The sequence below is a fragment of the Phaethon lepturus genome, unplaced genomic scaffold (assembly GCF_000687285.1).
Source record: "Phaethon lepturus isolate BGI_N335 unplaced genomic scaffold, ASM68728v1 scaffold6435, whole genome shotgun sequence".
Lineage (NCBI taxonomy): Eukaryota > Metazoa > Chordata > Aves > Phaethontiformes > Phaethontidae > Phaethon > Phaethon lepturus.
Window position 1 is genome coordinate 5,686 of NW_010541143.1, and position 72,089 is coordinate 77,774.

General features: G+C 37.7%; 1 protein-coding gene across 1 annotated transcript; it reads right to left on the reverse strand.

Annotated features, from left to right (window-relative positions):
- Positions 1-8,238: 8,238 nt before the first annotated feature.
- Positions 8,239-53,712, reverse strand: XIRP2 (xin actin-binding repeat containing 2). The gene is made up of 10 exons (XM_010287640.1): positions 53,212-53,712; positions 34,058-34,211; positions 28,316-28,473; positions 25,330-25,461; positions 23,589-23,690; positions 18,853-18,960; positions 18,459-18,531; positions 17,656-17,789; positions 10,705-10,838; positions 8,239-9,760 (listed from the first exon to the last, which is right to left on the reverse strand). Exons 1-10 carry the CDS (start codon positions 53,710-53,712, stop codon positions 8,239-8,241), a joined length of 3,018 nt encoding a protein of 1,005 aa, XP_010285942.1.
- Between the last annotated feature and the right edge of the window lie 18,377 nt (positions 53,713-72,089).

Sequence of the window (72,089 nt, forward strand, 5' to 3'; positions counted from 1 at the left end):
TTTTCTTAGGACTTTTACCTTATTCAGAGCATAGAAGGGATGAATCCTGCTTTATTAGTTATTTACACAATTATTTAATATTTTGATTTACTGAATTATTAAAAATACGACCTCAGGCCTTATTGATTACAATCTCCTATGTATCTTCTAGCTGCTGCAGCAATTCAGAAAGAAGTTCTAATAAATGCATTCTCCTGGCTATATATCACCAGGACATGATCTGTACCATAAAAAAAATAATGTGAGATGCTGAAATCGAAAACTATATTGCAAATATAGTCAAAATAGAACTGTGTCAAAATTAAGGCACTAAATTAATTTAAGTTTATTCAGCTGAAAGATATTTTATAGCATGGGCAAAACTCTATACTCTTACCAGATGTTTTTCCTGGAAATGGAGGAAGCCTTTCTGATAAGGCTTTAAAAAGAAATCAGTCTGTCTGTCATTTCCAATGTGCAGAAAGCTTCAACCCAAATAGAGAACATTAGACAGAATTATAAGCAATTGAAAACAGCTTTTTTTAAATGGCAAGTATGCAAAACTATTACTAGAATTGTATTAACTCTTCCTACAATTAAGACACATACATTGACTGTATGGGATAGAATAAAACATAGATTTTTAGTATCACAGCTTAGCAGGCTAATACTACTTGAGTAGGAGTGTGTCATTTACAGAAGTCATCCCAGGCAGTTATTGGTGTATTTTTTCTACTTGACCAAAGCATTTAATGTATGTTAAAGAAGAATCATTCTAGAAAATTCTTGAAAATTGTAATTTTGTTATCATTCCAAGCATTGAATCAGGGAAAGAATTACTCTTTCCAGTGGATCCAGATTTTGAATTTTCAGAACTCAGCCATCATAATTGTGTTTGGCACATACGAATGTATGTATGTCTTCAGCAGATATATTAAAGGAACATTAAAGTTTCAAAATCAAGCACTCGGATGTTAGCAAATGGTAAAATTAAGGTAGTCCATTTGACCTTCTTTCATGACCCTGTGAATTATTATTAATTAAAAAAATGTATGGTCACATAATAATAAATCAATAATACAGTAGATATTACATATACATACAAGTGGAACAAACTCAGTATAATGTACAGGAGATGCAGAGTTTCATCCAGTAGCTGCCTTTTCTATGTAGCTGAGTCTTCATTTGAAAAAAAGCACGCCTAGCAAGTTCTCAATGAATGTTAATTTGAAACTACTAAAGAGGATCATGCTAATTCCACTCTGGCACTAACTGAAGGTTTCTTCCATTCACATGCAGGTTGTTTGTCAGTTCAGAAGGCCTTTTCTAGACAGGACACCGTACAAGCACAACACAGTCAGTGTCAACAAAGTTCCCCATGGTTAATTCTATTTTCTGCCTTCCTGTTTTTAAGTTTCTAGATGGAGCAAGTTCCAGACTGACACCGGTAAGTGTCTTAACAGGGGTAACGTTAGCACCTGAACTTCACCTGCAAGCAAATGCAGACAAGGATCCATGTTACTGAATGTCCCTTTGTCAAGATACAGTAATAGTTTGATGACATTGAACATCCCCAGTGAAAGAGCAGCTGCTTAGTATGGTACAAGAAGTTTACTGGACAGACATGAATTTATCACAGGAAATTTTCCCTAAGAAAACAAAACTAACTAAGGTTAGTCTTTATAGTAGTTACTATAGAAATTAAAAAATAGATTTTGATCAGGGGTCCATATACACTTAAGGAATTTGTTTTGATTCATATATTATTTATCTTAGATATTTGGGAGATGATGTTGATTAAGTCCTTCACTTTGGATAAATTTGGTGCAGAATTTAAGAGTAACCGTATAAAGAAATGTATGTTTTTCCTCGGTTCTGGGGCTGGCAGAGGACTGGAAAATACAGATTGTCTTCATGGCTCTTTTCGCCTTCCCTCCACAGCATTTGACCATAACAATCTACTTTATCAAATGGAAATAGCCAGAGCACAGAAACATAATGCTCTTTATTGCTATGTCATCTCTGTCTCTCGGAGGCAATGATGAAATTTGTAGCTGGTTAAAGAAAATGGTTTGTTTTCTGGAGTGCTGCAGTAGTGTTGAAATGTCATCACAAAACATAAATGTCTGGAGACCTAATCCCAGCCTCACCAAATTTGTTGGAAGCTATTTGGAAGAATTTTATAAAGCTGTGTTTTCTTACACAGGCTTTCACAAATATGGTAAATTATGTCTATTCGTTTTTTTCCTCATTTTCCTGTCTTTCTGTCTATAGTGCACATATACTTTCATTAACAACAAAATAAATTAAGATAATGGAGCACTCTGCAGTATGTTGGTTTATAACATTAGTATTTTCAAACAGAGTTTGCCATATATTATTAGCCAAATGTTCATATCATGATGTCTCCAGGAACATATAAAGGTATTCTTCATTGTTGACATAATACTTTGTTTTGAAGAAAATTATTTAGGCTTCACATTCTGTCCCAAGAAGCTGAGTCCATGCTGTTTCTGTTTTATGGCATGCTGTTGGCATGGATAGCTGCCAGAGCCTGTTAAAGCTACTTTTCATTACCTTCTCTCCAGGCACATGAAAAACACTGCTCACTTTGGCAAAATAGTCTCCTTAGTCAAAGCCACCAAGACTCAATCTGTAGCCTTCAATACAAGAGTACTGTCCCAGCAAATTAGAACAGCAACTTATAAGAGACAATTAAAAAAAGAGACTCTAAACTGTACATGACACTGTGTACATGCTATTTCCACTCTAATAATGCTTTATGAGAAGCTGTACAAAACCTCTTAAGATTGGAACTGCAAAATTACTTTTTGTGTCCAGCTATACATGCTGAATTCATAGCTTTCTATTGCTTCCTTTTTATCTAATATCCTGTAGAGATCTTAACTGTGATCACGGGGAGAAAATGGAAGCATATTCTAAGTGGTAAGAGACTATTTCTTATAGTTTAGTTACTCTTTTGTTATAATATGTGCACCAGTATTACAATTAAGGTGATGTAATGTAATTTACCAAACAGTATATTGAAGTACTTTCTTTACTGTTCCATCCCCCCATGGTACAGCTATACATCCATTCACTCATAAGTTTTTAATTATTTCACCTTTTGTACTGAAAAGTCATCTTCCTTTTTTGTTGCTAGATGACTGATTTTTATCATGAAGGGAAATATTTGGTCAATTTTTTTTCTACAATAAGGGTAACTGGAAAAGCAGCCTTCTTTTCAGTTTGGAATATGCAGTTTCTGTGGTGGAGTGGCTCTTTCATAGGTACCTGTTGTGACAGAACATTATTCCTTGTCAGCATCTGCCACACTATCATTACATCAGTCTAAAAGTAATTTTAAATGGATACTGATAGTGATGGTTAGTGTCGAGAGCCAAAAGGTAAAGTGGGTTTGAAATTATCTGTTGTCACATAGGTGTCCCTTTGAGGTTTTTCTCGGAGGGGTTTTTTATTTAACCAGATTATGACATTTTGAAAATCACCTGCTGCAAATGTGTAGTAGATTTTTCATGTCTTTTTTTAAATAAAATTGTGATGTACTCAGTTAATGAAAAACACATTCATAATACATGTGAAGACTATTCTCTCTTACTCTCTCCCACACCCTACCTTAAGAGAGGGGGGACGAGGAAGGTATAAGAAATATATCCATGGAGAGGTAAGACTTTGAATTTTTCACCTCTTTTCCTGAAGCAGGACATAGCTGCCTTATTTTTTGTTTAAGGACTATACTGAAATTTCAGATCTTTCATGGTTAAATTGTCATTTAATGTTTTAGAAAGCCCAACAGTAAGGTCAGTCTGATTATGTTCCTAAGCCCATTTTAACACAGTTCTCTTTAAACGTTTAAAAATGCTTTTCATGTCAAAATCATCAAATGTAACCCACATACAAGGTGAAATGCTGCTTGTGAAAGTCGGTAAAGTTCACCCAAAGGGTTTAACTTAGGTGCCTCTTAATGGATCAAAGTGTGAAAGAGAGACAAAGGTTTTAATCTGTCTCTTTTTGACTTCGTTTTCCTGTTTTTGTGAGTGTACCCATGGTAGTTAATGTTTTTGCAATTATACTTAACAGTTGGAAGTGTACTTGACTGAAGTGACCCAAATCTTATATAAGTAATTCTGATAATTATCCTGCACTTTGAAAATAAGGCCTGAACTATAATTGTTTATGGGAGGGATACTGCAAGAAATGTTCTGTGTTAGAATAAGGCAGATCCTTAGCATGGTTTTAATGTCCATGCTGAGCACTATGGCTTTTAAGATACTAATGTAGGTATGCCTATTAATATGTATGAAGGAGATAAATGCTTAACAGAAGACAGACAAGGTAAGTACACTTTTTGCAGTAATCAAGCATTTGCTTTCAGCAAGTCCTTCATCTAGGAGTCCACTTCAGCAGTATAGTGAAAGTGTTGTTTAGGTTCCTCTATAGTTTTGAGGATGCCCCTGACTCTTTTACAAAGACTCCAAAGGGATCAGTTGATATGCTGCATTTATAAAACCAATTTAAGTAGCTCTAAGTAAGTCTTTGTGCTAGTTATGTTAATGAGGTTGCAAAGGGACTGCAAAGTCCTCTAAAGTCCAGTGCCTGCACAGCAATTCAGAAGCTAAGGAGCTTCTAAATTTAATGTCTTTCTAACAAGACATTAAATCAGGCTCTTTAATGTCTCTAATTGATGCTTTTGAGTATAGAAGAATACATGAACCCTGCTGTGTTCTAAAAGCAGTAGAACATCTTCACTAGCTAATAATACCTCGTGAAAATAGACTTCTCAGCCTAAATACTAATTTTCCTGTACTAAATAATGATGCAGAGAAGTTTCATTTCACTGCTACTTGTCAGTGCAGTTTTGGTGTTGTGTGGTGCTTGGCTGCAGCTGTGCTGAAGTGCATCACCTCTGCCCTCCATGGCCGTAAGGTCCTGTTCCTAGGCATTGCTAGATACCCTGTCCGTGAGCTAAGGGGTGAAACCTAGGAGTAGCCAGAGGAAGCTATCCTGCTGAGAATGGGGGTTTTGGTACCATAATTCCTCTCAGGAGCCATCAAGCCTCTCCTCACGGAATGGGACTTCTACAAACTGATGACCGGTTATTTAAACTCAGGTACTGAAACTTAGAAAGCCTAGAGCTCTAATGGATGCTAGTTCTCTTAAAACCATAAAGACCAGCTCCTTGGCTGCAGTAAAGCCATGTGGTTTCACCAAAATGCATGAGGCTTTTTGGCAGCTAAGGAGCTGCTATTCATTTAGCATTTCATTTAAAGAAAACCTGTAAGTTTACTACTTTCTAGCTACAGCTTTTACTCCAATCTCACTTTCAGCTGCTATACGCATTCTTTCCTGAGGTTGACTTCTGTAGTGGTAATGTGCGTATACACCAGGGTGACTCAGGTGTACACCATCTCCCATCTCTTTTGCCTTCTATGGAAAAGGGAGTAAGACAAACATGCATCTCGGTGAGTTCCAGCCTTATCTTGTCTCTGATTATTCCTGTTGTAAGCTTTTGGCTGCAGTACTGAAGAACTCTTCTACTTCAGTTTTTTCATATAATTTACATTCTTTTGCAATTTTTTATTACCCATGGCTAGTAATTTTCTCGAACAGGTTTACAGGGTGTCATCCTTCTGATTTGTGCAAGAACTTCAAGACAGTATAATGGGACACCTGGCTTTTGTTTCAAATAAATAATTATGCAATATCATTTAATTTTTCCTTAACATTCATCCTCACTACTGGAAGAAGAAAGAAGGCCACCCACTGAGAGAAGAGAACACAAAGCTAATGAATACACTAGAGGAAGGCTCTGCACTTCTGTGTCTGTCCCATGCTAAGCAGAATCCTGATCATGGAATCCTGATGGAGGAGATTTGCCCCATACAGTATGTCGTTTATGTATGTTGACTTTACATATTATTCTTTCTGGGAATAAAAATTTCCCCGTAGTCCTGCTTTTTTCTACTATTTCATCAAAGCCTTTATTTCAGTCGTCTCTATCTGGCCAAAGGGAACACGATTTTTCTCTTACTCATTTTTGGTGGTGTTATTTTGTTTAGGGGAAGCAAAAAGGTCTATATTTTTGTAAGGATATTTCCAGATGCATTAATTTCTTGGTGTAAATGAGTTTTTATTATCGTAACTGATATTTGTCACTCCTTTAAATTGTAGGATACAAGTTTAAATTCATCAGAATATGCAGGCGAATGAAAATTGGCACAGGACTATACTTCAGGTACAAATGTTGCAACCATTATAGCTTTTCACTTGGATCGTTAACTTGCATATGATCACACCTATGTATGTGCACATAAACAAACACCCACCGTTTCACCCTCAAGATCATTCCTAACTACTACAGTCAAAACTGATCATATACCTAATCAGCAATTTTGGAGAATGAGGGAGGCACTCAAAGTTTAATCCATGTAGAGCTCTAAATATTTTAGACAAATTCCATTCCATTTTTTTCAGGCTTGCATTTCCTGATATTTTTGTTGTTGTTGTTGTCTTAGCAGGAATTTGGGTGATGTTATTTTTAGTTGTGTTATCTACTCAGAAAAGCAAAGAAAGTTATTTAGATCTATTTACTAATCTCCTGGTTTTTTAAAAATAATTTATCATGGTTACCACCAAATGGGGGGAGGGAGAGGAAGAAGAGAGAAAGATCTTGCTAAAATAATTTTAAAATGTTCACAATGGCCTGTAGGCTAATGCTTTCTAACAGTTATCACATACAGTGGTATCTGAGTGCCTTGTGTGAAGGCTAATTATTTGTCTGGGAACATTAAGGGTTCTTTTCTATATTTCTTCATTTAATGAGAATACTTTGGAGGAGTGAAGCATGATGCATAAAAAGGAAGCTTCAGTCTCTTGAAGTATTCTTGTGGAAGAAATACTATGTATAGTATAGCTTTTCTCATCTGTGTATACTTCATAGTTGTTTCTGTGTAGGTATAGAAGAAGAGTCACATGTGGTTACCCCACTTACCCACAATCCCATGCCTTTGGGTATTGAGTTGTAGAGCAGCAGATATTTTGTTCTAAAACGCTGCACAATAATTTGTTAAATGTTTTAATATCAATCTACCTTTCCTGTAAATTACTCCAAACACCTGTGTCAGATACTTCAGAAATTATTTTGAAAACTGTATTTTGATTATCCTTTCCTTTCACTCTGGCAAACACATTAGTTTAGAGTAATTATTGCATGAAGAATTTAACAAACTGTTTAAGGACAATCATATGTATAAATTAATATTTAAAAAACTTGACAAAATACTTTTTTATACAGTGCTTTTTTATTATGCATTGTCAACAGTTAAATGATATGTTGCTGTTTCATGCAAGCTGGAATAGTGTTAAGAGAGCAAATGTTAATCCATAAACATGTTAAGGGAAAAAAGTGCTAAATCTGCGTAAGTTTGTACAGGTTTAAATATGAAACTGGAGAGCCGCTTCAGTTAAAATGACTTTGAATTAGTTACCGAAACAACCACTAGTCTAGTTGTTCTCAAGTCTTGTTGCAGTTCTGCCTAGGATGTTTGTTTTTATCCTGTGTTAAAATTTACACGCTTCTTTTTTTTGTGTAATGCAATATAATGCTGTAGTAGCAGCTCTAGGAATATAGCAAACCAGTACTATTCACCAACCAGTTGTGGTTACTATTCAATAATGAGTCCATTTCAAGCTAACTACTGCACGATATTGCCAAAAAAAAAAAGACAACAAAAAAACCCAACTGAAACCCAAATCTTCTGGTATGAGCTAACATAACAAATGTACATAATATGTCATGGAGCAACAGCTCAGTTACAATAACAACAACACATAAGAAAAAAGCTATGGAAATATTTTTTCTTCTTTTGTGCACACCAGGTGCTTCACATCTTAATTTGTTACAAATGATAAATAGTAAAATTGAATTACTATGTTTCTGCAGGACAGTAGTAGTAAAATGTTTCTTGCAATGTTCAGGAACATAGAGAGGCAAGTTGTTTTAATTACAGACTGAAAAAAAATCTATTTTATGGATCTTCATTGCCTTAAATATAAACTAAGTAAATAAAGTCTGAGTAATTGACAGTATATAATACAAATTTTCATTGGATCTGGATATTAAATCTCTGGATATTAAATTCTTCAAGAAGGACTATAAAATAACTGGACTGAAGAAATACCTATTTACGACATACTTTATAATGAGTGACAGGTATAGCTGATCACTTAGCTGTTTTATTAATTTTCATGATAGAATCTCTCTCTCTTAATTTGTTCTTCTACAGTGAGCTGTTTGGACTTGACCTTCTTGCCTTGGAATGATGGAACAGCTGTATATCTTAGTAAATCTAAGCTTGTGTTCATGTCATTCTTTGACACTTCGATTATTTCACTTTCTTGACAGACATTAATACCATTCCGTTCTGTATCATTATTCCCATGTTCCTCTGAATATGGGCTGCAGGAGTTTTTAGTTATGTCTACAGACTCTATTAGACCACAGTTTAAAACCAGGTTGTCTTTTTTAAGAAAAGATGTTTTCAGAGTGCCAGATAAAATAGTATTTAGAATTTTGTCATATTTTGATTCTTCTCCAATGCATACCAACTCAATATCAACAGGGAATGTTGTATTAGTTGCTTCCTTTAAAGCTAATGCACTATTAGTATTAGACTTCTGACAAGTGGCATCTTTATTAAATTGAGCAAGACTATTAGAGGCAACAGCATCTTCATCTTCTGAGTTTTGTTCATCCCATGAAACAGTTACAGTATCATTAGAATAGCTCTCATGAGATTCATACATCTCCAATATTTCTTCATTTCCAGACTGATTTTCTGGCTTTGCAAAGGCATGCTGCGATACAGTGCAAATTGCATGACTTAGTGCTGTCATTGGCTTAGATGTAGCTGAGAGAGTTGTTTCCTGCCTACAAATGTTTGGATGTGAAAAAGTGGCGTTGTTGTTGTTGTTATTATTCAAGCTGAATTCTTTGTGATTCTTTTGTACTGTTACATCATCGATGTTAGTAACCTGTACAACTTCTGAATCATCAGTTTCATTATTTTTTTTCTCTTGCTCTTTCCCAGTACTATGCACAATCACATTATCACCTTCATTAATATCCTTTTTGCTTTCCTCATCTTTTCTGTTATTGCCTGCTTCATTTTTTCTTGGTTTACAGATATTCGTAGCTTCTTTTTCAGACAGAGGGCTAAAGGATGAGTGTTGGTTTTTTTGTGCATTCGCAGTGTCGTTTTTATTTTGCTCTCTCACAGCATGTTTTTTCTGAGGATCCTTTTTATTGCCCAGAGGGTTGTTTGCATGTAAACTAGAACCCTCTTGAGCAAAACCTTCTGGGGGCCACTTCGGCTTATTTACTTTAGCCACTTCTTCAATAGAAAATGTTTTCTTAGGTGTTGCATCATCTGTTGAAGGTGGCCATGCCATCTTTAACTTAACTCTTTCTGTGGATTTTTTCAAATTATTATCAAAAATATCAGGATTAATACCTTCAGTACCTAAGTACAAGTCTTGATCAATTTCTGTAATTGGTTTAGGATCAACAGGTATACTATTAATGGGATTTGTTTCTTCAGCATGAGTATTGCCAACGGAGATGCATTGATCTTTAGAATTCCATAATTCTTTATGCTGCTTGTGTCCAAAACCTTCATCATAATTTCCTTTTGATTTGAAAAGTTGCTTAAAATGGGGTTTACAGTATATTTTTCCATGGAGAGATGCATAATTTCCCAAGCTGGCAAAGGGAAGAAAGTTTGTTTTATACTTTTACATATCATAAATCTACCGTGAATTTTATACTTTACTTGGTATTTCAAGTACCCCTCCATGACAGTGTATATAAAGAAAGGAGGAGCAAAAAGAGAACAAATTCACTGTACTGTCCAATTCTGACCACACACACAGAGACACACAAAATATCTAAAACCTTTAATTGCAAATTCCCATACAGTTTCAAAGTTAAAATGAAGAAGAGTTGTCATGCTTTGTGATTTAAGAAAGAACATAAACTTCAGGAATTACAGAATTTCAGGGTTGTTGGGATCTTTTTCTTCATGATATTAAAGACTGAAGCCTCTATTTTGCTACAAAACAGGTGGAGAAAATACAGTGCCAATTTTCTTTAGCCTTTGTGCAAATTATAGATATTTGTGTTTATTTGGATTCTGCTCCTAAATGAAGTAAAGAAAATGTGTGTAACTAACCTCAAAGGTGTTAAAATCAGAACTGTTAGCCTTTGCAGTCTGATAGACCAATAAATACTGTGTTTCATAAAAAGGTTACAAGAGTAGTTTGCTAATGCAGAGAGCCATCATCATTCATTTTATGGATGAGAAAAAGTGAGAAAATTTGGTCTGTGTTCAGATATCTTAAATTCCATCCAAGTTTCTATGTCTTCTGCTTCCTGTTTATGAGCTCTCCTGAAGGTCTGGAACAGTCAATAGGAAGTAATATACAGAAGAATCTGGAAGGTACTGGGATGAAGCAGTTCTTTAGAGAATTAAAAGATTTGTTCCACATCCCAGTGCAGATGTCAATAGCAGAGTAGAAAAGGGGAAGCCAGCTTACTTCCCTGTCAACCCAACCTACGGGCTGAATAGCCCAGTTGAAAATAATTTCACCGGCTGTGTTTACATTCAAATGCAGAGTTCTCTGAGTGAACATGCAGTTACTTCTTACCTTAATTGAGTGCCACAGTGGTGACATCGGAAACATAATTTATGAAAATTCTGCTTGTCGGCAACTAGGCATTCCATTGGGTAAACTCTCTGTTGACAGAGTCTGCATGTTTCATTTTCCTGAATCTGCAGTTTCTAGAACCACATGTTAAAAAGTTACAAGTTAGTTAAAGCCACATATTATGATTTATTTTTAACTGTATCAGTCCATATGTTTTGTTGATCTAATTGTGTTTTCTTTATCTATTAACTGGTATCTCAGCTGTTGATTTTAGGGGTTCATTTTTGTTCAACTAACAATACTTTGAAAGTGAAAAACTATTCACCCTTCCCTTTTCAGAAATCCATACATTTAAAAAGACTATTCACTTCAATACACCAGGTACAATATTTCCCATTTATTTGTAATAACTACTTATTTTGTGAAATGAGATAGGATGATAAAAGGTTTACTAGTATAAGTGAATTGAGTATAAAGTATATGTAATCTTTGAATCTTCAATGGGATTTAGAGATCAATAAACATAAGGCAGATGTTTGAAATTCTGATGAGGAAGTTTTGCTTAATCATGTCAAACAGCACATCAAGGAGTATCAAGGAGTTCCATTTCTGTGGTAACCTGCAGACTTGTACACTCATACGGTCCATATATTCTATGGACATAATTATTTGTGATTTTTACAATTTTCATTTTCAGACACGAAACTTCCTTCAGTTCATTTTTAAGACTGTTAGCTACAATTATATTAGCAAACTATATAAAATCTTTTTTTTTTAATGAAGTATACTTAATTATAAAGGAAACTAGTTCTCTGTAAAGTATAAAGCGTGAATAAAAGGTTTATTTCATACCAGAAAAGGGCAGAAGGAAATAATGGGCATTCTGTTGGGCTTGGAAAAATGCATGCTGCTCTTCCATCTTGATTTCTGAATTGATATGAGAACCATACTAGCAGACAAATACAAGTAAGGTAGACCAAATAATTGCTTGTATAAATATATCTGCATTGACAGTAGTAATGCCCCTTGACATCAGCAAAAAATTTGTGCCCTTTCAGCATTTTGTCTGTTTTTGGTTTGCCTGCTGGTATTGATTTTATAGCAATTCAAAAATCAAGACAGAAGTGATGTAGATTTTATAAGTACAGCTTTAGTTGCCACATATCTCTAGTGCCCATAATGACAGCCGTGAAAAATGCTGAAAGAGAAATTAAATATCTTCAAAATAATGCAGAACTTGCAAAAATAATAAACTACCAGTAGAAACAAACAAAAAAATCCCCCAAAGGATTGTTGGTGATGAAATAGAAAGCCTCAAATGTAGCCTCAACTCAGTCTCCAAACGGGCTGACAAAGAGGCCAGGCAGGCGTGGAGCGCAGCGGTCCCGACATGCCTCCCGCCTCGCTAGGCACGGACTGCTCGTGGCCGGCCGTGTGAGCCCCACGTAAGGACTCGGCTTAACGTTCTTAGGTACGCAAGTATTCTGAATGTGAAGAGGGAGGAGAGGAGAGGCACAAGCTTTGTGGTGCAGAACGGGATAAGGTAATTGGCAGGGCGGAAAAAAGATGTCATGTCTCCTGGAAAATTGTCTCGCTGGATCATTTAGTTGGATAGTCAATAGCGAGTGTTGTGCTCAGAAAGCAACAGTCAAGAGAAGAGAAAAGCAACGATAAAGAGGGAATTTTGGGGAAGTTTATCCCAAAGTAACTTTCAGGACTGACTAGTGGAGCCAATAGTCATGTTCATGAAAATTAATCACGTACTGGGTGTCAGTGGCAAGGTTTTGGTGGCTGGGGGGCTGCAGCGGCAGTCTCTGTGAGGAGCGGCCAGGGCTGCTCCGGGCTGGATGCAGCCGGTTCTAGCTGGCTTCAGCAGACCCACCCCAGGGCACAGCTGAGCCCCTCAGCCACACAGGTGGTGCCTCTGGGAAAACGTATTCAAGAAGGGGCAAAACGGTGCACATGCAGCGAGGACTGAGGGGAAAAAAGTGTGAGAAACTACCCTGCGAACTCTCTGTGAGGAGCGGCCAGGGCTGCTCCGGGCTGGATGCAGCCGGTTCTAGCTGGCTTCAGCAGACCCACCCCAGGGCACAGCTGAGCCCCTCAGCCACACAGGTGGTGCCTCTGGGAAAACGTATTCAAGAAGGGGCAAAACGGTGCACATGCAGCGAGGACTGAGGGGAAAAAAGTGTGAGAAACTACCCTGCGAACACCAAGGTTGGAGAAGAAGGAGGGGAGGAGGTGCCGCCGCCGAGATTCCCCTGCAGCCTGCCAAGGAGACCAGGGGAGCAGGTATTTTCTGTGGAGAGGACCACACCGGAGCAGATATCCACACTGCAGCCTGTGGAGAGGACCATGCTGGAGCAGATGGGTATTCCCAGAAGGAGCTACAGCCTCTGGAGAGCCCACGATGGAGCAGGTGAAATGTGTGAGGAGGAAGGAGCAGCAGAGAGGAGCTGGTATGGACGCGCCCCACTCCCCATCCGCTCTGTGCTGCTGAGGGCAGGGGGTGGAGATAGAAGAGTCAGGAGTGAAGGAGTAAAGTTCAGCCTGGGAAAACGAGGGGAGGAGGACAGGTGTTTTAGTGTTTGTTTCTCATCATCTAAATCTATTTTAATTGGCAATAAATTAAATTACTTTTCCCCAAGTCAAGTCTGTTTTGCCTGGGAAGGTAACTGGTAGGTGATGTCCCTGTCTTTATCTTGTCCCATGAGCTTTTTCATCCTATTTTCTTTCCCTGTCTTGTTGGGGAGAGGGAATGAGAGAGTGGCTGGGTGGAGGTCTGGCAGGTCAATCCTCCACATGTGAACGGTCCTGCAAAATCAGTGGGGGAAAGGCTTGTCTATTGTTTGAGATCATCACTATTTACCAGACAGAAGAGATCCAAAATGAAATCCAGAGGCTTTACCATATACAGAATTTAGTATTCTATGGGTAACATTTTTTTCTACTCACTTTTAACATGCTTAAGCACACTGAGTCTGTCTGGGATGCAGCTGATTTTCTTTGTAGCTACTCATAGGGTGCTGTGTTTTGGATTTGTGGTTAAAGTGTTGGTAACACACCAAGGTTTTAGCCATTGCTGAATAGTGCTTGCACAGCGTCAAGGCCTTTTCTTCCTGCCACTCTGACCCCCTCCCTGCCTCAAGCAAGTAGTTTGGGGATATGCAAGAAGTAGAGAGACAACCAAGACAGCTGACCCCAGCTGACCAGAGAGATGTTCCATACCATGACATCATGCTCAGCTTTATTGCTGAGGTAAAGGAGGAAAAGAGGGCACATTCAGAGCTATGGTGTTTGTCTTCCCAAGGAACTGTTGTGCATGTTGAGGCCTTGCTTTCCAGGAACTGGCTAAACATCTGCCTGTTGATGGGAAGTAGTGAATCAATCCCTTATTTTGCTTTGCTCGCGCCCCAGCTTTGCTTCATCTATTAAACTGTCTCTACCTCCACCCACAGGTTTTCTTGCTTTTTGCTGCTCTTATTCTTTCTCCCTTCCCGCTGTGGGGGAGTGAGCGAATGAGTGAGCAACTGAATGTGGATGTAGCTGCCAGCCAGGGCCATCCTACCACATTAAGTTTTTTGTTGGACCATGGCCAGACTGTGCCTCATTTTACAGGATCACGGGCTATTCATGTTTAATTCTGCTCTTAGCATGAACAGAGGTAGCACTGTTCTCTTGATGCACAGAGTTGGGAAACCCAGAGCAGAGCTTTCTGCTTAGGAGTTCTGCAGGTACAGGAGCTTTAGCTTTGTTCTGCCGTTTTCATTGCTGTGCAAGCATCAGCATTCTGTTCATGTATTTCAAATGGCTAAAGCTATGGTAACATCTCATTTTCCTACAGGATCCCATCCATATTCAGTGCCCAAACTAGATGCACAAAAGAACATTGATGTTCATCGTGTAATAGCATATGTAATATTTTCTAAGTTTCAAATGTATAACTTTGCAATTTAATACTATTTTATTATCATTTTTAAGTAACACATGTACCATGAGAAAGAAGGCATGCTTTATTTTCAATGTTTACTTCATATTGATATATAAATATTCATGTATATAGTCACATACTTGATATATTTTAGAAGTTTACTTCAATACAAACAAATACATTGTGTTCAAAAAATGTGTGGATGAGGTGCTTTGGGACATGGTTTAGGGGACATGGTGGTGTTGGGTTAATGGTTGGACTTGGTGATCTCAAAGGTCCCTTCCAACCTTAATGATTCTGTGAAATAACAGGCTTGGCTTTTTGAGGGACACTGAGTGGGTCCACTCCTTAGTGATGTGAAGCGTGGGCTCTGACATCAGGTGTATGGGTTTGCTGTCATAATTCAGACTAGGGCTGTATCAAATGGTAAAATTGCCCAGCAGGAAATACAGAAGAATTTTTAAAATTGCATGTTAATTTGTAAACTGTTTTAGTAATTTTACTCAATCAGCAAACTCACTGAAACATAGTTCACTTTGTCTTAGGTCACATCTTGTGCTTTAATAAACTAAAACCAAATGGGCCCAAATATTTTATCTCTAGAGCTATTTTTTATCTCAGTTAAAGAAATGGTGCGTTAATTTTAAGCATGAGAAGTCAGGTGGATTCTGTGCACTTTTTCTAGCATGTTAATATTTCTCAAATACAACAGTTATGCTATTTTAATTTTAATATCTATTTTTATTTTAGTAGCTTTTTATTTTAGTCTATATAATTCTTCAGGATAACTCTTGTAGTGTTAATCCTCATAACAGTGGAAGAGATAATAGCTAGAGGCTTTGACAACAGTTCCTGTGTCTTCAGCTTCTCAGCCTTCTGGTCTTCACGCAGATCTATTTGAATTTCTATGTCATGTTTGTGTACTACTTGCTTATCATTGCCATCAAATTTGGAATCAGAAAGTGTGCTTTGCTGTGGTGTTACAGGGGCTGCTGCATCTTGTGTGGGACCTTGATCTTGCTTGTTTGATTTTTGTGGCAATATTTCAGCTGGACCTAATTCCTCTGAACCTTCTGTGTACCAAGGCTGTTTTTCAACTGTTTTGCCTTGTGCACAGCACTGCTCATGTTTTCCTCCACTGAGATTCCACATACCACTTTAATTTCCACTAGGTGTTTGTTGGTCACAGGTAAAGGGTGAGTTTCCAACGTCCAGTGTGCTATTCTGACATGCTTCTTCTCAGTGTCTTCTCGATGGACAGTTTCATTCTCCAGTCTTTGACCAAAGTTGTCTCTGAGAACAGAAAATGGCTGAGGTTCAAAATGCTTTATGCTTCTCGTAACGCTTCCTTTAAGCTCTTTCACCTCAGACCTCAGCTGCAACAAGTTAAGGACATCCACTGGGTAAAGCTGTCCGAGTTTATCCGGATTCTGTGCTTCCAGCATGTGCCTCAGAGTCTTTACAACACCACTAGAAACTTCTCAGATGCGACCTTTATCTGCTGTTTGTTCCTCATCATGATAAATTTTATTCCTAGAGTCCAGTGGCTGAATTTCAAACATCCACGTGACTGTGCAAACACCTCCTTTAACTAGTGCAAGAGCCTCGTCCGTAGTTCCTGCAGAGCCTGGAGCATGTGCATGCAGTGCATCAAGAGGCAAGGTCTGAAACACCTAGGCTATGTGTTTAATATTTCCACCTGCAATGGTTTCCTGGTCTGCAATGCTTCTAGCTTTGTCTGGGTCTGGAGGGTCATCCTGAATTGCAAAGAAAGGCTGGTTCTCATCTTGTAGAGAGGACCTCTCCTCTCCAGATTTCAGGCCAGTCTAAGCATTGTTTTTCTGGTCTTGTGAACATCTGAATAATGAAGGCAAAGCCGTATCTAGCCTGCTGCACATCTGACATCATATGCTGTGTTTCAGATTCACCAGATAAAATATTAGACGTCTCAATCAGGTAATGGTTCTCTAAGCGTTTTCTTAATTGTGTGTGGAAAGGTTTGTATATATGTCTTGGTTCACATGAATTGCTTTGCTTTGGATACAAATCTGCACAGACAGTGGACTTGGTCAGCAAGTTGGATGATTCAGTGGTCTGGGAAGTTGCTGTCAGTTCCAATGGAGCTTTTGCATAAGTAGTGGAAAACTTTTCTGTGCTTCCATATTCATGGGATCTGGAGCAAATAATTGCAGAAGTAGCAGTTCTTTCCTGCTTTTTTCTTGGTGTAGAAGTTTCCTGTAGCCTGCTTGCTGAAGTAGTAGCAGTAGATGAACTAACTGTTGAAGGCAATGTAATTTCCTGGTACGTATTTTCCATCTTTAGGGAACAAAAGTGGTTGGGTTTTTTTTAAAGTACAATAACATAGAAAACAATTTTTCTGTTCTTCACAAAAGCTAGTTCTGCAAGGATCTAAGCAATAGCATTATAATAAGATCTGGAAAGACACATTCCATCAGCTATTGCTTAGAATGCATAAAACCAATCTTTTGAACTAAGAGCTGTGCTACTTGCACCATTGAATATATCTGAAAAGAAATGTGGAATTCATACAAAATGCAAAATGATGATTGAGCGGTCTTGGAGTTTTTGCCACAACAAATGCAAACTTTACATTATGCATGTATAGCCTAAACCAGGCTGTGGTTTACGATCATTTTAATTTCTTCTGAAAGTGACATTTTCTGTGCTTCTGAGAATCTCTGGTGACAGAAATTATACATATTTACAGGTTTAAAACAAGAAAAGAGGAGACTGTATTCAGCAGAGGGGGGCAGGAATGAAAGAGTTTTTATAAAGGTTTACTTTTAATTGTTTGTCACATACTGTAAGTACTTGTTGAGTCTTCTAATGTAGTTCATATTACATTATGTGGACCTAATTCCGTATATTCCCACCACTGTAATAGGTTACATTTTTAATCACAGTTAGTCAAAATAGAAATTCAAACTGCATAATGGACCAATGTCTTAACTTTACCACTTCTAATTTGCATAAAGATGCCTCTTATTAAAAGCACAGACCTTTACTTCTTTTGCAGGTGCTGCAGTCTCTCTGTCAGAGTGAACAGCCTTTTCCTGAGCTGTCCTTTCAATCTGTTGTTTTAAAATCTGTGTTACAGTCTTTGGGAGCTCTTCGTTCTGAGCTGCATTGATTACTGCAGTGGGAAGAGGAATAAAAAAAGATCGTCTTCCTCCACCCTGCATTTTATCAAATTGACTTTTCAGTGCATTATAAAACATTATTACATTAAAAGTATTGTACTTAGCATTGCAGAAGTCTCAGGAGTCACTTGATCATGAACAGAAATCCATAGAGAGAATGACAGAATAGTTGTTGAGGGACACACTATCACCTACTGTTTTGCCATACCTGAGAGGTGTGGCAGGGCTAAATGTTGACTGGGGTCTGTGAGAGAATATAATGCATAACTTCTAATGCCAGGAGTAAACTGCAACAGCAGCAGTGTCTTAACATTGTGGTCATATTCTGCAGGGCTGTTCAGCTATAAATTGAACCTTTCTCATCCACAATTTTGTATATACATGGGCTTGTGTTTGCCTGTGTTTTCAGACAATTCTTCAAGTCCCCAATTCTTTTGAGCAGCTGAGCGCATATTTAAAACCACCTCCTTATGCAAAAGCCATCTCTCCATACCCATTCTAAACTAATTTCTTAAGTCCCATTGAGGTCAATAAACGTGCTTTGCTGAGAATTCGGAGAAATACGTGTTTTCATGGTTGTATGCTAAGAGCGGTATATTTGTGTGAGTAAAGACATTTGCCATTGTTCATTTGTGAGCCTTTATTCTCATGCCACTTCTTACCTGGTTCATCAATGTGCTGAATGAACGTAGATGCCATTTTTGTCTCAAGAGTAACTTCCTCGTGATGAGAAACCTGTGCACAAAACCTTCACTTTACTACGGGATTTAGTGCAATATGTAAGAGTTCTCCATACTTCTGCAACAATATTTAAAATGTTACATCAAAGAAAAGTATGAATGGAAACCTAATGAATTACCATGTTAAAACAATAATAAATTAAAAACACTTAATGAAACACCTTGGAAAATTATTATGCGCTGCCTAATGAGGGAGGCTATCAGCAGAACATCCAGATCTTGCTATACCAAGTGGTAAAGGAGGAAGAAGCAAAGCAGATATATATCAGCCTCGGTATAATTGTCCAATGACATAATTATTAATTGATATAGTTACCTCATGTGTTTGAGAGGCTTCCATTTGACTTTCTTTGGAGGTCATTGCATTGCACTCAGCTTCCCTTGTGCTGCTTGATACTGTGCGCTGACTGCTACTTGACATTTCCTAAAGACAAATAAAAATAATCACACATTAACAGCTAATACTAAATTGGATTTTTCTTTGGGGTTTTTTTTGTATGAAGGGCTTTCACAAATACATTCTAATGTAAGTGGTGTAACTAGAACAGCCATTTTACAGCAGACTACTGTTGTTAACTGTGATTGATACTGCCATAAAAATTGGAACAGGCTTTTTTATAACAGAGGAGATGTCAAGTCGTTTCTGCAACTGCAGCCAGATTTTGACCAGCAGATATGTAAAGCTGCATGAATACGTACAATGTATAATTAGACTGGGAGGGGACGAAGGTGACTGGGAAGACTGGTTCTGGCTTTATGCGCTGTGCCATCAACTTGTTACTTATCAGCAGGCATGAGGCTAATGCAACTTTGTAAAAGGAAGTATAATAATGTGTCTATATAAGATGTTGACTTTCTGCATATGCTTTACACAGTTCTTCCGATGCAAAAATCATGCTGAATTGCAGTTGTGGAAAATATGACCCATAGGCTAACCAGAAGATCTGATAAAAGCATAGGCTAGCATTATAGCTACAAGTTTGACAACTGCAGTGTAATAAACAGAGCATATCGTTGAGAGTTTAAAGCAGTGTCTGAGATGTCCATGTAAACAAATTTCTGAGGTTATCTATGTTTAGTTTGACTCCAGATTCTGGCAGTGATTTGTTTTCTTATTTAAAGCCTATCACAGAACCTGTGTTACATCACATTACCTGTGTCCATGGAGTACTTTGAGATTTAGTGATGAGAAGAAATAAATCCTAAGGATTAATATTATTAAGATATCAGTTCTGTGCTTCCTCTCTCTTGCGCACTAGCATGCACACTGAGACATCTAACAAATAATTTCACTCATGTCAAATTAAATTTTCTTCTGTTGTGAGAAGGAAGCTTACCTATTAGTTTCTACTGATAATAATAAGCTTTCAAATGAAAGGAGCTTCAGGTCCCTCCAGCAAGAGCTTCCCAAGTGTTCAGTGTAATGTGAATGTGAATGGAGGCAGCACCGTGTTTCTGAGATTGCTGCTGCACACTTAGTGCAACATAGAGATGTAAGTTTCCTGCATCTCAAATTCAGCTAACTGGGGGGCAAGAAGTTAGCTCTCTCCCTTAGTCATCTCATGACAAAGCATCTATTTATGGGATTTATTCCACATTCAAATTAAGGAATGCTTACACTGCTTGCATCTCCACTAACATTTCTTCTGAATCAATATAGGGGAGCATCCACTGCCTGGCCCATAATTTCTGCCATACAGTAAGCAGCAAGCGTTCATAACTTCTCTGGCAGAGAAACAATGTGCATCCCCTTCGTGGGCTTTAGGAGTTGGGAGGTGGTGGAGTCGCCATCTCTGGGAGTGTTCAAAAAACGTGTGGATGTGGCGCTTCAGGACATGGTTTAGGGGACATGGTGGTGCTGGATTAATGGTTGGACCTGATGATCTTGAAGGTCCTTTCCAGCCTTAGTGATTCTGTGAATTCTCTTCCACCTCTGTGCTGCCAAATCATCTGTTTCAACTACAAGATGAATTAGAATCATATGAAGAAAAGGTAGACTAAATTTTCTGATTACTGGCCCAGTAAACACTTTAGTGCATTACCGGTATCAAAATTAATCCTATCTACCACAAAGTTTGAACTGTCAAAGTGAGGTGAGGTTTGAGGAGAGCAAGTCAGAGCATGGTTTGCACTCGCAAGTTCTACATGTGTGACAGTTGTGAGGGAGCCACACAGCATGAGGAGACGCAGAGCTAACCCTTTACCAAGTTGAGTAGAGGCAGTTCAAAGAAAATGAAGTGCAAATTTTTCCATCTATTCTCTGTTTAATGACTATGTGTAGGTGTGTGTATAATATGCCTTTTCATTTTATGTGGATATGCTTTATATATTTATGCATATATATGCTTTTTTCATTTAAGATACGCTTTTCTGTTCTAATGTGCATGTTTTAGATATGTAAGTCAAGCCCTCATTACTGGAAAACCTCATTCATGAGACACAAAATATGTTCATGATAGTCATTATGTGTCCTTTGAATGGTGTGGGGTATTAAAAAAGAATATAATTAGGCTTAATGTAGTCAGGAAGCAAATCTAATCTGAATGTCACTACTGCTTTATTGCTCTAACTTTGGTACCGCTTATGAAGTAGTTGCCATACTGCAAAAGATTATAATTGTTTAATGCAACAGCTATGGCTGTCTAAAAATGCAGCCTAAACATTATGGGCCATATTTTGACAATATAATTACACGGCCTTGCTCTGGGCGTGCAGGGAGGAAGAGGGACTTGGAGGTTCTCATATTTTGTGTCTGTCAAGATGGCTAATTGAAATTCCCATGGCAGAGGGTAAAATGCTGCTTGTTTATTACTCCAAACAAGTGGAGAGCAGGAAGACCTGTGATTTCATCTGTCCTCTGTAATGGCTGTTAGATATAGGATAGGATATTGTATAGGTAGGATTAATTTAGTCTAGCCAACTAGAATTTGTGGCGTGTTTTGTAGACCCCACAGATTTTGGAGAATATTGCATAGAATTATTTGATGGTCTGCATGGGATAAGGCTGTTTTTATCTTATTAAGCAGGGTAAGTCATGCCTCCAGTGCAGGACTGTGGCGGAAGATTATGATCTAGATTTAATACTAGTTAAGAGTTACGTTAGTGGGAACTTGATCCCTTTATTTGTTTCTCTGGAATACAAAATTCGTGCCATACTGTGTGTTATTAAATCAAGCAAGGTTATTTAATCAACCAGATCCCGCATCGCGGTGTCAGGAAGGAACAGCTGCCCTCCAGCTGTGCAGGGGAGGAGGACTGACAGAGAACTCAAAGTCATTTTTGATGGTAGAATGAAAAGACAACTATTATAGTTGCTTTTCTCACGGCCCAAGAACCACCTTTCAGTTACTTTTTGTTTATTCTGTGCCATATCATGAGTGAGCTCCAGGAAACACGGCCAGCTGGATTATTGTTGGCATGGTGCTAGCTCACGAATGGTTTCTTACGGTCATTTTATTTTTATTTCAGACTTCTGTTGCCCTCCATTCTCTTCTGTTTGTTTCAAGACACCCTTTATGGGGGCTGCGGGCCTTCCCATGCATATCTGTATGGTACTTAATACAGAAGGCTGTAATGTTCTGTTGTATCTCTGGATAATAAGTCATTTTAACCTAAAACAATACTATTTAAAAAATAAAGATGTAAATATGAGAATAAGTCTGTATACATTATGTGCATTTTTATGTAGGCATTCAGATTCTGTTACTGGAGAGAACTGTACTTGCTATATGCATTTTAGATGTTAGTGGCCCATACATCAATTTTAGTGCCCCTGCGCTGCAATAATTTAAATAGAATTCTTATTGCAAATTGTGCCAAGATTTGAATTTTCAGTAACTGTTCTGTGTATTTTAGACCAAAGTTAGCTTTTTTGTGTTGACATTTTCGCAGTTTCCATCTGTTCTGACAACAGACAAAACATACTTTCCCTTTCAAAAATAAAATTGCTTTGAGGCTCAGAATATGTATGCTATGTTATATGCATATGTACATAAAAATGTGTACAATTCTATATATATGTGTATGTATGTATTGTTCAAGGGGATTAAATGGCCCAAAAGTGTGTCCAAGAACGAGAAAGCCTTTTACTCGCTCACATTTGAAGCATGTTGCTTTTAGTTGAACTATACATTATGATCACCATATAAGCTCTGTGTGAAGTTGGCTAATATGATATCATTTATGTATTGGCATATTTAGAACTTACTGTTCTAAACAATCAGTATGTGCAAATTTGCAGTTCTCTTTAGGTAGCATTGGAAGTAAATTGTGAGCCTAAATCTTCAGTTACAAAATTAGTAATAATAGAATGACTGGCTGACAATTTACTTGGTGTGGATCTTCATTTCTTCCTCAAAGCTATGCCTTTTTACCTATTTATGATGTTATCATAGTATCACCTGCACAACAGTACTGTGAGAATCTTGCAGAAATTTCTTGTAAGAACTTCACTTACCTGCACTTCATCTCTATGATTTGTCAGCCTTGCTTAGTTGTATGTATATACTCGGGGCATTTTGTGCACGACGTGGAAGATTTTAATAAAAAGGCAAGGTTTTTACCATTAACTAATGCTGTCCTGTTATTCAATCTTATCCTCTGCAATTGCTAGAAAATTGGCAATTGCTACACTATCAATTTTAGAAAATTTGTCTGTAGTGACCCTCAATGAAGGAGGTGTTAACTATATGTGTGTCATTCCTGACACAGGATACTATATGGTTGAGTGAATACCAGATACTGTCAATATATTTCACTCATCCTTCCTGTGTAGGAGGTTCAGCTCACTTGCCAGAAACAGCTTGTGCCTGACACTGGATAGTGAGACTTTGTCTGAGCAGCTAGCTAGCTGAGCTGGTGTAGCAAACCACTCCAGGCCGGCATTTTCAGACCAGTAACACTGAAGCTCATGACCTCTTCTCAGCTTGGTGGCTGATGACAAAAGGTGCTTATGATGCCAGTGGTCAAATTAAAGACCAGGTCTCTAAACAAACTCTAGTTGAGTTTGTGAGCACATGGCAATTCTGTGATCAGTTTTTCATTCCTGCTCACCATTCTGGACAAGAGTTTAGTCCATCCTACTGGTAATACGGCACCTTTCACAAGGAACCAATCTCTTGTAAAATGAAGAGACCTATGAGCAATGGCTGCTGCCTGAGAAAAACAGAAAGATAGTTACTATTTGCATATTTGATGCCATTGTTTTGAATGGAAAGCCATGTACTCCTTATGCAATAATTGAATATGTAGTAAAATGTTCAGTTATTTAGATAGTGTATAAAATGAATTGCTTCCTCATTTTAGCTTGGATTAATAGTTTGAATTTATCCAGATCTGGAGATCTGTCTTCAAACAACATGATTTTTCTGTTTTGCCCCAGGATTGATTTGGTGACCTTGAATAATCTTTCAGCTACGTAGGTGTATAATCCCATTTTCCATGAGAGTGCAGTTACGTTAGATAGAAATGGGATTTTATAGTCTTGCAGTAAGTTATTTAACCTAAAGATTGTTTCATATAATCTGAGTGATTTTGTTTCCTGTGAACGTGACAATTTCTGCTGATGATTTGAGAGAGCCTCTTCAACTATCCAGAGGGCAAACACATGGATAAGTATGCTTAGAGGTCACTCTTTGTTGAAGTGGTGGAGCCATCATAGTGGCTTTGTGGAGAACTAGATGTCACTATTAGGCCAGGGAAAATCCATCTTCACATCACAGAAATGAAATAATTTAGTTCTGTGTAAGAGCAAAAGTCACATAATTTCTGTACACAGTTCTGCGTTTCTTCATCCAGAGAAATGGCAACTAGGTTGGACCATGTCATCAGAAAAGTATGTGCATAACATTTCTGATTACCAAGGATTACACTCCAGTATGGTTATGTCCAACTATGGGATTTTTCTGCTTAGTTAAAAATGCTTTAATACATCTGCAACAAACTGTGTCTTCTCCCCTACAAACTGGGGTTTTTCATCTTGTCTGTGCAAATTGTTGATGTTGGTATTAATGTGTAAGAAATGAGAGATGATTGGTAGATATGATGATACTTATTTAACATGAAAATGAACCTATAGCAGAATGTTGATATGTCCTGTTCTACAAAGTTGGAGAGCAGTATTGCTTAAAAATCTCTCCAAGAAAATTGCTTGTTAAAGCAATTGACTGTGCCATTACTTTTTTTCAGAGTGCACAGGACAGATTGTGCAATGTGTTTTATTATAGGGGATTTGACATAGTCCAAAGTCATTATCTCCTACAACAATTTTTCATGGTATATGCTAATGAAGTAATAAAATGTAAAGATCTTTTATCTAAAATAACACTTAGCTGCTGCTTTCCTCTACTTTTATGTAGCATCTGGGTTCTTCCGTGCAATTTTTGATCTGTTTAGGGGAGTTGACTGGATTTAATTCAGTGGAAGAAGGAAACTCCTTTTGAAGGAGAATGGCTTAACATCACGTCAAGTGCAATGTATGAAAATATCACCATGATACTTGATAATGAATTACAGTCTTATAGACAACGTTCAGTATAAAATACTTCTATGGTAGTAATCTGCCTTACTCATCTATTTGCTGTAAGTCTAGTGTTGCCTATATTGAGTTTTTGTCTGTATAAAAAAATATATGATTCCTGTAGTGTATATCAAAGAGAAAATTCTGTGAGTATGAACATTAGGGAAACATCTTAGTCATAATGAAAACTTTTCAGTAGGAAAACAATCATAGTTTTTCCTCAAGATATCTAGCAGGGCATACCTCATTTGTTAGTATTAAAAATGCTATTATTACCTGTACAGATTTGTGGTGGTGCTGGTACTGAGCAAAGGTCTTTTGTAAAGAGGTCATCTGCGCTTTCTCAAATTGTTTTCTCACTGCTGCCAGGCCACCGGGCACAGTACAGAACTTGGTTTTCTCTGTAGTCTAGAGTAATGAAATAAGGCCAGTTGTTTTCCATTTGCACTAAGAACGTACTTCTTATGAGCTGATTTTTTTAAAAGTAGTTAATAACAGTGTGCTATAATGCTTATAACTTTCAAATAGAAAGTTTGGAAACACTTGGTTATGTCTGTAGCCTCTTACAGGCAACTTCCGCTCATGTAATCTGTAAACCCTACTTATTTTAACAGTACACATGAAGTAACATTAGCATTCAGAATGGATACAGTAACAAGACAGTTATTTTTCAGGTGTTGTCATCAAAATACAAAACATACACATACTGTTAACATTAACTGTTGAATCTCATTTGACCCATTTTAGGACTTTTACTTATCAACCAAAAATTAAGACCTGAAGTTCTTTTGGAATTTTGCCATCTACAATTTATTTAACACTAGTTGCTAAATACTCCTGTGTGAAATAGATCCTGCTGCTGTAGCTGCATATTCATCCCTGCCTAAACTACTGTCTGAGGGCTCAGTGGTTTCCTCTGTATTTTTAGGGATGAGCCATGTATTTTCAGCCATGTAATACTCTGTCTTTGCAAGAATGACTTAGACGATCATAAATACTGTTTCTGGCAAGTTCATAGATGAGTGCACAGGAGCCATGGTGATTTGGAAAACTAAAGGCCAATGTTTACTTGAAAAATGTGCATGTTTGGCCTGAATCTTTAGCACCAAAAGGAGCAGGTCCCAACTACTTGATTGTCAGTGACAATCGCTTTCCAGAACAATCCTCTGCTGTTCATACTTTTACTTGTCTATCCTGAGTTCTGTTGCATTCAGGTTGCCACCTGGCCCTCTCTGTATTTTTTTCAATAGGTATTGTTGAAAAACATGCAGAGACCTTCAAGCAGGTCTTTGTAAGATGACATTTCTTCACTAACAACAGTGCCAAAGGACACAAGAGTGCCTTTACCCTCAGGCTCCCTGTTCTAGTTCTGTCGCTTATGTGTTGCCTCTTAGATGGTACTAGAACGAAGCTTTCAGCATTTGAGCTTATTAATCAGTATGCACAAAATAAACCACTCAATAGTTAGAAACAGCCTGGTAATGAAAGTTGCTAAATAAACTTAGGTTTAGTGCTTGCACCTGATGAGTAACTAAGCAGATCATAAAAAACAGTTGTGTTTTTTTCCCTGTGACGAAGGTGTCACGATTCTATATGTACATAGATGTGTGAATATGAAAAGTAATATTTTAGTGAATTAATATTTCAGGCACACCCACCTTGCCAGCCATTTGGAGATATTTTGAGGGGGCAAATGCAGTTATGGGTCCTTTAAGGAAACATATTAATTCCCTTTAATGGAACCAGACACGCAGTTCCTTTTTCAGGCAACCATCCATTTCAGCAAGGAATTGTGAGGAGTTCCAGTGTGTAAATGAAGTAGTTCTATGTGATCAACACAGTTAGGTTGGGTCAGGCTTCACGCAGTTCTGTTCTTTTTGAGAGGGAGTACTAACTTCAGCAATGTTTCCAATTGCAGGAGTAGGGAATTGGAACCTTCTCACTCAGGTGAACTGCAGGGATCTGCTCCAAATACACACAGGCAATTAGGGAACAAGGAAGTCAGCAGGCAGGAATTTGGTGGTTGGAAAAACACCCAGACTCCGGTGAAGTGTGTCTGGTGGCTGTTTTCACTAAGTGGCTTCTGGGCTGTCCAAGCACCCAGCAGGTCTCTTCAGCTGCTGCAAACCACTTCTCCCAAGACCGAAGTGCAAGTAAGACTGGGAATCCTTCTACAGCTCTTCTTGCACATGGACAAAGATACTGGCTGGTGAGAGCTGCATCATAAGTCCTTCTTTTGCCAGATACTCTCTCTGATTTACAGAAATTACTTTGGCCTAGTTTACAGTAGGAAAAAGGTGTTCTTCCCATGTGCTGAAAGTTTAGCGTAAACAAAGACCATTGTCATTCTAGCATTGTAGCAAGCCAGCATAATGTCTCCATTTCCTGGTGGCTGGTCCCTCCCCCTGGTACAAGGGGGTTGAGCTACAACTTCTAGGTAGGATTTTAAGATATGGTAAAAATACACTTTTGGCCCTTTAGTATTTTTGCAGAACTGAGGCAGATTTTCCTGATATTCCTGGCTGAGATCTGAAGACCCAACTTCCAGATATTTCTGACTGATAATTAAATGTGTGGTGAAGTGGTCTTGCTCTGTTTTAACAGATTATAAATCCTGATAGCCAAATACTTTATTTGCTACTTGATATGAATATTAAATTTGCTGTAAAATACCTAATCCCTATGGATAGACATGTAGAAAGATGAGTAAAACAAAATTATTTTTTCCTAAATATTTTTTATATAACACCAATTTTTTAATAATTTTATTATAAAATAATAGTTTTTCATACATAGACCTGCTATTTTCAAATGCAGCAATTTTGAATTCTTTAGTTTGAACAGCAAGAGGTCTAAACTTAATGTGCTTTTGAATACAATTTTATTATTTGTTAATATTTGTAGCAATGCAGAAACTGCTGGGTTTTGTCATTATGAGCTGAAAGAATAACTGTGTTGCTAATCTGTCTCAAGCCTATGGTCCTAATAAATGCAGTTCATGCAACAGTGGAATAAAACGAACAGTCCTTCCAATGAATGAAAGGGAATTGTCCAAATGACCAAAGGTACATAGCATGAAAAATCTCATTCAGTAGAGACAGAGTGATGCATCAATATGTTTGCTAAGTAGATTTGGTAATTCAGGTTTCAAATTTTGATCCCCATAGTGGTCCATCAGTCAGCTTGTACAAATAAAGAATGTGGGATATGTCACTATACAAAGCAAACACAGAGCTAAGATAGGGAACCATTGATATCTTACATGAGCAAAGGAGTTGTTACTCTCTTTCTCGGACACAGCAGCCTTGTACATAGCCATTCTTTCTTTCAAGGACAGAGTCTCTTGGAAATCCAGCGGTGTACCATCAGCCCTGGGAGTGCTCTCTTTAGGTAGTCCTCTTACAAGTTTGCCAAAACCCACTGGAAGTACAAACAGACACCATTATTTTCTAGGAAGGAAACAGGTACCATTTTTCCAATCTTGAAAGAAAAGAGTAGTAGAAAGGAACAGCATTATCAGCCTTTTAGCAGCTGTATCTTATTTTCAGTTTAGAATTTCTTGAGTACAGAAAAATTTAATTCAATTAAGTTTTTAAAAGTTGGTGAAATCCCTTGGGGAAATAACAAAAAGTTTTTTTTTAAAAAAACATACAATTTTAACAGCAAGCATAGTATGTTTTCCTTGATAGTTACATTTGCATTATTTTATACTGTAAAAAGTAATTGTAAGTACTACAATTAACCAATTACAATTATATATATTATGTTCTAATTAGCTTTATACATTTTAGTATTCATTTGCTTAACGGAGTCCATTCTCAGTTGATTGTAGATTTCAGTTGTTTACTGATACTGCATTAGGGTATGTTTTAGTCGGTTTAGTACTACTAAAACCTTATTGAAAACTATCTAAATTACTACCTCCATTTTAACCTTATTTCAGGGTGTGAAGGTTATAGATTTATCTATAAGCATCTGCAATTCAGCCCCAGTGAATGTGGAGACAATAATTCAGAGTATTCCTGAAAGAGCAGCACTGAGTTACTAGCACTAGGAAGTTTTTTGTTGCTGCTTGCTACATTCATATGACTGTATTAGAAGAATTTCATACAGCCAGGAAAGTGCCTTAAATTTACCATAAAGATATTTTCCTTTCTTGTTTCAGACAAAGAGAAAAAAAGTATGTTGTGAGCATCTCTCTTGTCTGTGATCAGAGGCAGAAGAGGTTTCATGTAATCCCATGGGCTGGAAATTCCTCTTGTCCTGCCAAAGTTTTTCTACAGTGCATGGAAAATTGGGTTGAATGACACTGGATTTCTGTAACCAGGATACTCCCTTTTTGGGAGGGGAGGGAATTTTAAGACTTCAAGAAGATATACTTTAATAAAGCCACCAGAATCTAATGTTTTAATCCTTGTGCTGCAGATATCAGAGCATCCTGATCTTCCCTAAATCCATCTATATTTCTACTTGTCCTTGCATGGTAGGACAGAATGAATTTGTTGCAACCTGCATTGCTTTTTTTTAAACAATTGTATTTTCTGCAATTATGGAAACAGGCTGTAGCTTATCCTGGTTTCAGCCAGGATAGAGCTGGTTTTTTTCACAGAAGCTAGTGTGAGACTGTGTTTTGGATTTGGGATGAGAAACTGTTGATAACGTGCTGATGTTTTGGGCTGTTGCTGAGCAGTCAAGGACAGTCCAGCTTCTTGTGCTGGCCTGCCAGCAAGGAGGCTGCCAGCGAGCAGGCTGGGGGTGCACGGGGAGCTGGGAGGGGACACAACCGGGACAGCTGATCCAGGCTGGCCAAAGAGATATTCCCTACCATCTGACGTCATGCCCAGTACATAAACTGGAGTTGGCCGGGGGGCAGAAATCGCTGCTCGGGGACGGGCTGTCGATCACCGGGTGGTGAGCAATCGCTGTATTGGGCATCACTTGTTCTTGTACATTCCTTTGTTGGTATTATCATTGTAGTTTCCTTCTTTCTTTCTGTCCTATTAAACCGTGTTTATCTCAACCCATGAGGTTTTTTTTTTCCTAATTCTCTCCCCCGCCCCACTGTGGGAGGGGGAGTGACTGAGCGGCTGTGTGGTGCTTAGTTGCCGGCTGGGGCTAAATCATGACAAGCTGAACCAAATTATCTCACAAACCCCCACCAAAACCTACCCTGTGTCCTCCCCTACCCCGCAGCATGATATATCTTGGAATTTCTCAAAGTTGAGGAAATTACTGGCTTAAAAAAGGAGAGAAGGGGGCAGGAAGAAACAGTGTAGATATGTCCTCCTGTTCTATGCATTTAATTCAAACCAGTAGGTACCTGAACTAAAACCTTAAAATCCATTTCCAAACAGGAAAGGAAAGTCAAAGAGGAAGCTTCAGATGTGTGCTTTGTGCTAGACATTGTCAGTTTACTTGTATTCTTGTATATTCTGGCACTGCTGACACCCTGTCTTCCTCATTCTGAGTGTGCTTTGTCACTTCGTTGCAGTACAGGACTGTTTGGGGTTTTTTTTAAATAACATATTTTTGTTTACTGTGTACAGTTCATTTATGCTTTTTTTCATCTTGCTGATGATTTGCAGACTTATTAAATTTAGCAAGTCAACTCACTTGCCATAATTTTGCTAAGAAATGAGTAACTTCTCTTTGTACGCTGTTTCATAATGTGTGTATAAAACACCAAGGACATACTAGAGTGCCCATACCTTTTCTACCACTCAAACCAACACCATTAACAGAACTGGTCTTCTCTTTAGAGAAGAATCACATTTCTTCTTATCCAAGTTGGTTCACTTTTGATTGTTGTATTGCTTTACCAAGGCAGTGGTTGAGAACACAAAAGATACACGTAAGAAAATTCCTCATTTTCTTTCAAACTACACACTCTTTCTCTTTAACATTGTGAAATGCAGCCAACAAGAGAGACTTTCCAAAAAGCTATCTGTTCATCTGGCACAGAACAGAGTGCCAGGGAAAGGATATCCCACCAAACAGGGAAGAATTCCAAGGCACATCCGGCCTTTCTGCCTGTTCACTGTAAAGTGTTTAGCTGGCATAGGCATTCAAGGTCCAGGTATAGCAAACAGATATAACAAGCAACTCTAATCTTCAGTAAAAATCAGACATCAGTGCAAACCTGCATGGAAGAGTGGTCTCAGTGTAAACACACTGAATTTCTTAGTATTTTTGATGGACCCTGCTCATAACTAACATGAGGCTAATTTTTTTTTTTGTTACGCTTTCCCATGCAGTATATTTGCATATTACATCTAATCATGATAGACAAAAGAATTGCTACAGTTCAAGAAAGAATAATAGCAGCAGTAAGAATCAGTGAAAGTCAGCTGGAAGGAAAAGAAAAAAAGGTTTTCAGAGAAAGTAGAAATCGGGAGAGAGAAAATTGCTGTTCTTCAAGAAGTCTGTACATTAATCCAAATCTAACCAAAACAATGGAAAGGTTGAAAGTATGCTTCAGCGACACAGAAGGATAGTCCACCAGAGCCAAACAGTGTCAGTTCCTTTTTTAAGGCAGATTGAATTATGTAACAGACTACTACCAGCATGATATTTGTAAGACGTTGCTTTAATTATCAAGAATGTTTAGTTGTTTAAAAACTTTCTGGGTATTGCTCTGATTCAACAAGGGATTCTTGGAGTCTACCTAATCATAAGCATGTGAATACTTTCATTAAGTGCAATGGGAATACTCATGTGCTTAAAGTTAGACATGTGATTAAATTCCTTGCTGATTTGGGGCCAGTGAATTTAATGGAATGTTTAAAAACACATTTTAATAGATACATATTATTATCCACCTGGGAGTGAAGGTAATAGAAACTGTTCTCTTGTTAGCTTTAAAACAGGAAATGTGCTGTCTTTAGAAGCTAGTTGTTTTATAACATGATGTGAAACTCTTTGTGGTGGTATGAGAGATTATATGATCTAAGCTTTTGCTCATTCATTTTGCTCATTTTTCTCTAAGCTTTTGCTCATTCAAGAGAACTTGAAGGTGTAATATCTTCTGATTCTTTCTGGGATAAACATGGGCTTGTGATGAAATAGAAGAGTCTATGTTTATGAAGGTGAGGTATGCCAACAAAAAGCTGTTTGTCATATGGGACTTATACAATAGTATCTATTTCAGAGAATATCATTCTTGTATTAATGGTAAGTTACATCAATTCTATAAAGTAAATGGAGCTTAACAAATCTTCCGCGCATAATAGGACGGGAGAATTCTGGCTTTCTGCCATTTTTTCCAAGGATACGACTGTATTAGCTATCCCTTATGGGCTTTTCCCGCTTTTCACGGTAGGCTGAACAGCAGTACGAGCACTGCCTTCATTGTTTTTCAGTGGAGACAATAGAAGATGTTGGCACTCAGTCACAGAGCTTGCTGTAAATGTTGCTTGATACCTCTTCTAGGAAAATAAGATTTTGGCATAATTGAAACATTTAGCAAAAAGTTCCATAGCACTTCGGTGGTTTGAGGGTATTGCTCTTGCTGAAAAATTGAAGTGAGTTGACGTATATCGTCATTGGTTATAGAAAACTCAAAATGCATAGTGATGGGAGAAATAACGTATGGATCAGCATTATCTTATATTTTTCAGAACCTGAATATTTATTCAAGTGCAGAGTTGCAGATTTCAGTGCCTAGCTTCAGCTATTAGAAGTTTAAGAGTTTTCACCAGTGCTTTCAAACACTCAAATGAGTCTATAGGGAATTTACTTCTCCTAAGAGTGTCTGAATGCAAAATGGAGTATTATGGCTCTCTCAGGAGCATAGAAAAACATTATCCCCTATGGGACTGTCACATTTTTAGAAAAAGCTTCATTTGTAGGAGGCATGAATTGTTGACTGTGCACTTTTATGTAGTTCGTATTCTTTGTTATTCCTGGTGGACCAAAAAATGCTTCTGAAACATACTGTGCCCAATTTAGACTTAGGGGCAAAGCGGTTATGGAATGGAGGATTCCATTCTCTTGTTAGAGAGGAAAAAGAAAGACTTTGAAGTGGGAGAGTCTAAAAGGAGAAGGAAAAAAAAAGGTCCTTACAACCATATTATAAAAAAGACAACTGAAAAACTTCAGAAGATGTAGAGAAGACCCACAAAAAATACTCCCACATGGAGAACTGCAGCTGTATCTAGTTGATGGAAGAGAAGGTTATAGAGTGATACGGCCATAATGTATAATCATCCTTCCAAGAAGAAATGAGTAGGTGTTAGAAATATTTTTAATTTGGCAGGAAAAAAGATAACCAAAGGCTGAAAGTTAAACCTGATAAAAGATTAGGTATTTAGTTTGAAGAAGCAGCATAATAAACCTAGCAGCATTAGCTAGAAAAGGTTTTACACACAAAAATTTCTTTCTCCCTTTGATCTGCTAGAGTCTGGGATTGCAGGCTAAACATTTTCTGATCAAAAGAAGAGTGGAGTCAGTAACTGGTTGATAGTATGTGGATGGCTTATTAATTTTATTGGTAGAGTGGACAAGTTTTTTTATGCTATTTATTTGGGTAATCTGTTGTTTTACGTAAAGTCAAGTCCTAAACACTCAGAATTCAATAAGTGATTTTCTGTCAGAAAATTCTATCATCCATGTTCTTCCTCTGTTAAAACATACCAAAACACAGATACATATACTCTTTGATACCATCAAGCAGTGGTCTCCAAAGTGGTATGTGTGCACCCCAGGGGCTGTGCAAAACAGTCCATTGAGGTGCAGGAAGAAAATACTTTTTGTAAATAAAGACATTTTAAAGGAAAATTATTAAAAAAAAAAATTCATCCATCATCCTTCTTCAATATCTATTTGTGTGTATGTTGTCTAACATATGTAATGTGTTAGTAGAATAGTACCTGTATACAATTTGTAGATAAATACATATACAAGCATGCTCAAAAATGTTTTATTAATAGGGGTGCACCATGAAAAAGGTTTGGAGACTACTGCCTTAGAGTAAAGCGAGACATCAAATCAACGTGGTAATCCTAACCTTCAGAGCGATTGCTGTGGCCATTTTCTGATGACATCTTTTCAAATATTGCTCTCCCTCTTTTCACACTAGACTCCTTCAGAGAAATGACAGAATGGCTGCCAGGCTGACTCTTCGATGTTGATGAAAGTGATCTTCTCTCACTTTCTGTTTCCTGTTAGAAGACATCAAGAGGATGTGTGTTAAAAGCTATTGGTAGGAAACAGATGTGTGTTTTGGGGGGAGAAGAATTTATGAAGAGGCAGCAGATTAGAAGGGGATGCTGTTTTGGGGGAGATGATCTCCAGAATGCCATGGTCTAAATTTCTGTAGCACTGCAGGTTGCGGATTCATGTGTGCTGCCCAGTTTACAGTTGAACAGACAATGATGCTTGGCAGTTTTCTTTTGCCATTTCTTGCATGTGGTTTCTTCCACAAGAGAAGAGTGATGGTAAGGATCACAACAAAAAATACCAGTTTCTCATTTGAACACTATTTGTACATAGAAAAGTTGATGGAGGAAATTGGGTTAATTTAATTTACTGATATGTAAGAGTATGTAAAAACAAGGAATGATGGTTTGGAGACCAGATGTACATAGGCATTTGTATTTCAGAAATTTGATTTTCAATTCTGCTGTGACCTATCGACTGAATTTAGCTTATCACAATAGTGGGTCAATGTTCCATACAGATAGTTTACACAATATCATTAGTATCTCATCATCACACTGTGGCCTCAGCCCTTTGAGGCAAAATGAGTAAATTATTGCTAAGCAAGACTCTAATTTAGTGTTGAAGCTGGTGTTCTGGGGTGCTTCTCCATCCTTCCATGCAATACACTACTCGGCATGGGGTTGGACACAATGGCTGTAAAATCTCAACTACAGCTCTTAATAATATTAAGTAAATAACTGAAACAACCAGAGTAGCAAAAATATGCTTTTTTTGCAAGGGAATAACGTGAAAGGTCCATTGTGTGTCCACTTCTGCTGTCCCTGTAAAAGAGGTGGCGATATCCAAAAAGAGGTTGGGTAGGTGGTTGGTCTGGTGACTGCATAAATCTCCCCAGCAAGGTTTTGCAGAACTTACTTGCTAGAGCCCTTAATTGCTTAAATGGCATATGTTTTCAAAATGTACTGCCTTCATTAGACTACTTCCTTTTTATTGTTTTCAGACAGCTTTATTACTGTGTAACAGTTTAATGCTACCTTTATATATGATCTCACTGAAGTAACTGCTTTTAGATTTAGATATTATGGATGGTGTGTAAGAAGCAGCAAAATTTGACTCCTGAATTGATTATCCTAGATTGGAGAGTATTTTTCTGTAACTATTTAAAAAAAGAAAAAGAAAAAAAGAAAATATTTTTAATGCAATGCAACTTAATGAATCCTCAAATAGAACTCTTACAAATAAATTAATATAAAATAAATTGTAAAAGCCATTTTCACAGTAACATATAATCAATTACACACTCACCTTGAATTTTACGAAACAGTGAAAAAGCATTGGAAGTATACTTTTAAAATGAGTGCATCATTAGCAATCAAGGACAATTGTGCTTCACCCATCTTTAATAAATTAATGCTTTTCTCATACCTGCTGATAGCTTTTATCTTAAATACATGTTGTACTTAATTTCTTGACCTGTAGTCATTCTTTGCAAGAATATTCCTTCCAGTAGGTGTACAACAGGTTATGACTTGTGGAAACTCGTAATTTTATAACCATCTGTCTACTTCTGTGAGTTATGGCAGCTTTTGCTTGAGATTAGCTGAAAGATTTTTGCATGATGTTTCAGCATTGAAACAAATGACTGATTAGACCATAGAGGCCAAAGATGTTTTATTACCATGAGTATTGTAAATCCCCTTTTTCAGAAAAAATGTCTATGGTATCACTGTATCATGAGTTATCTTGTCGCGTCAGTCCCTCCCAACTGTCACCCCTGCTCCAAAAGAGTACTGCTGCTACTGCTTACATGGAATTGAACTTGAAAGGTGATCTTGAATACAGTGGATAATTTTAGCAGATAGGTCAGGAGGTACAATCAACACACTGGGAAACCTAAACATAGCTAGATTTAAAGGTGGTATAGGGGATCTTAACCAGTACTGTGGGGTTTGTTGCCTTTTATTTAGCAGGTTTACAGGAGATAATTGGTTTAAAACTAAGTTGGATTTTCTTGAATTGCTTTTGCAGCTAGCAGCTTATTTTCCTTAGCTATTATGGCAAGTATTTTTGGAGGGTAGTAGGAAGAGAAAGATTTCTGGAGTGAAGAAAGTAGCTGTCTTTCTGCTCCATGACACTTCCTTATACCCTTCCTCACTAGGGTATCGGATACTTTCAGGTTGTACATCCCATACAGAAATGACACGGTGGCACAGTGCCAGTAAGATAAGCTCTGTGACCAGGCTGGGTTACAATGCAGGCATGACAGTGCAGCAGCACAGGTAGGACAGAGAGCTTGGCCAGGACGTGGGTATGCTGAGAGGAATGAGATACTTACGAGCCAAGGGTATCGGAAAACAGCAGGTGGCTGAAATGAATAGGATGTTTTGTGTGGGACGGGCTGTGACTTCAAACTGCTATTCATTTTGTACCCTTTTTTAGAGTTGGTTATCAGTTACAATTACACCCCAGTATTAATTATGATATTTTGGTTTAAAACAGCTGAAGAGCTGACCATTATGTGTGAAATCTGGTACAGGAAATCTGTGATGCAGAAATGGCTATGCTGAGGAGAAATGAAGGATGTGGGAGGGAGAGGAGAAATGAAAAAATGCAGCTGTGCATGTTGCTCGATCAGCCTGAACATGCCTGTCTCCTAATTCTCCAGTTCTGCAACCAGCCAGTGCCTGGCATAAATGAGAACAGCCTCAGGATCATATTGCCACGGCTTTATGTGTGCTTTTAGTAGTCAACACCAGAGAATCACTTTAATGATGTTCTAACTTCTGCAATATTAGAACAAAGTAAAAAACTCAAAATGTACTGTGTTTTCAACTACTGTTGGCATCTTTGAGAACAAAATCATCATTTTTTTTTTTATTCCTACTACATTTTTCTGTAGTTGCTCTTACTCCTAACATGATAACCAGTAACAGCTAAAAAACTTCAGAATTTACTGTTTCTATAAGAAATTCTTGCAAGCTAGGGACCAATATAAATTTGATTTGCATTTTTATTAACTCTATTAATTTTATTAACTTGTAGCATATTTCTGTAATGTTTTTTCAAATTTTAATGTCTGTAGTAGCTATTCCATTACCTACAAACTTTATGTAAGTTAGTATTTTGGACATTTATTTTAATAGGATTAAAAAAATTAGTGTACATTTTTTGACAATTTTTAATATCAATTACAGGAATATTGGCCATACTTAGGAGATTTTAATGTAAATTCTTTTGTGGAGAGATTTCTGAGATGTTGGCCATTACGGCAGAAGGTATTTTCATTCAGTTTATTTTCTTGTGTTCAGAAAAGTATATGTGTCAGATAAAACTGGAAATCTGGGATAATACTTACAAATTGCTTAGACATAAAATATTACTGTTTGTCTTAGTGTTTGATTTTTCTACCTGCAAACTTGTCTAACACTCAGGTTTTGTTTTGTACTAAGCATTATTCCCATTTTTCAAGACTGCAGTGGGTTTTTTATTCGATATTTTTGTAATTTGAAGATTTCAGTAAACAGTGTCAATTACCAATTCTAGGAATACTCTTTTCAGTTTTATGCCATGGTATTAATTTGTCATCCTAGTCCCGTGAAGCATTTTGTTATAGGCAACTGAATACAATTTACTGTAGCTTCATATTAAGTAGTTTGAGACTGGTGTTTATTGTTCCAAATCTCTTTGTTAATTTGTCTTTTGATTTCCATGTACTGCTGCCTGTAATAATGTACCCAAAAAAGTATAACTATATTTTCCTCTATAATTACTTTATATATACTTTATTAACTCTATAATTACAGGGATTAATTATATATATACTTTATTAACTCTACAATTACAGGGATTATTATATAATCCCTGTACTCGGCACTGGTGAGGCCCCATCTCAAATACTGTGTTCAGTTTTGGGCCCCTCACTACAAGAAGGACATTGAGGTGCTGGATCGTGTCCAGAGAAGGGCAATGAAGCTGGTGAGGGGGCTGGAGCACAAGTCTTATGAGGAGCGGCTGAGGGAACTGGGGTTGTTCAGTCTGGAGAAGAGGAGGCTGAGGGGAGACCTTATCACTCTTTACAACTACCTGAAAGGGGGTTGTGGTGAGGTGGGTGTTGGCCTCTTCTCCCAAGTAACTACTGATAGGATGAGAGGAAATGGCCTGAAGTTGCACTAGGGGAGGTTTAGATTGGATATTAGGAAAAATGTCTTTACTGAAAGAGTGGTCAAGCATTGGCACAGGCTGCCCAGGGAGGTGGTGGAGTCACCATCTCTGGAAGTGTTCAAAAAACGTGTGGATGGGGCGCTTCAGGACATGGTTTAGGGGACACGGTGGCGCTGGATTAATGGTTGGACTTGATGATCTTGAAGGTCCTTTCCAACCTTAGTGATTCTGTGATTACACAGACATTTTGGGGGACTGCTAATATATTTGTCCACAAAATATACTTACACTGTAGTGGATCTATAATTTTAAATACATTAATTCTCTTTTAGTTGTTTCTAGTTAAGTTCTCTTTATTTTCATAGCTAGTTTTAGCTTTTACCACAATGTTCCACAGTTATCCATATTCTTTAAGTCCCTCATATAGTGAGTCCCTATGTAGGTGAATGGTCCATTTAATGGTCTCTGTGAGGGTGGTGCTGTTCTGATATACGGTGATGATGGTCTGGGGCAGAGGAATTGCATGCTTAGCACTGTGCAGAATTTTTTGTCCTAAACAAACCAATTCTATGACCGCGTGCATTCTCTCCTTGTTCCATCCCTTTCTCTATCACATGACAGTCTCCAGATGCCCTAGCCCCGTTCTGCAAACAGCATCCCTGCCTTAGCGGGGCTTCTGAAGGATGATTTTCTTGCACTATTGCTCTAGCTGGCATGCTAGAGCTCAGGTTTATTCTCAGAAAATGATATTTCCTACTGTGAAAAAATTATTAGAAGGTGTTATGATTACCATAAACTCCTTTTAATTGAGATAAATTTAATTTGCTTACTGTTTTATTGGGGTATCTACCCAGATAACCTAATGACAGTGAATGGCAAAGACATCTGCTTAATAAGGATAGAATTAACATAAATGCCACTTACTGAAACAGCACCAAGGTAGTGCCAAGAAATGCCTAATTAGAGGCTAATATATGCAACTCCTGCAAAAGTTTCCAAATGAAAACTAAAAGAAGAATTTTTTCTTCTATCTGATTAATGCAGGGTTCAATTCATGTCAAGCTTTTGTAACTATATGTCTATTCTTGCTGGGAGCAGTTATTCAATTTGGACATAGACTGTAGTTGGAGCACCCTGTTTAAAAGCATTTATTCCATTACATAATTTGTTGAAATCTGTCTATATTTAAGTAACTTTCTATCATGTAGTTGCTTCAGTTTTACATACTGGCTCTGATATGAAATTCTATTTTTGAATGGGCTTCTCAGAAAAAGCTGACACAAGAAGCTATTTTTATGTTCTGATCTCATACTCTAGACATGATGAAAGGAGTAAAGCACTGGAGTGCCTAATTTCAAGGAATATGCAGTCATTACATTTAGAAATACCAACAATAAAGATTCCAATTTCAGTGGCCTACTGAATGACTATGCTTCATTTAGATAGCGGATTTTCCACTTGCTATCCAGTCCTGCACTAATCTGAAAGTCAGTAAGCCAGAACACATAAAGTTTTAAATAGAGGAAAACTATTTACCAAATTACCACTAACTTTTCGGCATACCTTGAACTGCCTGGGATTGGAAGAGGAATTTGCAGTCGGTATATTAAATAGATTGCCAAAAGCTACTATTAATGTTCAAAGTATTTAATCTTTTTTTAAAGGACATCTTTAAGTGTATTGAAATAATGCACTCATCCCCATACCATCATGTCTTAACTACTTTTGTTACATGCGCTATGTAAAGGAAAGGTAGCTACCACAAAGTATTGAATCTTTTTTTAAAGGACATCTTTTAAGTGTATTGAAATAATGTACTCATCCCCATACCATCATGTCTTAACTACTTTTGTTACATGCGCTATGTAAAGGAAAGGTAGCTACCACCTAACTTTCATTTTATTTACGGTCTCCACTAAAAGAATGCCTATTTAAGAAATGACAAAGAGAGGTAGAAGGAATAGGCCTGAAGAGAAAGGGTAAAAGCGTAGGTTGAAAAGAAAATAATAAATCCCTAAATGGATGGTGGATGAGGTAGGAAACAAATGGAGCAGTAGAGTAAGTATTTAGAAATCAAATCTGTTGCTTTAAAAATAGTTACATAAAGTCTTGATCATCAATGCATTTTTATGGCGATTGTAACTTTAAATACTTGAGGGTTTCTATTCAAATAATTGTTCTCAATAGCAATTCAAGCTATACTTAATGTCTAAGCGCTTTGCTGGACTGGCTGTTAACATTTGCTATTGCCTACAAAAAACTGGCATCTCAAATTCCAATTCAAAACAAGAGACTGCTTTGCTGGAGAGTATGCAGAAGTGATTTGAGGTTAATTCCAGTGCTGAACAAGCTGGTAATATCTCCTGTGAATCACTCAATCTCAGTGAAATTAAAAAAAAAAAAAAAAAAAAGAAAAAAGATAAAGCAACATAGTCCTGGCCTGCCTCAAAAAAGCCTTTGGAAATGCCAGCATGAGACAAGTCTGTTTCTGATGTATTTCTCATTTGTAATTAAAAATATGATGGAAAACCATTCTGGTGCAATTTAGAAGCAGGGAGTGCATGGAATCATGTCTACCATCTGCTGGAATGCTGGTGGCATTATTAAGATTGATGACAACCCCCCTAAAGTGACTATTACAGACGAGTGCTAATAACACCTGCTGCATAAAGTCTATGAAGCCAGTAAGTAAACTGTTGAGACAAAGCCACGATTCTCGCTTGATTCTCTGCAATGCGCCACTTCACTAAGACAGAATTTCTCAAGAGGCTTTAAAAAACCCCTATGGCTGCCCGGAACCTGCTCATTCATTTTATCCCTAGACCAGCTCCAGAGATGCTTATCCTTTTCAGCTGCTACAGACAGTTTTAAAATAAGACAGTATTTTCATTTGGAGGAAGGGTATAAAATAACTCTGCTGTATACACGGAACAGAGGCCCTGAAAGGACCTTGTTGTCACCCTGAGAAAGATCTATTTGCAGAATTGACATATCAGAATGGGGCTCTACACTAAGAAAAAGCATTGACGGCCTAAATTCTGCCTTGAAATGCCTATAGATTTCACTCTTAGTTACCAAAATTCCCACTGATTTGACATTTATCACCATAGTAAAATCGATACACGGTCTCTGGTATACTACTTAAAAAGCAATGGCCTAATTCTTTGAGCCACAAAGGGAAATTCTTTTAATTGTTAACAGCGTTTGGCATACATCATATTATTGGGCTGTTCAGACTCTATCCCATGGTAGGCATATCAGTTACATGCAGGTCTTTGTATTATGTCGATTAGAAACTTTGTAGCAGTTTTCACAGTATGATAATAAATATTTGTGCTAAATCAGCAACTGGACAATGGATTAAGTACACAACTATAGGATATACAGTAGCTACAGAAACTTCCTTTCCTACACCAGTGCTGTGCCATGGTCCATCTGTACTGGCATTTCTGGAGGACAAAAATAGTTGTGTGTTTTAGAAGCGTATAAGGAAACTGAGGCCACAGTTAAGTGATTTGACAGTGCCTAAACATGTTTTAATGAGTTTTTTCAAGCATGTGATACTACAGTGACTGAGTAACACCATTTAAAGTAGGCCAGCTACAATATCTGTAAAAAAGTAAATCAAGATAAAATTTATGAAAACTGCAAACTAAAAAACTTGGCAGAAGGAAATCTTACTACAGCTTTTTAAAGCAAATTGAAATAAAATAACATACAAATCAAACAGGATTTATACTAAGTTGGTACTAGAAATCTATATAAATCACTGGCAACACATTACCAGCAAAACATGCAGAATAAGATGTCCAGATCTGAGACAGTTTAATATAAAATATATTAGAAAGAGCAGCAATAAAAGACTGGAGAGGGTACAGGCAGCATAGCTTTGTAACCAGCGTTAGCAGGCTACAATCTTCAGACTTGGTTCAATTAATGGAAACTGTTTTCTAAACTGGTGTGATTAGTAACCAAGAATAATTTCAGTTTTTTTCCCAAAATCATGACCTGTGGCAGCATAAAATGCTATCTTACCACATAGGAGGCACAAATTAAGATTTGAAACGTAGCGAAAATTAAACACAGTAGCTTTTCTCTTCTATCTCCTCTTGCTTTTTTCACTTTTCTATTTACATATATATACAAAACATTTCAATCAAACATGATAGCTTGTCCTTTCTATTTATATAATGATTCCAAAGTAGTTGGAAAAAAGTTTTACCACAACATTTTTTAAAAAAAACCCTTTTGTAAATAATCCTACTGTGTTTTAGCACAATGAAGTTTTATTTAAAGCTTCCACAATAAACTAAGTACCCTGTTTGCACTGCAGTTGTAAAAGGTACGCTGCTGTATACTAAATTCCTGTGTCAGCTCTAAGTTTATACTTTTGTTCTTTATTATCTCATTTCTCTGTTACAATGCATATTTAGGGATGCAATTTTATAACTCTCAGTGTTTTTACCCTTACAGTGGAAATCTAAGAACCATTATTTTATTAGCGCTACTGTTAATTGCAGGTATGGGACTGGAAACAAAATGTTATTTATTTGGGGTTTCATGAGAGCATGTGTGGGCTTGGGTTTTTTGTTTGTTTGTTTCTTGTAAATTCACTGACAATATATGCTTTTCTTTGCACACTCTCTTGCTGAAGTTTACTTAGATTCAGAGGCATATCAGTTTAGACCTCAACATTCTTAAGATATCTCAGTGTGTGTCTCTGCCTTTAAGCAAAACAAAATACTGATTTTGAAAGTGGTGTTTTCTAACATAATCATTTTGTGTCTAGTATTGCTGCAGATATTTACTTTCTTTCTGTTGTCATTTTCCACAGTAATTTGTTATTTCATGATTTTTGTAATTATTTTAAATAGCTGGTTATTATTAGAGGTGTGTTGTGGTGTGGAACAGAAAACAAAAATAACAGCAGAAACAAAAGCACTAAGAGAGCGGGGAAGGATATGACTTGCAAAATGACTTAATAAGACTAAAATGACTTAGCAAGCACTCTGTTTTAGCTGCACATCTTGACATACACCAATCTTCTCCCTCGACCCTCCGCTTTGTTTCCTTCCAAAATATTGCCTAGCTTCTAAGATTTGATGATTTTCCAGTAATACTGAGCATGCTAGTTCCCAGAGTCCACTGATACCACTTTAGAAGTGGGACAGAAAAAGCATTTTCCTTCAGTTGTTCAAGCAACTGAGGCAGATCGCTCTCTTAGTAAGAGTTCAAACTAGTTGACACATTTTAAAGTCTTAAATGTGTTTATTACCATTAAACATATACTAATCTTAAAAAATTAAACATATGGTTTACTCTCTGATATTGCTTCTAAAAACTACAGTAAGCAATATCTGTTCAAGTGCACCAAATTTTTCATTTATTCAGTAATGATACAGAAAGTTCACTTGATGTGCCCTACGTCGTTTGCTCTGCACGTCACCAGAGAGATACATGCTGGGAACTTTTGGTGAAGTCTACAGCACTCCTGAAGTTAAAATTCCTTGTAAACTTTTTCTCAGTGAGCTAAATTAAGATTTACACCACTGCTTTTTTTTTTTTAATGCAGCGTTTGTATGGGCTTGACTAATTATCTTAAGCAAAGGCTTTTTTATCTGATATTTATGGCGTATTTTTAAATTAGTTTTCTCCCCGCAATACTACTACCTGTAACAGCTAGTAAAATTTTGTATTATCAGCATTCCATATTTTTAAGAAATAGCATTTTCTTTGGTAATATACTGGGCTGATGTTTGAAAACGAGTAATAAGATAAAATGAAGCAGATATTCTACAATGCAAGATTAACAATGAGTGTGTAAAGAGGGTATTATGTAAGAGATGTAGCTACAGAGGATTCAAAATGAGCTATAAATAATGGAGGCTCTGAGGCAGTGGACATAACTACAGAGATTCTCGAAACTAGTATCACTAGACCATTTTCATACCCATAGCCCAGCAATGCTATTTATTATCTGTGACAGAACTTCATATAAACAGCTTCAGAGAAAGACAATGCATAGCTTGAGCACTCCTGGGTATACAAAGTTCACAAATTGCCTAATCCTGAGTAACATCTACTATTCCAGTCTCATTAATCAAGTCTTATAGTTGAAATAAACGTATCATCGCACCATGACATGGCAGAGAGAAAAAAGAAACAGGGTTAATGTATGGCAATAGTATTTTCTTTTCATTTTTCTTCCCCATTTCCTAAATGCCTAGAGTTTGCTCAGCTTTAAGATAACATGCTAGGCAGCAAATGTCTAAAAACGGATCTCATCTTTACAGAACTTTTTTTTGAAAGAGACAACTGAGCAAAAAGAAGAGCTGACAAAAGGGAGAAGACACAGAGCTAAAGGAGCACAAACAGAAGCACACACGAGAGATCTTGTTTGTGAGAAAAATCCCTGAAGGGAGTCTTGAAGGATGACAGCTGACGTAAAGTGTATTTAGCAGGTCATTTGTACCTTCTGTACTATAACGGCCCACATTGGCGTCTACCATATACTGGTATTACCTGTGCCTTGGACATATAAAGATGGAAAGTATTCTATGCTGTACTTCCCATTGAAAACCCAGGAATTGTTCTGCTTTCATGAAGATCCAGAATAATAGCATGAAACTCCTGAGTATGGTTATTTTGGATGCATTTATTTCAACCTCAGGGAAACAACTTCAGAAAACATGATGAGTCTACTTCTTTTTTCTACTAGATACTGTCAGAGAATAACAGAATTGTTAGCATTTTTTTATAACAAATGTTATACAGGTTGGAGGAAAGATAACAGGAATAGACATATTGGGTATTTCAGTTTACATACTTAATAGCCTGTTGAAATAGCCAGTAATTGTGTTTTAGTGCAGGTGCTTATTTGATTGTTAACTTGAAATTGTTGACTTGACATATTATCCATTGTACTCTGCAACAGCAACTAATGTCTCTTTCAGTCCTGTTTAATTTATGGATCTGCTCTCCCCTGCATACCATGACCTGTGGATTTCTGAAACTTAGGTCACAAGCTTATTTCTTTCATAATCAACTTAACCCCTTGATTTGTTTCCCTGCAAGTGCTGTTTCCCAAAACATGCTAGTAATGGACATTTACTTCCTATCTTTCTCCATCACTTTCATGCTTCAAGAATTGATTAAGATGCTACAGGCTGGTATGCATACCACGACCTGTGGATTTCTGAAACAGGTCACAAGCTTATTTCTTTCATAATCAACTTAACCCCTTGATTTGTTTCCCTGCAAGTGCTGTTTCCCAAAACATGCTAGTAATGGACATTTACTTCCTATCTTTCTCCATCACTTTCATGCTTCAAGAATTGATTAAGATGCTACAGGCTGGTAAATTGTTCCAAGTACCAGACAGAATGACAGTGAATATGTTCTAAAATGTGTTGGTTTTTGCCACAAGTGACAAATACTTAAGAAGTTGTTACTTAGGATAAGAAGTACTGTCTATAAAATATTGCAAAATAAGATTAAACTAAATGTGGAGATGAAGTTAAAGAACATGTTATGAAATGAAACAAATTATTCCAAACATCATTTTCTGGCCACTGACTGTGGAAAGGAGCTGTGCCTTCCAAGTGCTTTATGGTCAGTTTCCCACAGAGGTTATCAAGCTCTGATGCTGCTGGCTAATAGGTTGGAAACCATACAACAAAAATAGACTTGGGTAAAGCAACGTATTTACTGGCTTATGTGCCTGGAAAGAGAAGAGGTAATTTTTCTGATGACCCAGAAAGCACAATTCTTCACCCTCAAGATCAAACTGTACAAAACTCAATGGACATCACATGCAACTTCTCTCTGTAGATTTTAAAATGTTAAAGATTATTTCTAATTTCTAATTCCAATTTCTGGGTCATTTCTAAGCGATCATATCTTTACAGAAGAACACTTTCATGACTTTTGGGTGTGTGCGTGCCTTCCCTAAGAACCCGCAAGGGACATTTTCCTCATTTATCTATTCTCTTGGTGTGCTTATTTAATATTACAAGTCAGATTAGAGATAGCATCTGCATGTGGAAGGCAGAGCTTCTCTGCTTTTCTCTGCCTTCTGGAGACTTGAGCCAAAGACTAGTCAGTCTGCCATAATCCTAAATTTACAAGAAGGTAATTTCTGCTACATTAGGCCCTAAAGAAATAGTACAAATATCAAATCTCCTATCTGTTCAGAATAAAATTAACAGCTTAAAAAAATGAAGTTAGTCAGGTTCTTTCAAATTTAATTCCTTCTTGTAGCCAACACATCTTACAGTGCACTGTGAAAAATTTAAAAAAGAAAAAAAAGTCACCATCCCCTAAATCCTCCCCAAAAACAAGAAGGGAGAGCAAAACGAGGCAACATTGTATTTCTTTCCATACACCTTAGTGTTCTTTCATTAGTGCCATTTTCAATGTTGCATATAGAAACATACATAGACACTTCTATTCTATAACTACAAATAGCCTTATATTACAGCATTAGCACTTTGAAAGAAAAACTCAACCTGATGCTTTTAGTTCTTGCAGTTTTCCTGAAGTGAATGAGATTCTCCTCCATTTACTCAATTTCCAGATTAAAGGCTCAGCTCTAGAACTTCAGTTACGATGAAATAAAATAATATTTCTCCTTAACTTCACTGGCCTTTACTGAAAGAACTAAAGGCAAACCAACATCTTATCTGCAGTGATACAGGTAGAAGTCATGCAAATATCTCAAAAACTGTCAGAAGCCCTGTATTATTAAAAAGTCTTTTTGGCTATGCACTTTTCTCATTTTCTGGACTTTCACAATATCTGTTAAACTGCTCTGTATACATGCAACTTTTTAGGGTTGTCTGTTACTGTGTAATGATAGAAGTATGATTGTGTTCAACAGCATAAAAAAAAATTTGGACTTATTCTTGTAGAGAAAGTGTGCTTTGTGTTTTTTAAATACTTCTATTTAAATACTTCACTGTTCCAGAAAGAACTTTCAGATTTTTATACTGCCTTCCTCGGGAAGTCAGTCATCCTGGGAAGTAGCCTTTGATGCACTGTCAAACTCATTTTTTCTGTTGGCTAACTACTCCACAAAAGACTTGACTCATCTTAACAGATGAAAAATGTCTCTTTAAATTAAAAATACAACAGCCAAAACCCAGGCAAAAGGTCTTTTTAAGAGGGGGCAGAAAGAACATAGGGAATAGAGCCAAACAATAATCAGAAAAAAATGAGACTCACAACTGAAATCATTGCAATTTGTTGAGGACAAGTGATCCTAAAAATAAACCACCCTCATCCACAGCACAACACATGATGAATCTTCGTGGATTCTGAATAAGCAGTACGCAACAAGAACACTGCAAAGCAAAAACCTATCTATTAAATCTCAGCACAAAGGAGACTTCCTTTGCAATGTTTAGTTGAGGGCATATGACTATAGTCCATCCCATCCTGTTCCTTATAAAAATGCAACCAACCTGCTCAACAGTACTTTATATTTGAATGAGATTAAATCCAAATTTAATTTCTTATAAGGAACTGGTGACACACAAATTTCAATTTTCCAACTGATCTGTCCTACTTTTTTCCTAGCAAGTTTCCTCATTGCTGTAGCTCAACCACTAACATCTCTAGCTGTGAGAAGTGGATGATTCAACCCTTTTAAGGTGAGATCCTATTACATATTGTTTCCTCTGCTGTACACACCTCCAAGTAAAGCACAAAAAAATCTGAATTGAGGGCAGAAGAATAAAAGAGTCCTCAAGATTTTGTTAAAGGAAAATATTATAACTTGTTATTTGGAAAACATTCAAATATTTGGCCTAAGCATAGTTACTTAATTAGGCAACTAACAAAACTGGTGGCATGGGCCACTAGAGAAACTAGGTAAAGAGGAATGGTGGAGAAGAAGGTCTGAAATGTTGTCACAAGTACGAAGCGTTTGTGCTGATTTAAAATCCAGTTTTGCCTAACACCTTGAGGAAGGCAGATGCACTCCCCTGAAAATAGTTACTTCTGGGTGTATATACAACAAAAGTGTAACGGTGTAACTACCACAGAGAAAATAGCTCACCAGAACTGAAGGTTATTCACAGGGATGGAATGTGAATCACCGCCAATTCACTGATTAAACAGGAAGGAACAGCAGTACTCTATAGAAGACCTTTATATATCTATCTATCTATCTATCTATCTATCTATCTATCTATGTACACACACATACACACACTGTACTTGCAGTAGTTCATGGGACTGTTTGTGAACAAAGAATCTTTGGAAGGCTCCATTCCCACCATTGGAACAGCTGCTTTCCCAGGCGTAAAACATCGTAGAGTCAGTGAGAACTCTGTCAACATGTCCAGTTTCTTGAAAGGCAAAAATTTAATACATCTTCCAAACTGTGAAAAGCCAGTCCAGTTCAGAGATGAGTTAAATAAGAATAACTGAAGTGGGAGGAGGATTGTTTCTTCAGATGATTTGTAAGGTACCTGTAAAGAGCTGATATAGTTACTGAGAAAGTGAAAGCACAGAAGAAAAGTTTTCCTTTAAGGAAAAAAAGAATATGAATTTTTACCAAAACCTGTTCTTCATGATCTGCAATTCAAGTCCCATAGACAATGTGGCCTTTCCTTGTTGTGGAATCTGTTGCTGTTAGAAAAAAGTTAATGAAATCAAAATGCATTGTGTCACAAAAAGAATGCACTAAGAAAGACTTGAAGCCAAAATCCAGAAGGCTGACCATGCAGCACTCCCTTCAATATCAAGCTTTTCAGCAAGGGTAGTTGTTTGGCCATCCCATGCACTCCGCACTATTGACTTTCTTTCATCCATAACAAAAATACAAATGATGCAAGTGCTAACAGGGTACAAAACTCACCTACAGTTTTTGTGGCGTTTCTGTTCATTTCTGCATTACATGCCTTTGCTAAATTAATATAAATGTTTCTGTGAGTGTTAAGGGAAAAAAGATGCTGCTTGTTTAAACAATTTTAATGAAGGTCTAACCTTTTACATTAAACATCTGTTCCCTTCATTTATTTTCTGGCAGCAGTTCATATGTTTTCTGCAAAGGACACAGTATAATGAACATATACCAGATTATTTAAATGAATGGTTTTAATGAGTTCTTTGAATAGGTTTCGCTAAAAAGTAAGCATGAAATTACTTTCTCAGTTGGGATGCTTTAGCATATTTTAAGAAAACCATACATAATCACTTTCCAACAAACATAGGCCTTAGTTGCTTTAACATTCCAATGCCTTTGAGTGCTAATAAACTAAAGGAGTTGTTTCATGGGAGTAATAAGTCAGTACAGTAAATTGATGTTTTAATGTATTGTTACTCCCCAAGAAATTTGTTTTTTCCTATAGGAAAGGGGAAAATGCTTTTCATTTTATCAGAATGGGATGTAAGTTTCTAAATAATGGAAAGATATGGACAGGCCTGATACTATAGGCTTTCATTAAAAGGCTCCAGCAACAGACTTGATTATTAACTTATTAATACTCCTAAGAAGGAACTGCATCCAAGTTCCACTTGAATAAACTCAGGCAAAAGTTATTTGACTTCACCAAGTGATTTAGTTTCAAAATTATTAAACTTTGTCCCTGACTCTACTTATGCTTTTTTGTATTCTCTTATTGCAATATGAAGTGTTAATTCCATTCAAATAATTAGAATTGAGCATAGTTCACCATGTAGCCACCAGGAAGAAAAATATGCCAAAAGTCTAAATACATTTGCAGCTGCCTATAATAATGTCATTCACTTTTGAACCAGCAGAGGGTTCTTTACACGATTGGTCAGATGGTTTAGAAGTTACATTTAACATTATTTAATTGCCCTGATTTGTCTCTATTGATTTTGTAGGTGTACAAATAGCAGCACTGCAATGGAAATGCAACCTGAATGCGAAGTTTTAGAATTTTTTTATCAGTGGTATTTTGCCTTCTTAGAACAAAATCTATTTTTCCTATGGAATAATGTAATAAGGTGGGCCCTGGTCTTGAAAGTCAGATCAGGTAAGAGACAGTCTATTTAAGCAGGGTTACAACAGTTGGCAATCTTTTTCTGAGCATAAGGCTAATAAGCATGTTCATTTATGCATTGGGTAACTATAATATAGACAGCTGGCAGTGAGCCTAAAAAGACATTTTGGTTAAATTTTTAAAAATTTCACTATGATTTCTATGGCCTTGACTTTAGCTTTATATATAGCCATTTCTAACTTTGTTCTAAGCTTCTCTATTGCTTCTGGGTGAAACCACTACAAAAATGCACGGAAAATGAATCAGCACATTCCTCATCCTTCACTCCCTCTGCCCATGGAAATATACTATGGCTGAAAGAGATCGAATCTTAAGCAATCAGTTCGCTAAAACCTTTGCATAGCCTTGCATTACATTGTGATATATTCTCTTATCACTGATGACTTCATAGAACTATAGTCAAAATATAACTTCTGAAAGCATATTAAACTGCTGTTGTTTTTCATGACAGGTATCTTACCTCATGGTGTAATATTAATTACTAAAATACTTAACATTCATCAATATTAATAAATGCCTTTGTCACTTCTAACATCTAGGGTCCTTATCATTAACCAGATACGCATCAGATGCTTAATATGCACGTTTAAATACCTCCAGTATATTAATGTAAAACATGATACAAAGTCCAGGCTTTATACATGGAAAGCCTGAGACTGCTGTGGATCACGTTTATCTCACATCATTTTATTTTTTCATGCTTATTCACTGTTACCAGTGGAGGAATCAGCAATTTCTACATAATTTTTGTTCAATTAGATCTTGGACATAGATATTGATGCCACTGTTAGCACCAGCATCAGTTTGGCTCCAACTTTTCATATTACTGAAATAATCTGTCCTTTCCCAGAACTCTTATGCCTATGGTGTTCACACATTTTTGAAACCTTGTAGGTCCTGCTTTTGGTCTGTGTCGCCAAAGTTTGCCTAAGTTTAAGTATCTATATTCCTTCAGCATCAGAAATCCGTGGTATGAATGTCTACATTTTTTGTAGACTTACTTTCAGATTTTTCTTTTTAAGTAAAAATGTTGAAGTAATGCTTACATTGTGAAAGTCTTCTATGATGCAGGTTCCATTTTTCTACTTTTCGTATTGATTGTGTCTTGGAAACCTCAAGATGTTTTACAATGCTGGGGAAACAAATCCTCAAAGGAAATATAAGGCTTATTTCCTAAGACAGCTACCTGAACAGGATAACAGAATTAAAGCTTTTCCACTTGAATTCTGAAAAAAGGGCCTGTTCCTCACGCTAACAAACCCTAACAAAGTAATATTTACTTGGTGTAACAGTTCTGAGACTGGGAGTAACAAGTTCTTTTATTTTCTTGGTAATTATTGCTTAGATAAAGATCTGCAATCCTGTCAAGTGAAGAATGCTGTTTAAGTCCAAAAACTTATTTTTTTTCACTCAGTAAGGAGCTATTTGCAATAAGAACCAATTTGCTCCTAAGAATGATCATGTCTGCAATACTGAATGTACTACTTTGTAGTTGGAAAAAAAGTTTCTTTTGCTATTATTTAAGAATGACTAAGATCAACCAAGAAGGTTTCCACCTTAAAATCCTTTGAGTATGCCACTTAACAGCAGTCTATGACTATTTTATGTGGTCCTTAAAGTGCTTGATAGTCCCATAAAATTTTAACCTTTATTTTATTGGTAACTGCTACTTTTTGTGTTATATATCTAAAGCCAGTGAAAAGATTTTTCATTAATCACATGAGTTTTTATTTTATTTTTCACATAAAAAAGCTTTCTAATATCTTAATAGCAGGATTTTGTGTATGAAGTACGTCACGTTCAGCATGCATTCTTCTGCACTCTAGCTTCTGGACTAGAAAGCCATGTTTAAATCACTCTGGGCATTAAAATTAAATGGGTAAATGACTGACTACATGGACTGGCAGGGTTATCCTGCAGTGGTTAGAAGGCAGTAGAACACAGAGTTGTGACATCAAGTTTTAGTATATCTTTGCTTGAGAAGCAGGGTAAAAATTATTGAAAGGGTTTTTTTTTATTTATTTATGTATTTTTTTTAACCTGATAACTGAAGGAGACGTGAGCAATTACAGTGTGGAAGGTATAAAATATTCCATCAGCAACCAAAACCTGCAGGGACGTTTTAGTTTTCATGCAGAAGAGGTAAAGCATGGTAAAAGACTTTTCAGGCACAAAACTGAATGAAGTTGCCCTAATTAAGATTACTAATAACCTTTTCATTATCCTATACTTCTCTGAAGCATTTTTTAAGCTTCAAACAAGCCTAGCTTCTTCTCAGATGGTACAAAGAAATCACAGGCATTTCTCAGACAAAAATCTGATGACAAATAAAAGTTGCAATTTGTCCAGACCTGTCATGTTATGCTAGTGAAAGCCAATGGGTGAAGTGACAGCAGGTTGCTCAGTTGAAAGGGAGTCAATGCTGTTCTACAAAGAAGCAATTGCTTCAGAGAGTTTTAGTGTGTTTGCAAATAGTTTCATTTGGGAATTCTTCTCTCTTCTTCCCCCTCTAAAAAGCACAGTTGCACACTAACTTACCTGACAGGTTGGCAGATAGCACCAGTCAGCAACCATTAAAATGATGCAGACCAACACCATTACGGAATAAGGAAAGCTATTGTTCTGGTTTTGGCACAACAGCTGTAGAACACTAAGTGTTAACATACTGATCCAAAGGAGCTGTGGCTGGCACTGCCCATCGCTGGTGGGGTACGGGAGAGGGGCAGTGTGAGGCTGGGGAGACCGCCCTGCAGCCCTGGGGCCCATCTCCATTCCCTCAAGATGACTGCCCAGCCCAGGCACTTACCTTCTTGCCACCCAGGGCCTCAAAGTGGCTCCGCAGCTCCTCCACAGTGATGGGGAAGTGCTCGGTCTGCTGAGGGCCACCTAGAGTCTCCTCCTTCAACACATCTGCCCTCCTGCTGTCTGCCGGCACTTTCTCCGCGGTGCTGCTGCAGCTGATCTTACCCGGCACCAGGGACTGCGGGGCTGGCGAGCACCAGAGTGTTGGGCCAGGTCTTGTAGCACTGCTGGACTCCCATCTCTGCTTGAGGAGCTCCACGGAGCCCTTCTGCAGGGGAAAGTCTGCCAGCTCCAGCGTGCCCTGCCAATGCAACATGTACCTGGGGTCAGAGACCAGCAGCACTGTGCTGGCAGAGGCCACTGTGGGGCAGCTTGAGAGCCCTTGCAGGTCACAGGACAGGAGAGGGCACAAGCTGGCAACCGGGACAGAAGCCACTTCCCAGTGGAAAGTGAGATCCAGTAAGACCAGATCCAGTAAGTCAGTGAAAGGGTTCAGAGTGTTCATACAGGAGGAATATGTTAAAGAGTGAATCAAGGGTGGTGTCCAGATATTTTATTCTTAAGCTTGCCAGCAGAATTGCTGTCTATCATGAATGGAAAAGCAGCAAGCACGCAGTTAGGGAGAATTTCAAACAAAGTGGGACTAATGAATGAGTGCCTGGTAATCAGTGTGTGCTGCAGTGAAAGGTGTGACAGGTGACTGCTGGTTTCTTGTAGATTTGATACAGCTGTCAGTATTGTAGCGTGAGAGTGTGTTTTAGTGCAGCCAGGAGACAAAAGGGCTACTGCATTAGCTGTGAGAGTACTTGGATAGTCTGGAAACACATCCCAGTACGGTGCTTCTAATTGCACCATAGCTCTTCTGGTAGGTAAATAACTAAGTGCTGATACCAGATCTTTCTGATCAGTTGACTGTGCTCTCACAAAGGCTTATTCCATCTTTCTTACAGTACGCTTGGGAAGGAAAATTGCCATTCTATCATTTTGCACCAGATGCTGAAATCTGCTACCCATTTTCTGAAATCAGCTCCCAAGAGGTTTTTCTGCCCTGTAGCAAATACTCAAATGTAAGTTTTCCTCTCTCATTCAAAATGGGTTTGAGTAGAAAGAAATGCATTTAAAACGGTAAAGAGAAAGAAATCTTAACAAGAACTGAGACCAAATTACTAGTTAAAATCTCCATTTGTTAGCCCCTCCTTTCTTAGCAAGAGTTTGTTATGTATCTAACTGGGGGTTTTTGGTCAATTTTGATTAGTGAGAATTAGTGTGGTCTGCAATGTTTTGCTTAGGAGGAAAAAACACAGGAGAAGCACTGGGTATTTGGTGTACTCCAAGAATATTTTTAAAAGGAAACTCAAGATGCATCTTCCTTGAACAGAATAGGAAAGAGTTTCTTGGCTTACAGCTTTCACCTTCTTTCCAATCAGAAATAGGCCCAAGACTTGTCTCTCCTTTAGCTTTTTGGCAGTAGTAGGTTGTGACTATGTCTAACGTCCTGCTAGTTCCGCTTGACTGATGCAAGCTGTATCTCACACTCTCCCCTTCCTTCCCCTACTACATGTGGGTGTTCTTAAGCTGTCTGGTTCCATCAAAGATACTAAATGGGTCTGACTTTTAAACCAAAATGAAGAGCAGCTGTTAAATTCACCAGTTGCAAGAATGTTCAACCTAACTCGTAGCTGTATGATAGAAATACTCCTGATTGATGCTTGCATCTAAGGATTGACTGAAGACTGTGAAGCACGCTTTTCCTAATTCAGGTGAGTGTGCTTATGCAATATCCACATTTCTCCTATGTTTTGCTTCATTGCTCGTGGGTTCTTTTGTTGGTTTCAGTGGTTTTCAGAGTAGGTGGTGCACCGTCATTCCAAAAAAGTCTGGAGTTTGTCTCCTTCCTCCTCCTTCCTTCCCATTGCACTAAATCCCTGCTCAATAACAGTCAGATAAGAGCCCATAAAAATGAACAACATACTTTAAAAAAATTATCAATGTGATAGTATAAAGGTATCAACCAGGTTAAAGCTCTGCAGGGAGCATTGCCCTCTCATTTTCCTTGGTTTGGGAGACTCAGGTGTGCTTCTGTGGCTAAGTGATTCATTGGAGAGAGGAAGATTGCAGTACCAAACAAATTGTTGGCTAGTGAGCAGTCGTTCTGACAGAAATTGATGCTGGAATTTTTGTGAAGGAACTACCTAAAGTGCTATATAAAGGTCTTCAAAAGGAGGTCTTTGTGAATGCTGCCTATAAACCTGTTGCATGAATGTGTGCGTTTTATGAGGCCAGTGATAGTACAGCATTCAAACACTGGAATCAAACAGCAGGTTTTACTTTTTTCATGTTTCTGCTCTGCAATCTTTTGGATCTTTCTCCCACTGATTTTGTAAGAGGCCTAGCATAATTCTTCATTGCATGCTGATAAATGTATAATTTTCCTGAGCAAAAAGCTATAGGAAGGCCTGTAGATTTTGTAGCCTTGTGCATTGCAGATATCCAGTAAATTTCAGGGTTTCTTTTTTACACCTGAAGTTGTTGATAAATCTGTCTTCACAGTAGGATCATTGAAATGGTATTTTTCTTACTGTCCTGTAAATGAGATAAGCCCTCTTCTACTGTTTACAGACTATTTATTCAGTTGGTAGTGAATATATTCATGCAAGTAATTAAAAGAGCTCTTGAGAAAAACTATTATCAGTTCTGCTGTATATTCCTTTTCCAAAATGGGTACTTGCATTTTCATCATATTCTTGCTATCTTAAATGTTTCTTACATGTAAACTCTTTCATTTGTTCACTAGCAAACAAGTAAATAGAAATTGTAAAAATAGTAAACTGATACAGTTTATTTGTAGAGATATTTGTGAATAGTGTTGGTATGTTCATTTAGTTGTATCCCCATGGGATGATATAATTATGCATATTGTACTGGTGAGTCCTCTCCTGACAGTCGAAAACAGCTGCCATTTGCCATTACATACTAGGCTGGATTTCCTTCTCAATTGAAGAACAACAAACAAAGAAAAAACCCAAACCAGAAATCTTTTGAGGACAGGATTTGATAAGTCTTTTCCATGATCCCCCACGCTATTTCATTCAGCTCTTGCCTCTGACAGCTCCACTTCTGTCCCACCCTGGATGTCTGGTTCCAGTTGACGTGCACTCTCAGGAATCCCTGGCATAAGGATCCACAGGCCATCTTTGGACAAATTACGAGAGAAGAACCCACTCATTGCAAATGAAGACTGTATCTCATTCAACCCAATGCATTTTCCAAACCACTTAAAGAACAACCCCCAGGATCCAGAGAAGGCTACTGAACAAAAAGCAGCTGACCCTTTAGCTTATGGCAATGCTGGGAAGAGAGGCAGGGGGATGAAAGAGAGGACCAGTAGCTGCCTAAGTTCTCCTCTAAATCTAGTCAATAATAGAATAAAATAGTTCAGTTGTAAGGGATCTACAGCAGTCATCAATATTCATTGGCCACTTTACTAAATAATCTCTTCTCCCATAAGGACTCTTTAAACATGCACATGATAGCTAGGCGGACACTTCTGACACCATTGCTTGAAAAGCTTGCAGTTTCTTCTGCAGGTAACCAGAGCCTCAAGTATCTGTAACATTTCTTCATGTACATTTCAGACACTTCTTAACAAAAGGAGCTCAGATAAGTGTATGAAAAGAGCTAAAATAGTTCTTGATTACTACAAAATGTAAAACACTTCCAAATTCCTAGTCATATTCTGAGCAATTAATTAATTTGAGCTGTCATTTAACATGCCAACCTTTATCCTGATACAAATATGCATAGCTAAATAACGCAACTTCAAGAAATGTTGTTTCAACTCTAAATTAGGGCAGACCCCTCTTCTAGCAAATGTAACAAGGTTCCAGTATTTTGAGGTAAATCACACTGGAACACTAATTCCTGCATCTTACCAGCAAAATCAACATGTTTTCTCACCTAATAAAAGAGGGCTAGAAAGTGCATTATTCATATTCATGGGAATTGAGGAAAGACATGCTTATTTTTTTTTTCCTTTTATCCCCTCATTCTCATTTATTACATGAACAGTATCAGGCCCCACGCTACACAGCCTAATTAAAAAAAATATTAAATTGCATATTTATACTGAGCTTATCTTACCGCTGTGTTCTTCTCAGTCAAGTTTTCCAGTTGTGACTCTGCTGCAGTCATTGTGTGCCTGTTTAAAGGAAGACAAATTTAAACGTTCTCTAATTCATTCATTGGACTAACAAACATGAAGCTTGATAGACACACGTCTGATAGTAGTTACAAGACACCAAATCCCTTACGTGCTTGCCTTGCCAATGTATTATTTAGTGAGGCATGGAGGTAAAGTATGCTTTCTGCCATACCTCTGGCCGTACTGCATGTGCTCACCTTACACTGCTTAGCAGTGGCAAAGGCTGGAGGTAACAGCTTTTGTTTCAGTGCTTGTTGGCAGGAAACAAAGGACCTTCTGGTAAAAAATAGTTGGCTTTTAAGTACTCAGAAAAGGTTTGGAGAAAGAGTACAATTGATAAGTCGTAAGTCAAATGGATAAGAAAGTACTGTGTACATTCAGTATCATTCAGACCACGTAATGATACCACATTCCAATGCAGCTAGTTTTCTAAATAATAAACATAATTGCTTTTCAAGGGATTCATTATGCACCAAAGTACATATTATAAATCATACGGGAAAAAAAGGTAGAAGAATTTTCAAAGCTCTTCCTCTCTCTTTCATTCTGTTTTCATCTGCTGTGTTACAGGGCTGTTACTTTTTCTTTTTTCTCCCTCCCCTCCCCCTCCCCCCAAACTGTAATCAAATTGTTTAGATTAATCTCTAGAAGTTGAATGAATAAAAATCCTGTATCTGGTATGTGAGGACAGTCTGACATTAGTACACTCAACTATAACTGATACTACAGAAAGATGTAATTTTGCTACTGTGAAGAACAGTAAGGCAAAAAAACCCTCAAACCCACCCTCCACACAAAGAGACTTAAGCAAAATATCTCTTCTTTCTTTTGCAGAAGAAAAAGAGCTGTGGGAGTGGGACCTTTTGGAACAGTTGTAGAGTTTTGAAGTATTAGGATTGGATTTTTTTTTTATCTTTAAAATTTAAGAACAAGATCAACTGAAAGCATGCTCTGAAGTTAAAAGGGAAGTTGCATGCTCTAAAACCTTCTGAACTCCAAATGCTCCTTGCACATTCACCTATTCTCCCAAGTGGAATGGTTCTTTTGAGTGTGCAAAGAATTGAGGAGGAGATATCAACTGTTGAGACATTTTTCTTTTCCATTTTTTACTCTATTCAAATGAACATCAACTTATGCAGTTTTCAGATAGAGTACACTATGTGTTCTCTTTTTTAAACCTTTGAAATAATAATTATTTTCAACATATAACTGCAGAGCAAGTCAAGTTGCTTTGTACTAGCATTGAATTTTTATATCAAATTTACTTTAAAAAATATGATATTAAAGAGCATTCTGAAAGAGAAGCTGCTGAGAAAGTTCAGATAACTCTCATCTGCTCTTCTACTAGATGTGTCAGAAAACTACAGCCCTTTTCCCAAGCCCTTAACAAAGATAAGTCTTACTAGAGACTAGAGGCAAGAATTAGGATACTTTAGTCAAGGGACAGGTTTGTAGCCTCAGGATTGGCAAACACTGACTTGGAAAAACAGCTGTTATTTAAAAGATTTAAGTATTCAGGATTGCTGACAGCTTTTAAAGTAGCCTGGAAAAGCTTTGGTCTGCCACTTTACTTCTTTTTCAGTGTTATGAATGCAGTTTCTGTGTTCTACTTGAAACAGCACTGCAGGCTGTGTCTACCTGCTGCCAGGGTATTCTGCAAGGAACCTCTGTCTGTCCTTTGTCTTCACTGGATTTGCAAGAGCACTATCAGAAGGAGATGACAGCATTTAGTATATCATATAAATACATTCTTTTCCTCTGCATCAAGAACTGAGCTTGACTGGTTGCTTCTGTCATCCTCTTTTCTTTGGGCTACACTTCTCACCTGGACAGTGGAAGAGATTTCTCATTACTAATAGTAGCAGAAATAGTTTTTCTCCTGGAAAGTGATAGTGCTAATAGCATCTAAAACTCTGAAGAGAGGACAAAACATTTCTTCATACTTTCTCAGATGTGCTGCTGAGTAAGCAGGAAAAAGAAAGGAAGCATCATCTTTCCAGATGGCTTTTATGAAGCACCTGAAGTTAAAATTGAGCTAGAGCAAACCACAATATTCTTTTTCAGATGTTACATTTGCATTTGGATGCATCCATATTGTACTGTTCAGTTTTCAGTTATGTGCCGAGAGGGTCAGTAGGTTGTAGGAAATCACTGAATCTTGTGAAAGAAACTTGGCAAGAAGTTTTCAAGGAGTGATTATGACAAGTTCTACAGGTCAGAGTAGCAAGCACATGTAATGGGGCTTTCAGACGGAAAAATTGAAGGAAGGAAGACATTTCAAATACCATTATCAATGAAGATAATAATATGAGTAATTTTTAACCTGTAGGAGTTCTAAGAAGTGAACATGACATCCCATAGCTGAACAGAAAAAGCCATAGCTAAATCAGCTCTGAAGAGTCCTTGTAGCCCTACATGATGAGCTGCTGGAAACAGAGTTAAAATCCTGACACTGGAGTCAGTGAAAAGCATACATGAAGCAATGCTGAATAAAACACATAGAAATCATTAATTTGTTCTGTTGTTGTTGCTGGTGGGTTTTATTTAGTTTTTCTCTTTCTCTTCCCATAAATTTCAACTTTTATGGATGAGATATAGGTACGTGGTAAAGAGCAGCTCTGTGAAATAAAACTTAACTTGCATTTTTATTTATACCTCTTTCTTAATAGATGTTGTGCCTAGAAATATAAGCTTACCAAACCAACAATAAAAAGAAGAAATTAAATATTCTCATCTTTCTTTGAACAGTTTGTGGAGCCCTTCTAGTGCACTGTTTTCATTTCCTGTCCCAGCAGGGAGGGAGATTAGACCTTATAATAAGGACAGAATGGTTGAAGAGATTGTCCTTTGTATTGACTTGTTCTGGTTGTTAAATGTGACCATGAGAACTGTAAAATAAATGCAATCCTTTCTTTTAAATCTGTCTGAAGCAAACTGTTCCTTCATTTTATTTAGATGTTGGGTAGTCATATTGCTCACACTGCAACTGCAACTTAGGAATGTACATCTAAAATCTCAGGTTGATTCAGTATGAATACTTGTTAAGATGATCTTTCATATAGAAGCACGATGCTTTTTATTGAAAATGTCATCTAAAAGCAAGTTGATTCTTCATATGCAACTTGAAATACTAACATGAGTAAGAAATGTTAACAAGGGTTGGGTTTTTTGTTTGTTTTGTTTTTGCCTCTAGACTCCTCTTGTAAGCTTTGAACTGACTTACCCACATTCTTGTGGATAAATATATGGGCTACTAACTTGTCTTCACTTTGACTCTATCCCCAACTCTATGCTGAATGTAATTACAAGTGTTACCATATCCATACAATGCCATAGTGTTGCTTCCAACAAGATTTAATGGTGACTGGATTTTCTCTAGAACCAGAGCAATCCCACCACGCTACCCCTTAAGGCAAGTGTTTCCTTAGGCACAAAGGCATCTAGTTTAATTTGCTTCATTACTGAGGCTGCCTGACTGGAAGAGACAATGTTTGTGGTGTGCACCTTCTAGATGGTGGTGGGGAGATTATTATTTGTTCACTCTCTTCTAGGTCTTTCCATTAAACTTGCTGTGGGAACAGATTTGAAGATTGAAATGCCAGTTTCCTGCCTCACTGAGGCATTTTCCCTCCTTTCACCTTCTTCCTCATTGAATAGTTTCATCATAAAGCACAGTGTATTTGTTATGCTGCCATTGCCCTAACAGAGGACGTGTTTTCCAGTGTATGCAATTATGCAGGATATTGTTTCTGAATGAATTTCATTTATAACTTCAGTAGCCGCTTACACTGCCCTCTCGGTTAAGCCTGATGTGTTCTTATTGTCAAGAAAACCAATCATAAATTTTGTATTCTGTCTTATAATACAGCAGGACAAAGATTTCTTACCTCTTGACTTGAGAAGACACATTCTTTTGTGATTACTAATCAAAATGATGGCAAATTGACTTTTGTTGGCCCACCAAGAAATGTTCATTCTATATAACTGGTACTGGGAAGGGAGAAAGAGCATGTGCTCTGTGAGCCCTTACAGAGCAGCCTCCCCAGCCTCTACAAGAAAAGGACACCGGTAACAAGAGATAGAACAGCAGGCCTGTCCTTTCAGCAGCACTTTGGTTTTATGCTCTTTTAACCTGGTCATGAAACAATATCCACAGTCTCATTGATTTTCCATAAGACCTCCCACCTCACAGTTACATATTCAATTTAAATCTTAATTTTTTCAGTGTATTTTCTTGCTTCTTGTAATACAGCTTCTAAATACATTATCATTGTTACTTAAAGCTGTCCACTACATGCTGACTGTCAGTTATATATCTTCTCATTCATCCTTTAGCAAGACTACAAGCTGCTAGGTATTTTACATTTTCTCAGAAATTAGTTCCTTTCCAAGTCTGTAATGATTTTTCCTGTTCTTTTTTGAAATCTTTCCAATATGCTGGTGTCATCCCCCCCTTTTTTTTGGGGGGGGGAGGAGGAGAAGAAAGCCTACATTACTCTTGATACTTTGTCTCCACTTCTGAATAGAAAAATTGTCTGATGCGTGACACAGTGCAGTGACTATGTAGGCTTGAGTTAAAATTGCTTGGATGAGTGAACTCATTTTTATGTGCAGAGGTTCACAATCTGTTTATTGGCATTTTTTACTGCCAGTCCACACTATTTTTGGTTTCAACTCCCACTCTGCATTTGCTTTCATGGAGGAAAGGTATTTTACAAGAAAGTGCTAAGTTTTCAGCAGTGTGTTAATAACTACAGAGGAGCCAGTGGTCCTGCCAGTATTCAGAATTCCTCTAAAATTTGTGGACTGTTTTTTAGAGTGCACGGGGACATAATTTCAGACATTGGCATTACTTTCTTTGCGTATTCAAAAGAAAACTTAAAAGTCATCCAAGAAGTGTTTAATATCAGGATTGGGATTTTTAGTGTGCATCTGTTGATTTATCTCAGAGCTGCTCTTCTGGCCATTCCTTGCCTTCCCAAGCCATATGGAGCAGTGGCATTATCGTTCTGGGGCAGCTGTACCTTCTCAACTGTGGTAGGCAGTCCCTACCACAGTGCCTATTTTATTCGTTTATTGCTACAGACCTTATTTAATTTATTGGAAAAATGAAATATTGTTGGCATTCACACAAGCCTATTACAGAATACTTTCAAATTATTTCCTTGGTTTCTCTAATAAGGTTTATGTACAGAACACTTTTCGAACACGGAGACTGATAGGGAAAATACTCGTAAGGGAAGACTAATAATCCTGTCAGTATGTCTCTCCTTTCAGCTCAAGGCATTGTGTTGCCCAGCTAATTCGTTCACAGGCTGGGATATGTAGCCATTGAGGGTTGTGGCAGGGAGAGTACACCAGAGCGTTTCTTTTAAGAACTTTTATTTACAAGTCTGTTTTACGCAATGGAATAAAGGTTTTAAAAGAGAATGAGGACTAATGCATTAATATGCAATATTTTCAGGTTAATTTGTATTATGTACGCCTAGTCCTGTATTCGCGTGACTAACATTTGCCATATTAGGGGCACAGTCCAAACCGGCAATCAAGAAGGTGCAGATTTTTAAATGTAAAAACCCTACCAACTTACCCAAGAGTATATTAGATCTGGAAGGCCCTTCTACTACTTACACATGGGTCCGCCATTTTATGTCAGGGCGCCACCATTTTCTTCTCCATCAAAACTCATTTCTCTTCTGATGACGGCCTGGCCAGACCAGCCGCCCCTACCCACACAGGCAGTGGCACGTCAGGAGAGGAAGCTCCCGTCCCAGCATACAGAGAGGCCACCACTTTTGACAGCATCATTCCCCACATGGCTTTCAGTGGTACAGAAGGCTTTTTCTGTAAGGATTTTTTGTTTGTTTTTCAAGGTACATTATCCAGCCAGACTGGGGTGGAAACTGATTTGGTATTTGGCTAAGGGTTTTGGTATAAAGAACATATCCTGCCTTGTAAGAACTAAACCACGAAGGCTCTGGGAACAGAGCACCTCATCCCCTCCCACGTGCACAGGCCCCAGCACCTCGCGGTAAAGCCATCCTGTTACCAATGGCTCCCGAGACATCCGCATCTGCAAAGCCGCTGGGAAGCTGTGATTGTTGTTAGCTCAGAACTTCTCTGCTTTTAAACACAGAGGGTTTGAGTGGTTTAAAATTAGTTCAGTGAAACTGTAATCAAATCCATTTATATCTATTTGAGTAAGTACTTTGTTTGTCAGGCTTGACAGCATTTGGGCTGCTTACAGTGTGTGTGTTCAAACCCTCTAGGAGCAGAGTGTTTGGTTATAAGCTCTCTGCCCTGGAGATTGTGTTTCTGCAGTGCTTGTAAAGAGCCTCATGCAAAAGTGATGTAAGTCTCCTTGGAGTTTCTGGGATTTGCTGTCGTTTTAATAAAAAATAAAAATCCTAAAATGAGACTGGTGAAATGTGAAATTTGGGGACCAGTCTTTTTACAGGTATTGTTATTCAGTTTATTACTCATAATGTAAATATGCCATTAGCATGTGACTGCTAAAAAAGTCTGGTTAGATTCATAGGATAGAGATGCACAAACAGAAGAAAATTGCTTGCAATATCTGCTTTCCATTTTATCAGTGGATGGGTATTATCCATTTTTTTCATATTTGTCACATTAGAAAAATTCTTACATGAAAGAAAAAAACCTGAAAACTGGTTATGTGTAGAGTCTTTTCAAGGAAAAAAAGAATATTTAGTGGGGAAAAAGATAATTTAGTGGGAGAGAAGGACAGCATAGCATAAATTAAAAATTTGACTTTAATATGCCTTAGGGGGAAAGACAGTGAGGAAAAGAGGTTTGGGTTTTTTAGTTAAAAAATAGGAATCATAAGATTCTGTGTGCCACAGCAACATTTTTTAATAATGCTGCTATTATTGACATTAGTAACTGCCATACAGTTATAAGAAATAAAATGTTATACTGGTCTGGTAGAGTTGTGCATATCATATGTTATTCTCTGTGCTAAAGTCCCACTACTTCTTGTGTCATCATTGTGTCCTGGATTTGTCAACATCCTTGGCAGCAGGTTTATGTTAAACACATGAGGTGTAACAGGTGCTTTTTAAAAATAAAACTTTATAAAATTATTTTTCTAAATTACAGTGCTTTCATTTTTGTGAAATCTCTCATTTTTCAGAGACTCCAGGAATTCTCTGAAATGGCTCCCCCAGTTGTTGAAAGTGAGAGGTATCCTTCACGCAACAATATTTTAGTACAGATTTCTGACAGTGTCCTTGAGTTCTACCATCAGCTCGAGATGTCAGCAATGTGTATGTTTTCTGTGTGAGGCCCCAGAATATCAGGACTTTGAGGCTCCTTGAATGCCTGAAATTTATCCCCATTAGTAAAATGTTGATCCAGTTAGGATGCAATAAGTAGTGTTAGAATCAATTTATCTACAGCTCTGTGCTGTTGTTCTCTTCACTTGCTAATCCTTCAGTGGTGAGATGCAGCTTTCTTGCTAAAGAACACTCCTGTTTCAGCCTGATTAAAATTTTTAAAATATTCATGAAAGAGACCCAGAAATTTTGCTGACACTGTTTTCTAAGAACTAATGCTCTGGAGCAGATACCGAATTGTACGTGACTGCTGTGGTAGAAAAAGGCCACCTGGAGACTTCTTTTTTTTCCCTGGGCTCCATGACAAATTTTATGTCCATCTGCACTTCAGTCTTACAAGAACATAAATATCAAGCTATTTTAACTTGCACCCAACTGGAAAATATATACTTTATGAGAAGAATGACATTATTTAACAGTACTGTATTCATAGGTTATGGATCTCATGTGGATAATAAACTTGAACCCTATACCATATTGAGTATTATGTTACTGAAAAATTTGTCTTAGAGAAAAGTTTTTAGGTTGTGTCCTTGCTTCATGAAGAACTCAAAAAAAGGAAAAAGTTCACCTGACATATACATGTAGGTAATAGTTAAAAACCACCTGGGTGTAGAAATTATCAGTTTGTTTCTACTGAAATGTTATTTATTTATGTATCCACATAGACCATCGTATAATTTTAGGGGAGTGAGAGGAAAACATTCTATCTTCTGGTAGGCATTAATCATCCTTACTTCACTCCAAAGGAGTCATTAGCTCTAGGGTTGTCTCTGCATCAACAAGGAAATCGTGTTTCTTCCTAATACAAAAAGCGATGTCAAACCATATGGTCTGGAAAAATTATATTAGTTGGAAAAAAATAAGTAATTTAGGAAAATACAGTTTAACAAAGGCGGGGGGGGGGCAGGGGGGTAAGGTGAAAAGGACAACAGCAACTCTTCAAATATGGAGAATAGGAACCAAGAAGAGAAAGTCAATTAATGAGCTCTAGGTTAAGTGAGAGGCAGTTGTTACTGCTGTGGGATTCTGATTTCTCTTATCTGCTAGCTTTCTTGTGAACAGCAAAGAATGGTAGTGCTAAAGTATATGCCTGTTTAGAAAGTTGAATGCATTTTCAGTGTAGAGATAAAATATCCCTTCACTGTTGCATCCCCCTCGACTTCCCTCCCAAAGCAAATACTAAAGTACAGAAATGTCTCTAGCAAAATTTTACTGTCAGCATTCTAGGAGTCATGACTTCTGCAGACAATTTCTGGTCCTCTTGCTGCAGTTCAGACTTTTTACCTATGATACTCATTGCCTAGGAAAAATAATGTGTGGCAATCTCACAGTTCTTGTATAGCTTTTCTCCTTTCAGATGTTTCTAGCTACCTACATATTCAACATAAAATTCTCCTGTCCAGCTCTAGTTGTAGTTTACCTTTGCTGATACCAACTGAGCAGTTCTTCTACAGCCTCTGCTTCTATAATAATGACTCTCCTGAGTTTACTTTGAGTGCATTTTAACTGTACTTTAGAAACAGAAATCATGTAAAAGCCTGCAGCAAAAGTGCATGCTCAGGCTATTTGTCTCTTCAAATATAGATCAAGATAATTTCCTTAGTTCTAGTCTAAAGAAGATAATAATTAAAGAAGTCTAAAGTCTGTATTAATGCAATGGTAAGGACTCAGATTGCCTTTGAAAACCAGAAAGTTCAAAATGTATGATTTTTAGGATAGTAATGTTATTATGTACATGAAGGTAAAGTATCACACAGCAAAAAGTAATGTCATGTCAAGGTCATTGGAGTGTATATTTGAGAAATAAGTCTTTCTGATGTATTTCGTATAACTCTGCGGTCTTAATGTATCATTAATGCATATTCTCACATTTAAGCTCTCCAATTTTTAATAAATTGAATAGGAAAGGACTAAAAGACAGCATTAAGTTTCATGAAGGGCTTAGGGCAGCCTTAAATGCGTGTATGGAATTAAGTATAGAAGAAACTCATTTTATCTATCATTAAGTATTTTTAATGGATTTGTCAGTCTAGTATGAGTCAGTGTGATTAGGTAGCATTAATAATGTCTTAAAGGGTATTTTTCCTTTTTTGCTATTCTTTGATTTTGGAGTATCTGTACAGCAAGAATGCTGCTTGGGTAGGTATTTCAAATATTGTCTCTTTTACATCCTTTATTCTTTCTTAATTGTTCTCCCTGTCAGAAAATAAGAATTCTGATAACCTGATATTGTTTATGTTATCCCTATTTAATTTAACCATCAAAAGCAGTGTGGCCAGGAGGTCAAGGGAGGGGATGTTGCCCTTCTACTCCACTCTGATGAGACCCCACCTGGAGTCCTGCATCCAGCTCTGGAGCCCTCAGCACAGGAAAGACATGGACCTGTTGGAGCAGGTCCAGAGGAGGGCCACAAAAATGATGAGAGAGATAGAACACTTCTCCTATGAGGACAGGCTGAGACAGTTGGGGTTGCTCAGCCTCGAGAAGAGAAGGCTCCGGGGATGCCTTATTGCAGCCTTCCAGTACTTAAAGGGGGCTTACAAGGAAGACAGGGACAGACTTTTTAGCAGGGCCTGTAGCAATAGGAAAAGGTGTAATGGTTTTAAACTAAAAGAGGGAAGATGTAGACTAGATCTAAGGAAGAAATTTTCCACAATGTGGGTGGTGAAACACTGGTACAGGTTGCCCAGAGAGGTGGTGGATGCCCTATCCCTGGCAACATTCAAGGTCAGGTTGGACAGGGCTCTGAGCAACCTGCTCTAGTGGAAGATGTCCCTGCTTAATGCAGGGGGGTTGGACTAGATGACCTTTAAAGGTCGCTTCCCATCCAAACTATTCTATGATTCTGTGATTCTTGTAAGTGTTCCACGATGAAACTTTGGGCTTTACTTACTTTTTACTCCTCCAACCACATAATTTTTTTGGATAACTATCTACATAGGTTTAGAAACAAGACCATGAAAATCCTGGCACTTACAAATTTAAGATTTTTATTAAAATGAAAGGATGTTGAGGTGAGGCTGGGTCTAGAGATAGGAAACCAGAATCATATGAAAGTGATAGCCCAGATCTTCCTGTGCTTGATATGTGGATTTTCATCTGTTGTAAGAACTGCGTTTTCCCTGCAATGTTCGCATTGCCCTCTAGTGTGATATAAGTGTTCTGCTTTCTGCATGATGACTGCGTGTGTTACAGTGGCCAGTCCATTCTCTCAAAGGAGTTGTGTCCTCTGGTCAGTAAAAGGGGAAATGCATTTTTTGTTTTTTCATAAGCAGATAATCCTACCGTTAGATCATCTATGGTAGATTCAGAACACTTTTCAATCCTTCAGTGCTTCCTCTGTACAATAGGAATAATGTTAACTCCCAATCACATGTTGGAAGTGGCACTGTGAGGACTAACAAGTTAATGTTTCTACAATACTTTGGTGTTGAAGAGGATAACGTTTGTGCATAATGTTAGTGGCTGATAGATGTGATTCCAAGCTATGACTAATGGCAAAGCATGGTTGTTATTCCTGCATTGCCATTAGGGTTGAATGTAACATGTCCTCCACCCACAGAAATTTTTCATTCTCTTCTAATTTACATGGAAGCTGGCATTTTACTAACAGCTTTTAAGGAAAATTGAGAACATTGAGGAAAAAGAAGCTTGGTGCAAAAGAATAATATTGTATTGCCAGCCACGTAGCATTAAAATTGCAAGTTAAAAAACAATCTAACTCTTAAGGAGTTAAAAAAGAAAATAAGCATCTATTTGAAGGATGCAGTACAGACCATAATTACACATAACTGCCAGTCTTAAAGCCAAACAGTGTTCCAGCAGAAAGAAAGAGTTCAGCATGTAGAGTCAAAAACTGGGAAAAGATGTAAAGGTTACTAAAGAAAGTGTTCTCCATGTTTGCTTGGCTTGAGTAAGCTTAAAGCTCAAACATGGTGATTTAGGGAGCCACCTAATCTCTTTTCCGTATTAATATTTGTCCTTTGAATGAAGATAACCTGAAAATTCACAGTTATTAAGACCTTCTGTATTAATTATAGTATCAAAAAACTGGCTGGATGGCCAGGCCCAGAGAGTTGCGGTGAATGGAGTTAAATCCAATTGGAGGCCAGACATAAGTGGTGTTCCCCAGGGCTCAGTATTGGTGCCAGTTCTGCCTAATATCTTTATCAATGATCTGGATGAGGAGATCAAGGGCACCCTCAATAAGTTTGCAGATGACACCAAGTTGGGCGGGAGTGTTGATCTGCTGGAGGATAGATAGGCTTTGCAGAGGGATCTGGACAGGCTGGATTGATGGGCCTAGGCCAGCTGTATGAGGTTCAACAAGGCTAAATGCTGGGTCTTGCACTTCAATCACAATAACCCCATGCAATGCTACCGGCTTGGGGAGAAGTGGCTGGAGAGCTGCCCAGCAGAAAAGGACCTGTGGGTGTTGGTTGACAGATGGCTGAATAAGAGCCAGCAGTGTGCCCAGGTGGCCAAGAAGGCCAATGGCATCCTGGCTTGTATCAGAAATAATGTGGCCAGCAGGAGTAGGGAAGTGATCGTCTCCCTGTACTCGGCACTGGTGAGGCAGCACCTCAAATACTGTGTTCAGTTTTGGATCCCTCACTACAAGCAAGACAGTGAGATGCTGGAGCGTGTCTAAAGAAGGGCAGTGAAGATGGTGATGGGTCTAGAGCACAAGTCTTACAAGGAGTGGCTGAGGGAACTGGGGATGTTTAGCCTGGAGAAAGTGAGGCTCGGCAGGGGAGACCCTCTTGCTGTCTACAACTACTTGAAACGAGGTTGTAGCAAGGTAGGTGTCAGTCTCTTCTCCCAAGTAACAAGTGATAGGACAAGAGTAAATGGCCTCGAGTTGCACCAGAGGAGGTTTAGATTGGATATTAGGAAAAATTTCTTGACTGAAAGGGTTGTCAAGCATTGGAACAGGCTGCCTAGGGACATGGTTCAGTCACCATCCCAGTACGTATTTAAAAGACATGTAGACATGACACTTAGGGACGTGGTTTAGTGGTGGACTTTGCAGTGCTAGGTTAAAGGTTGGATTGGTGATCTTAAAGGTCCTTTCCAACCTAAAGGATTCTATGATTCTATGAAATTCTCATATTCTCAGAAAGCAAAGGGCTTGGAAAATCTTGGAAACTGCAGCAGGAAAAGATATTGAATGAGCAAAAAGTAGAATACATGATAACTAATGGGGCAAGACAGCAAAAAAATGAACATCTGAGCTTTGCAGTCCCATTTTATTCCCAGACTAGTTTTATACCAACCCACTGCAGTTTAGAGCAGTCCTGGAGATATTCTAAACTCTTCCAACTGGCCTCTAAATAGCTGCCTGCCAACAGAGAAGAGAGAAAGCACAGCAGTGCCCCTTTTACTCCAGCTCCCAGCCCCAGCACAGGAGGCAAAAGTGCCAGCTTTGTGTCTGCCAGAGGGGCTCTGTACCAGTTCTGCAGTCATAAGGAAGTTCTTGGCTGGGGAAATTGAGTTGGTTTCCAGTCTCCACGTGGCCAGAGCAACACAAAGAAATTCAGGCAAACTGGAGAGACTGAGCTTTTTGTCTTGTATATATATTTGATGCATTTTGTGCTATTTTGTTTGGAAGTAAATCCAGGCATGTACAGAAAGGAGCTGGTCCAACACAACTGTATTGCCAGAGCTCCAGCAGCTTGCTTAATACTGTGTAACATTTTATGAGTTATTGACAAATTCATTGTTGAAGTTGTCAGGCTAACCATATGGTTGCCTTTAGAGGAATGTACCAGTTTATTTGTTAGACAAAATTTTTGATTGATTAAGACATTATCAGTTAGCTGAGCTTTGAGTTTAGTTCTCCCAGAAATTGCTCTTTACTAGAGCAGCCTCCAGGCTTGCAGTGACAAAGACGTGAATGGAACTTAAGTTACTTAAGTTCAGGAATTTACCTTAAAAGTGACAAGTGGACAGCTGTATTAGATCACTGTGGAGATTTCGCTCATCTCCCTTGGTGAATATGCCAAGTGGGATGATGTTGTGGTGTACTCCAGAGATATAGAGACTTGGCTTCACGTTTAACATGTTTTTCTTTATCATCCTTCTGTGGTAATACATAAGAGGACATAATTTATGCAGTGTGTCAAAACATAGTGGATTTATTTTGACAGTCTGATGTGATGCCTCTGTAGTTCCTCCAACTTAGCAGCATTACTGTTCTGACTACCAATTTAGATTCCTACTAAGAAAAACAGGATCAGACTTCTATAGCACAGCTTTTCTTCTTGGTCCCTACCCATTCTGGCACTCAGGCTGTAAGCAAAAATGTGAGTGATGAAGACCTTGCACTTGTTCTGCGTCTGCGAGGGATTGCCTTTTCCCCTTCCTCTTCTGAGGTGTGTTTTGTAGACATTTGAGGGCTGCTGCACGTTGGTTTTCTTTTCCCCTATCCTTTTGGACCCCGAGAGAGAGAGGATCATCTGCATGGTGTTTACCACAGATCATTTTTACATGATTTGAGATCCCTGTGCTATCTGATATAAATGGCCTTAGTGAACCTGTTCTCCAGCCGCCTGGGCAAGGCTTTTTATTTAACTATTTCATGAGCAGCAACAGCTTTTCCATCAGTTATGGCGTTCTGTAAACTCAGTGCCAATTACCCTCATATTGTCTAAGAAAATATGCACATGTCATTGGATTCTACTGTACTTAAGGATGTTTTGAGCTCCCATTTTGATTTATTATAGGCAGGTACTACTTCAGTATCAAGAGGATCAGAATGAAAATTAAAGGTACTTTTACAAGATATGGTGGAAATCTTGGACAGCTGAGGTATACTTAAGATAAAAGGTGGTTTGAGATGGCTATAGTAGAGGTACTGTAAGAATCTACTAAAGTAGAAAATACTATTTATATGATGCCTGGTTTTGGCAATGCAAAAACATCAGTAAGATGTATGTTGTGAAGCTAGATACTATGTTACTTGGCAAGTGTCACTTGGCACTCTTGGAAATACTTGGGAGATCTGCTGATTTATTAACATATTGTCTGCTGCTGTTTATATGATCAGTTGCCTGCTCTCCTTGAATGTCTAACAGCCCTCTGGGAATTGATGCTATATTTTTACTCATGCTAATCAAATTTGGTATACAAAGTACGTCAAGGGAGCTATAGCAAACAAGAAACACTGAACATGGTGACCTGTCTGTGAATCAGCTTCTGTATGCTGTCTCTCTTTCTGCTTTTTCCTCTTGTTTTTCTCCCTCTGTAACAGTAATCATCACAAAGTATTTAATCATTTAATTATTATTTTAAAGCTGAAACAGGAAGTAAATTTGCATT

Bases quoted from the DNA above. Each gene is read 5' to 3' on its own strand.
- XIRP2 (XM_010287640.1), bottom strand. From the start codon at position 53,712: ATGAACACTCTGAACCCTTTCACTGACTTACTGGATCTGGTCTTACTG. The intron at 25,462-28,315 runs GTAAGATATCAA...TCATTACTCTAG, and splicing joins GTAACAACTCCTTTGCTCAT to ACTACAGAGAAAACCAAGTT. The intron at 10,839-17,655 runs GTCTGTGCTTTT...ATGTGGTTCTAG, and splicing joins CACCTGCAAAAGAAGTAAAG to AAACTGCAGATTCAGGAAAA.